Source organism: Micromesistius poutassou (genome assembly GCF_964030765.1).
Source record: "Micromesistius poutassou genome assembly, chromosome: 17".
In the NCBI taxonomy this organism is placed as follows: Eukaryota; Metazoa; Chordata; class Actinopteri; order Gadiformes; family Gadidae; genus Micromesistius; species Micromesistius poutassou.
The window spans coordinates 4,550,778-4,609,058 of record NC_140287.1 but is presented as its reverse complement, the minus strand read 5'-3'; the positions used below and the strand labels follow the sequence as shown (position 1 = coordinate 4,609,058).

At 44.3% G+C, this 58,281-nt stretch overlaps 5 protein-coding genes across 6 annotated transcripts in view; 2 read left to right on the top strand and 3 right to left on the bottom strand.

Moving 5' to 3' along the window:
• fosl2 (FOS like 2, AP-1 transcription factor subunit) overlaps positions 1 to 4,960 on the top strand; it is a 9,967-nt gene extending 5,007 nt beyond the window's left edge. For both annotated transcript variants that reach the window (XM_084482304.1, XM_084482305.1), the window contains exon 4: positions 1,560 to 4,960. In XM_084482304.1, the coding sequence (XP_084338430.1) occupies positions 1,560 to 2,282 (723 nt within the window). In that variant the 3' untranslated portion in view covers positions 2,283 to 4,960. The remainder of the gene's footprint in view (positions 1 to 1,559) is intronic.
• Positions 4,961 to 9,273: 4,313 nt separating this feature from the next.
• wdr35 (WD repeat domain 35) lies at positions 9,274 to 26,616 on the bottom strand (the record flags this gene model as incomplete). Its single annotated transcript, XM_084481686.1, is given in 29 exon segments — positions 9,274 to 9,561; positions 10,241 to 10,481; positions 10,991 to 11,147; positions 11,490 to 11,630; positions 12,192 to 12,356; positions 13,202 to 13,312; positions 14,055 to 14,187; positions 14,621 to 14,767; positions 15,208 to 15,411; positions 16,624 to 16,760; positions 17,006 to 17,086; positions 17,341 to 17,502; positions 17,504 to 17,579; positions 17,871 to 17,980; positions 18,121 to 18,174; positions 18,862 to 18,946; positions 19,811 to 19,955; positions 20,984 to 21,044; positions 21,157 to 21,192; positions 21,605 to 21,790; positions 21,964 to 22,089; positions 22,365 to 22,510; positions 23,019 to 23,184; positions 23,667 to 23,800; positions 24,366 to 24,494; positions 24,584 to 24,676; positions 24,985 to 25,056; positions 26,397 to 26,514; positions 26,593 to 26,616. Coding segments are annotated over 29 exon segments (3,591 nt in total). The 3' UTR covers positions 9,274 to 9,410.
• Positions 26,617 to 28,498: 1,882 nt separating this feature from the next.
• LOC311362035 (uncharacterized protein) lies at positions 28,499 to 37,669 on the bottom strand (the record flags this gene model as incomplete). Its single annotated transcript, XM_084481831.1, has 13 exons — positions 28,499 to 28,563; positions 28,748 to 28,849; positions 29,882 to 30,001; positions 30,585 to 30,704; positions 30,908 to 31,027; positions 31,285 to 31,404; positions 31,730 to 31,849; positions 32,175 to 32,294; positions 32,673 to 32,798; positions 33,285 to 33,404; positions 33,986 to 34,105; positions 35,766 to 36,341; positions 37,087 to 37,669. The coding sequence occupies 13 exons, from the start codon at positions 37,667 to 37,669 to the stop codon at positions 28,499 to 28,501; spliced, it is 2,412 nt and encodes an 803-aa protein (XP_084337957.1).
• Positions 37,670 to 39,279: 1,610 nt separating this feature from the next.
• Positions 39,280 to 43,242, top strand: LOC311362119 (G-protein coupled receptor family C group 6 member A-like; the record flags this gene model as incomplete). The annotated part of the gene is made up of 6 exons (XM_084481926.1): positions 39,280 to 39,455; positions 39,548 to 39,851; positions 40,238 to 41,029; positions 41,395 to 41,592; positions 41,847 to 41,961; positions 42,317 to 43,242. The coding sequence occupies 6 exons, from the start codon at positions 39,280 to 39,282 to the stop codon at positions 43,240 to 43,242; spliced, it is 2,511 nt and encodes an 836-aa protein (XP_084338052.1).
• A 349-nt stretch (positions 43,243 to 43,591) lies between these two features.
• odc1 (ornithine decarboxylase 1) lies at positions 43,592 to 50,748 on the bottom strand. The gene is made up of 11 exons (XM_084482558.1): positions 50,634 to 50,748; positions 48,860 to 49,007; positions 48,576 to 48,713; positions 48,283 to 48,456; positions 47,831 to 48,003; positions 47,286 to 47,502; positions 47,113 to 47,196; positions 46,005 to 46,164; positions 45,673 to 45,791; positions 45,347 to 45,561; positions 43,592 to 45,200 (listed from the first exon to the last, which is right to left on the bottom strand). The coding sequence occupies exons 3-11, from the start codon at positions 48,675 to 48,677 to the stop codon at positions 45,062 to 45,064; spliced, it is 1,383 nt and encodes a 460-aa protein (XP_084338684.1). The 5' UTR covers positions 48,678 to 48,713; positions 48,860 to 49,007; positions 50,634 to 50,748; the 3' UTR covers positions 43,592 to 45,061.
• Between the last annotated feature and the right edge of the window lie 7,533 nt (positions 50,749 to 58,281).

Here is a 58,281-nt window from a genome sequence, read left to right as displayed (position 1 = left end):
AGAGAGAGAGAGAGAGAGAGAGAGAGAGAGAGAGAGAGAGAGAGATCCGATGAAAAGCTGTTTTGTTTTGGTGCCGTTGTAGACAGAGGTACGGCCTGTCTTGCTTGGCAGCGAGTAACAGATTCTAAATAGACTAATTAGCTCAATTACAGTGAGGTTGAGCTAGTCAGCCCCCACCACCCAACCCACTGACCCACCCCCCCCCCTCCCCCCCTCCCCCCCAGCCGGAATGGAATGCGCTGTAGGCAGCTGTCTCTGTGAATGCGGGACTTTTTTGGTTGAAAAAGGGCCACATTTCTAGTCTCGACCACATATGTACTGACGTGCCCCACACGCATCTCTCTGTGATGTGCATCTCTCACACACACACGCGCACGCACGCACGCACACGCACGCACAAACATACACATGTTCACACACACACACACACACACAAACACACACATGTTCACACCCACACACACACACACACACACAAACACACACATGTTCACACACGCACACACAAACACACACATGTACACACACTCACACGTTCACACACACACACACACACACACACACACACACACACACAAATGCGCACATACAAGCACACATACACACATAGATGTATACACCCACACACAAACAGGCTCACACGCAAGCACACTTATACACAGCATACACACCCACGCACGCAAACAAACACAAACACACACACATTGCCACCACAACTATTGCTCCCAGGGAAAAGACTACGCCCCTTGTGCTTTGGCAGCACTATCTATTCAAATTACCAATAAGAAAGATATTTCCCCCAGCTGTGTGAAGAGGGACGATATGTACCAGGGACTTCAGTAGCCCATATCCTCCCGTCAACGCGGCGTCAGCCCCCCCCCCCCCCTTCGTCCACTTCCTCATACCTTTGGCCCTTAATCACCTCTCAGACGGTTGGTGCGTGTGTGTGATTATCTGCCTTCATCTGCCCCCTGTCTGCATCAGCGACTAGACTCTTTTAAAAGAGTCTGCCTCTGCTCGCAGGTGTGTTTCTGTGTGTGTGTGTGTGTGTGTGTGTGTGTGTGTGTGTGTGAGACGTGTGTGTGTGTGTGTGTGTGTGTGTGTGTGTGTGTGTGACAGATTCATGGTGTACGGCTTTGAAGTACGCGTACAAGACTGTATTGTGTCGTTATGAGTTTAAGACCACATCGTACTGAGACCGATAAAACCGGTTGGATATTACGCACACTGGGCGACAACACTGTCAGATAAAATGTTTTGAGCATACTTATCTGCAGATTATATTCCCGCTGACTTGCCCCGGGGTTGTCAGGGAAAACTTAAGCTAACAAACAGTGCCCTCTGTTGGTGAGACCTAGCAATGCACATGATGCCATCCATGCTTTGTGGTTTCAGTTCAGCTGTAATACCGGTTTCAGATGCATTTAGTGCGAATCTGAACACATGACCGTGACACGGATCGTCAGATCCACCGATCTAGGATTCTTTCGGGCCCCTGACGGTGAACACAGAGCGACGGTTCCCGGGCCCTCATGCGTTGCCGTTGTTGTTCCCCGCAGGAGACGGAGAAGCTGGAGGAGGAGAAGGCGGACCTGCAGAAGGAGATCGAGACCCTGCAGAAGGAGAAGGACAAGCTGGAGTTCATGCTGGTGGCCCACAACCCCGTGTGCAAGCTGCCCGCCGACGACCACCTCCACCAGGCGGCCCATCACCACCACCACAACAACAACAACAACAACCACAACCACAACAACAACCACAACAACAACCACAACCACCACCAGCAGCAGCACCAGCAGCAGCAGCAGCAGCAGCCGCACCACCACCACCACCACCTCCACAACCAGCAGCAGCAGCAGTGTGCGCCACTGCCTCTCACCATGCGCTCCACCCTGGGCCCGCGGGCGCCCGTCAACGCCGTGGTGGTGAAGCAGGAGCCCGATGAGGACGACAGCGAGGAGGAGGAGGTGGAGATGGAGATGAGCGGCAAGCCCCAGCGCTCTGTCATCAAGCCCATCTGCCTGGGCGGCGGCGGCGGCGGCGGAGTCGCCGGGGGCATCATGGGGATGTACTGCACCGACGGGGACAGCCTCAACACGCCGGTGGTGGCGGCGTCCACACCGGCCTCCACGCCCAGCGCCCCCAGCCTCATCTTCACCTACCCCAACCTGCTGGAGCCCGACAGCCCCTCGGCCTCCTCCGAGTCCTGCTCCAAGGCCCACCGCCGCAGCAGCAGCAGCGGGGACCAGTCCTCGGACTCGCCCACGCTGCTGGCCCTCTGAGAGGCCTCCGCCGGGGGGGTGGATGGGAGGGGGACGGGGGGGACGGGGGGACGGGGGGGGGGGCGGGCGGAGGGATGGAGGAGAGGAGGCACACTGCACTGAGGTTGAGATCTGAACCACAAACACTGTTGACTGCTGAAGTGTTTTGGGGGAGCGCACGCGCATTCCACCTGGCGGCCGCAAGGAAAGACATTCAAGAGCACAAATGAAAATTTACGTGTTTTTTTTTTGGTTGCTTTTTTTCAAAGAAGAGAGAGAAAGTCCAGACCAAGTGGAATGGTGTGAGCTGTTTCCTTGCCCCAGGGAGAGCAATCAGGGCTATGCTGCTTGTTCCTACTTTTTAAATTATGCTTTCGTATACCTTTTTTTTTTTAATTTTATTTCTGGTGATTTTTTTTGATCTGATTTTTTTTGGTTTAAATACGTCGGAAAAAAACACGCACCTATCTCGACGGGTGTCGTCCCTTCTCCATTTCAACTCGAGTGTCAGCTTGTTTACATAACAGATGAATTTGAAGTTAACTGATGCCTATTATCAGGCAGTCGTGAATGGAAACGATCATACAACCAAGGGCAAAAAAATTAAGAATATCAATATTTTTGTAAACCATGTTAGAAAAGCCATGTGGACAACACTTGCACTCTGCCAAGATCAATCAATTTAAATATGTAAACGAGGACAGCTTTACTCTGCGTTCTGTCTCTCTCTCTCTCTCTCTCTCTCTCTCTCTCTCTCTCTCTCTCTCTCTCTCTCGCTCGCTCGCTCCCTCTCCTTTTTTAAATATTTACTTTTGATCTCAGAACAGTGGGACGTCGGTCCTGGGAGTGGAGGAGTGTCGACGTGTGCGTGGACATTGTTGATGTAATTCCAGTCTCTATTTTGACAGTAATTGATACCCTGTGCTGGTACATACTTCTTCTGTTTAGTGGAGAACCTTGCCCTCCCTTATCTCTGCCTGTAGAAAAGCACCAACCAGCCACTGCCGTGCCTGGAACCACTCAGTGTTGCAAAAGGATACGAGCCAATTTTATATTGACACCCCGCTCCTCGGTTTCGCCATAGCGTTTGATGGCTCCATCTCGCAGTAGTTAATCAATGTTGCTTCAGTGATCTTGTGTTTTAACGTTGACCAGGTGTGCAGGAAGTGTCTGTGATTTATTTTCTATTTTCGACCATTGATGTCAGGGATGTTCCCTCATGTTTAGTGGACCCCCCCCCCCCTGCTCATCCCCACCCAACAGGACTCCAGGAGTCTTCACTGGCGGGATGGAGGGGAGTTGAATACATGTCATGTTTTTATACAGCCATGTTGCTGTTCTGCGCTGTGGAGGGGGGTGTATTCGCACAGACTCGTCTTGTCGAGATTATTATACTTTGTTGTTGTTTTTTTGCTTGGACTTTTGGAAGAAATGATAACCCTGATAATTTAAAAGAGCTCTGCTGGATTTTGTAGTTATCGATTTTTTTTTTGTTTTTGCAAATTCTCTCAATACACTCCTTTCCCCCAGTGAAGGTTTTTTTTTTATTCCTTTTTAAAATAGCCTCTCAAGGCGGAGCAGGTTTTAAAACAGCCCAAAACTGTTTGTATTACATGTGTCATGTATGCCGTGATCCGTCTGCCAGTGCTATTCACCTTAATAATAAAAGCAAAGCCACTGTGGTAGAGACTCCTGCCAGCTTACAATGATGTCACTCTAAATGCACCTTTTCTTACTAAGGGTGATCGTTTAAGATTTCTGCTTCACTGCAGAATTCAGCTCATGTAAGGATGTTTTGGTGTACCTATACCAACCTTCTCAATACTCGGTAGAGACGTTGTCACTAGTGGAAGCCTTATTGGCTCATATGCAATGTCAATCAAGGCAACTAATTAATTTTAGACCAATGGTAAGGGATCAAACACTTTGGGAAGACTGGTGCAAGACAGCATACCGGAGGGTCTACCAAGCACTTATTTAAGCAAACAAACTTAAAATGGAAAAAGATGTTGTGCGTTTCTCAAAGGGGTATGGATTTATTAATTAGAAAATCACCAAGCACTGAGACGAATAGAGAAACTATATTTAGGACTTATTTGTTTTCCTCAAACATTCCTCCTAGCGTTAAGTCAGGGGTTACCTTTACCTTTTATAAATATAAATATATATAAATATATTTTTGTCGATGTTGTTGTCAATAATGGAAGAGAGAGAGAGCAAGAGCGAGCTGAAGACCTTTGTTGTGCTGGATGCAGCAAATGGACTTTGACATTGAATTTAAAGACTGCTGCTGTAACGTGTAAAGGTTTTGTTTCGAAGGAACGTGCCATCTGTATTTATCTTGTGATGAGTCTTTAGTTATGGTATCAAGCGGATACAACGGGGGGAACACAGCTCAACTCTACATTGGAAACACGTGACATAAATTGATACCAAAAAAAGCCATTATTGTGGGTGAGTCTGCTATGTCTGTACGTGTAGGTTTCAATTCTTTGATCCCCTTAGAAAAACATAGGAAAGCCATTGACTGTAGATCTTTTACTGTACATGTAATCTACTGTCTACTGCCTGTTTTCAACTACTATTACTTATTTTCCAAATGCTTTAACTGTTTTAAAATGATTCAAAATCAATAAAAAAAAACAGCAATATGTAAAGCCAGTGTTTGTTAATTTAAAACAATAATAAAAACATTTTGAAATGCACAAATGTCTTTCATGCAGTGAAACTTATTTGAAATGTGTGTATTCAGCATGTCCATTGTAGCGTCATGTATAATTCATGATCATTATTTCCATCTCAGTGGGGTAGTGTCTCCACTGCCCCACTGAGATAGGAACGCTGTCGGATTACCCTCTGGAGACCTGGGTTCGACTCCTGCTGATGTGGGTTTCCATTTAACCAAAAGTAATGTTACCATATCTATTCCACCGTCATATATAACCTCCTACCAAATTGTTTTTCTATCTTCTAATCTAAATGAGGAAGCGGAGACAGCTATTGCCTAACGCTCTGCAGACCCTGGTTCAAGTCCTGCTGATTGCTTTATTTTCTTACGTGAATTGTAAACTCAGGGGTAATCTCCAAGTAAGGCCCAGTCGGCGTCTTGGTGGTGCAGCCACCAGTAAGGGGTGGATGGTGAACACTTTTTAGTTCTCAGGTTCGAGTCCCCGAACATAAGACTTCCAAGAACCAAAGGCGCCTTGAAACTTTTTGTACGTTTATGTTTGAAAATTACTTGACTTGAAGTAAACCCCAACCCTATTTTTTTATTTTTTTACATCAACCTGCTAAAGTTAGCATTATAACATTAGAAATGTAGAGTTAGAAATAGCAGGTGTGGCGTGAGAGTTTGAGAAGAGGGATTCATTTGGTGAGTCTCACGCTCAATGCGTGAGATTTGGCCCTGCACTTGATATTAAATCATTCGATGCGCGCCGTTCTTGACTAGTTCAGTGTAATCCGATGACCACTAGATGGGGCCAGCCTCACTTTGGTTCGATTCCATTCCCCCTAGTGCTTTTTCAAAAAAGCGTTGTACCTGTTGCTAGGGTTAGGCTACCCATTAAATGAACAATGAAACGTTCATTCACATATATAAAATTATTTGGAACTTCGCCTTATACCGTTGTTTTACTTTTCTTGATGAAAATGTGATTTTAGGCCTAATTTTCGATTTTCGTTTAAGGCTGGTGAATGCTGGGTGGATGTCCCTCTCTGTGGCAGGCCACCTCTCACCACACGCTTTATCAAGCAGGTCACCACAGGTGGGCCAGCAACAGACGCACAGGCTCTTTAACCCCATCACTAATAAGCCCTTCAACTTCAGCTCCTTATGCCCGCTACCTCTGAAACTCATTTGGAAAAACCTGAATGGAGGTCAGTCACACTTGTAGACAAACTAGCAAAAGGGTGACTGATTCACCAGACTCTTGACAAGTGTTGAAGCTTCTGAATGGCCAGTCGTTACTCTGGGGCTGAAATGGTGGAGGAGGAACTGCAAAATGACACACACACACACACACACACACACACACACACACACACACACACACACACACACACACACACACACACACACACACACACACACACACACACACACACAATGTATCAAACATATTAATTGATGAGCCTAATTCAATAACTGCAGCATTCAAGGACCAAATCAGTGCAGCTGCTGTATTGAATATTATTGTTCCTTCATACTGTAGGTGAGCTTACCTGGATGTGTCGGCCCAAGACTCCTGCTGTTGCAGTCTGCTGTGCTCTGTGGAGTTCCTCCTGACCTCACAGCTTGTAAAACATCACACATGTAAGAACACAGGAGCAGCAGGGAATCAATCCGTAAATCGTTGATGGGCGAACATGGCAATTAATGGATCGGTTCCTTGTTGCTAATTTGTTTGATTACAATCAACACTTTAATAACTCTGATGTGAGTCCGTTCAACTGCTTCACGCCTTTCCTGGCCATGTATATTTTGTCATTGTGCTGTAAGAACTAAAGTGAAACAAGTATGGTGGAAGGTCTCCTTTAACAGGGACTTACTGGCTGGTGGTGTCGTGTCCCGCGTTGCCATGGCGAGATGTGATGAAAGAGTGCTTCCTTCTGCCCCGCGGTGTGAAGCGCAGCCCCGAATCGAGCGGCAGCTTCCCCTTCAGCAGGTCCACAAAGTGCTGCACGCACCTCATCATCCCCCGCTGTTTTCCTGCACACAGACATTGAAATGTGTACAACAAGACAGCGCAGATAAAGTTGGCCTACATTAGATAATCATTTTAATAGTATAATAAGCAGTGTTGGGCAAGTTACTTTAAATTAGTAACTTAGTTACAGTTACTAGTTATTTCTTTCAAAAGTAACTCAGTTACTTTACTAGTTACTCTCAAGGTAACTAGTTACTAGGGAAAGTAACTTTGCCAGTCCTCTCTGGCTTGCTTACATGTAAGTCCCACCCTACCACAAGCGCAATGCGCCAGTGTGAATGCAAATGAATGAAATGAATGAAATATTCCCATTGTTTCCAACCCTCTACAAATGCACAAATTATTTTGATGTGGCCTAGTGTTCGACAAAACTGTAAAATTTGATGATTGTCCGTGCCCGAGGAGGCCTGATCGGATGGACGATGACTCTCTCCGCGCCCGCAGATGCCTGATCGGCTGACTCTCTCCGCGCCTAGACGCGTGATCGGCTGGATGCTGACCCTCTCCGCGCCCGTAGATGCATGATCGGGTGGACGCTGACTCTCTCCGCGCCCGTAGATGCCCGATCGGTTGGACGCTGACTCTCTCCGCTCTCGCGGACGCCTTATTGGTTGGACGCTTGATCGTTGGATCGTTTGTACACACACTTCACTCTCTCCGCCTTATTGGCTTATATTATTGTTTGGACGCTCTCCGACGCTCCGTGGTCGCGATAGACCTTAATGGACATTATTCTGAATGTGAACTTTTGTGTTAAGGGAAGAGGGGAAAAGTTGTGTAATATCGTGAATTATGAAAACCTTAATTTTGAAGTTTATCAGATAAATATATGAAACTTCTCCATGACTCTCTGCCTGCCTTTGCTGCCATTTGAACACATAACAACGTGAAGTAACGAATAACGAGCCTGTTTCAATCGCAGTAATGATAAACGCGTTACTGATTTTGACAAAGTAATTAGTTACAGTGCTCGTTACCGCAAAAAACGTAGTTAGCCTACTGTAACGCGTTACTTAATAACGCGTTAGTCCCAACACTGGTTAGGAGACCCACTTATTAATAAGTGGGTCCACTTATTAATAAGTGGGTCTAGATTATATAATATAGGCTCAATAAAGTAAATTACTGACTATTTGCTGACATTATTTATTAAATATTATTGTTTATGAATAAAGTGTTTATAGTGTATATTGCGAGGCAGAGGCTATTCAATAGGTGCCTTTGGAGTTAGGCCTACATATTTCCATGCAAATATGGAAAACATGGGATAGGCATAGGCCTACGGGATATGGGCTTACAAGTGAAAGAGACTTTGTTGTTCCAAACATTCTAATTTACATTCGTCAAATTTCTGAAAAAGCCTCCGAGTCCGCTGATATAGCCTAACCTTTACATAGGCCTACATGCATACAGGATTTCTTTCGTGGTTTCTAGTAGGTTTCTCTGTCTGCAGCATGGCTGGTGGTTGGACGTTCATTCGCCTCTCAATTGCACTCTAGTGGGCCAGCACATTCGTACAGAGTATTTCCCATCTCAATGTGTCCCATCTCAATGTATTGATTGCATTTATTGCTATCTTTTGTTTTTTATAATTTCAAGTTCAGCAGTTTTGGTTCTCAATTAAATATTGAACGATCGCCCTATGCACTCGATCTTTCCGTGTCGCATTCGCTTATGAAGCAGGCCTACACTGATAATCGTTTCCATACACTTTGTGATTTTCCTAGACCGAATAAAAGAATAATCTGTTAAAATTTGTCAATTTGTCAAAATACGATTTGATGATAAGGCTACTTATCTTCTAATTTATCTGGGACTTGCCTATCCATCAGTTTTAATGCAATAACAAACCCTCTCCGTTAGAGGGCAGAAAGCGACCACATAACTTCGACTTGATGACATGCTGGTGAAGTATTAAGTAGCAAAACATCACATGTTTTATGTATTTATTTATTTAATTTAGAAAAAATACCATCTAAGGCCAAGAAACCGGGCCAGAAAAATAGAATGACTTTTTTAAAGAATGTTTCGTGTTCAAGAACAAAAATAGCTGACTTGTAGGTCTGCTATTGAAAACCCATTTAAAACAGAAACACATCAAAAACAACAAAATACACACAAATGTACTTATTGTAAGTCGCTTTGGATAAATGCGTCTGCTAAATGCCCTAAATGTATATGTAAAATACTAATCGTGAGCATTGAAATGAAAGGCATAAACAATGTTTAATGAAAATATATATAATAACATAATATGTAATATTCACAAGCAAACTTGTTGATTGTGTAATCATTTTTAAAATTCCAAATAGTGACATCTAACAAATTCTAAACTCAAGGCATACGTTAAAAGAGGATGCCAAACTTGAAAAATGTGTCAATAAGCCAAATAAATACAAATTACAGATTACATTATTGAGCGTTTAATAAAATGACGTCTTCAGGCCAGAGAGGTGTGGCACAGCGGGCAGAAGTTATATTTGGTGATCTCCGTCTCCATGGCGCAGTGTTTGCACACGGAGCACATCCAGAACTGAAACTCTTGGATGGGCCGTCCCGTCACGATACATGTCGGCAGCTTTCCGTCCGGCCTGTCGGGGGGACAGACGTAGAGTGGGTAAGCGACGACGGACCGCTGGACGTACCGTGAGTTTGATGAAAGGGACATGTCTGACCTCTGCAGAAGAAACTGCATCGCTCTGATTATAAAGTGTTCTCATTCGTTATTTCCTTTGTAATCAAACAGTGACATCCGCTTTCATTAGATAATGAACAACAGATTATTATGCATTATTAGACTCTGCAAAATACAAAAGAAGATCCTCCCAAAAGAAGGGAAAGAGAATTGTGTTCACGTAACGTGTTTTGATCAAGCACAGAAGTGACACAAGCGCGGACAAAGATACTTCCGTAAACTGGCCCAATATTCTGGCAACAGTGTCCAGGCTATTATCCTCATCCTCTTTGTGCACAGGCTGGTCTCAAGCACCTGACCTACATTACGTTAAGCCCTTAGTTGGCCCCAACAGCCCAGCTTGATTGGTTCGGCATTATTAATAAGAAATGTTTTGTCGTTATTGTCGATACATAAGCATCATGTAGGAGCTACGATATATATAATTGATGCAGAATAAAAAGCAATATCAGGTAAAGTTACCTGCTTTTTTCCCTGTTTATTTTTTACTCCAAGTAAGTTGCTGCAGTTGTTTTTCTCCCCCAAAAACGAACCCCCCTAAACTAAAAGCTTGAGATTGCCCTCTGCCGGCTCACCCCTCGGGGGCGCTGTGGAGCTCCAGGGTGCGGCTGTCCTTGGGGCTGTGCTTGGTGAAGATCTCAAAGGCCAGGTCCTCGTACTGCTGCCTCTGCTCGGCCTCCAGGCTGTCCAGGCTCTCCAGCTTCATGAAGGCCTGGGAGCAGGTGTAGAAGGCCCTGCTGGCCGCCGAGCACACCGCCAGCAGGGAGTAGATCTCCACCGCCGGGATCGTGTCCTCGTAGTCCCGGAGGTGGAGGGCTGCGGGGGGGGGTGGGGGGGGGGCACAGTTAAAGCTTCACCATGTCATGTGGTTGAGTTTGCTGCCCCCTAGAGGTTTGAAGTAATCCACCGCGGAACACCATGTCCAAAAACGGGAGCACGGTATAACCTTTGGATAGCAAGACTAAAAAGAAACATCTAGCGAAGTGGATTAGATGAGAAGCAATAATATAAATATAACCTTGCTATGGAAGCTAGCAAATGAGCAAGGGCGCAACTGTTGCCAGCTGGTTGCTGAACTGCCATCGCTCAGTCCTATCCCTCAATCTGATTGCACAATAAACATTTTCTAACCATTTTTCTCCATTCACCTGAGCGGCTGTGCCGTTTTCACGGTGTTCACCCGAACACGCATTACTCTTTCATCTGAACCCCGATCCCTCGTCCGCGTCACAATACGGTACACAACCCGGCTCACAGCGCAGGCCTGCTGACGTTGCACGGGCCTCCGTCGGCATGGTCTCGCATCCTCACCGCGGCCCACCTACCGGTCCGCACGGCGTCTTCCATGTGCCCGTCAATCAGCTGCCTCTGGGCCAGCAGGAAGAAGTGGTAGGCCTGGGCGCCGCGCCAGGGGTTGTCCACCACGCGGTTGTCGGCGGGCGTGGCGTCTTCCTCTAAGAGCCCGTCCAGCGCCGACGTGGCCTTAAAACCCCCAGAGGGCGGCTCACTGTTAGTGCTGCGTTAGTTAACAGTGGGTGGAGACTGTGCAGTCATATGAAGGAGGGGTTCAGACAGTCAAAGGGATAGACAGTCTAACCCTAACCCTTTTCATGTGTCGTAGGGTATACATATCCACCTGCTAAATGTCCACATGTGCTTACATCCTAATTGTGCTTATCGCTAATTTCTGAAGGGTGAGGAATCTAAACCAACCTCCAACACGTGCAGAACCTAGAATGAGTCTCAAAGACGTGACGGGGAGCTTGTGGTGAAACGGGAGGAGAGCGAGCAGTGACCCAGGGGCGTTCCCTGCCATGTATGTACCTCCGACTTGCTCCCCTTGGCCTTGGTGAGCTGGGAGGTCTTGACCTGCTCGTGGTGGTCGTTGGCCAGCAGCGCTGCCAACACGTACAGCTTCTTCACCCTCAGTGGCCTGCTCCTCTTCTTGGCCTCCTCACCTGCAATCTGGGAGGTAGATTCCCCCCCGCCCCCGGGGAGAGAAGTTAAATTTCCTGCCACGTCTTCAGCTTCTCCCCACAGACTGTGCTGAGCTGCAGGGAGCTAGCTCTAGGATTGCTTTGTGCCAAGTGAGTAAATACGGAAAGGCGGATTGAAACTACTTGAGGATTTGACTGATTCGTCACTCTCTGGATAGTGGGAATGCAGACAGACAACAGGATAAGGCAGATGATTCATGCAAACAAACGGGAAACCTGGAGGAGGTGAACGAAAGGACAGGTCGAAGGGAGAGACAGATCACTAGAGCTGCAGGGAACTGAGGTTCTCCACAGAGGGCCAAGTTTACCGTTTCTCAGAGTACAAAGTGTACTCAAAGTGAAAAAAATGGCCAATTTGGAAATTGCATACTTTACACATTAAATTTAAATATGAATCGAAATATAAATGATCTTATTCAGTGTCATAAATAAACAGAACATGAACAAGGAAACGGTCTCAATGGCGTTTACTTCACCGAATATAATAAATGCATTTTGTATGAGCGCTGCCCTGAAGAAGGCGTCCTACCGTGAACATGAGCTTGGCGGCGTCCAGGAAGTGGTGGGCCTTGCGGTAGAGCTCCACCGCCTCCAGGGTCTTGTTCTTCTCCAGCAGATGAGACGCGTACTTGGCCAGCAGGGACTTGATCTCCTTCATGTTGTAGGACTTGGCCAGCTCCACCGCTTTGTTCCACTGCGGGAGCGCACAACACGATGCGTTGACATGTGCGACAGACACACAACGTTCACGCTCACCACACAGATTGTAAAGTGTGCAGCGTTGTGAGTTAGTAAGGGGGGGAGGGGGGGGATATCAAACGAATAATAATAATATATATAATAAATAATAATATATTAGAAACTGTTCTTCAGGCTGAATGAGTGTTCAGAATACCGTCATTTAAAATCTCTAAACAAATGACACGCAATATTTGAACAACTACAAACCTGTTTTAATCCAGTATTGCTGAAACATGTTTGTGTTTGTTTATTGCATCCTGTGTGGTGTATTTCAAAGGACGAGAGAAACGTCAGAATGTCCTCCCGATTACAATGATACTGACAGTTAGAGAGAGCATCCTGCTCATTTTGTGGTCAACAGAAGAGAACATTATCACAGCAAGACCCCATACCGATTTAGCTTCCTCTGTTTGCCTAATAACGGCCTAGCTGTGCTCTGAGCAACAGCCAGCTGTGGCCACAGCCTCACAATGGAGGTAGCAATCGGCAATTGGTATAACGATGTAGGTCCTCTGAGGTTAACCGATAACATATCCTCTCAATGCAAAGCATAGGCTCTATTATTTATGATTTACTATTCATCATGAAAATGTTATGCATTATATGAAATGAAAGCAAAATAAGAACGATTTTTAAAAAATTAAATAAAGAATATGAGGTCATTGAAAGATCAATGATTCAAGGAGAATTCGCCTACTTTAATGTAAAACATCTTGCACGGTACATACAATAATCACAACCCATACATGTATACAGGGGAGCCGACGGCCGTGGGACAGCGGCGTGGTCACGGCTCACCTGGTTGAGATGCACGCACACGTCCACCGCAGCCTTGGGCTGGCTGCACCGCAGGTAGGCCTTCACCGCCTGGTTACACAAGCCCACGGTGACAAACATCTGGCCAATGTCCTGCCACACACACACACACACACACACACACACACACACACACACACACACACACACACACACACACACACACACACACACACACACACACACACACACACACACACACACACACACACACACACACACACACACACACGTTTAAACACATGTTTAACACTGTGAAGTAAAGGAAAGCACTTCTATGTAATGGCAGAACTGCTGGGGGAAGAGACGGCACAGAGTCTGAAAGCAGGACAGCAAGGGGTGTGGATACACCATGTTTCCTGGTTGGTTACGGAGATATTCTACTGAAGAAGAACGAATTTGTGTGTGCTTTGAGTCAGAAGTGTATTTCTACAGTGGCTACAGTTTTTACTCTTTTTGCCGAGTTTACTTTCCACTTTTAATAGCTAATTACAAGCTTAAAGATCCCGCTTCCAGCAACATGAATGGTCGAAACAAATATGAAGCGAAATAAAAATAAACAGTTTACCCAGAGTTTAGCATGTCTGCCATCAAACTTTAGATTAGTAAAACACATTTTAGATGATGAGTAATCCGAAATCGAATTTGTGAGATTACATATTAAGACAGATAGATACATAGAGGGATTTTTAAACAAAAAAGAGTTGGTGGATAGATCAAATGACACAATTCTGGACATACAGTATGTCACATCAAATTGTCTGTAACTCAACACAAGAATAGCAGATCCTCCATGCGTTGTACATAGTCCAACTAAAACAGTTCTGCAGCTCACTGGTAGCAGTTTGTGGTTCTCGGGCAGGGAGACGCAGAGTTTCTCCAGGCCGTCATAATCCTCCAACATGTAGTAACACTCGGCCAACCGCTCCTGGTTCCGTCCCCGTAGGTAGTACTGCAATGCGTTCTGCCTGGAAGGAGCAGCAACCAAAAGTGCGTCTCACTCTTAGTCATGCCCAGCTGAACGTGAATATTTGTATGATGAAAGTCCAGAGACTCCTAGACCCTTTGGCAATGCCCCAGCCCCTTATAAGATCACCATCATCAGACAGTAAGTGGTAAACGTGTCGTGTTTGTCACTATGTTCAGCTGAAAGTCTTTTTTTTTTTCCCTCTAAAGAAAACAACAAATTCAACCAGCTCAACCTAGTTCTTATACCTAGCTTTTATCCAAAGAGACTTACAAAAAGCACATTCGTCAGAAGAAAGAGAAAGAACAATATATCACTGTCGGTACAGTAAAGATATTCATAGAAACAGGTGCCAAGCACTAACGATTGCTGGGTTAACCCGTTATAAGATATAAGTACTATTGATTGTTAAGTGCCAGCACCCCCCTCCATACCACTTCTGCCGGTCAGCAAAGTAGTCTCCGATGGCGTTGTGGGCCTGCTCCAGCAGCGCGTCGTCAGAGTCCCCCGAGCCCGTGGTGAGCAGCTGGAGCACGCGGAACCAGTCACCCAGCTTGATCCGAAGGCTGATGGCCAGGTCCCTGCACACACACAAACACAGGCACGCACAGGCACGCACGTGCACACACAAGTTGTGGTTTTAATTAAAGTCAATTTAACCGCATTTACCAGTTGACAAAAGTAACCAATTTACAAGGTGATGACTTGTCAGCAATGGCTTTGGAATCAGAATAAAATGTACTTTGTTGTCGACCATGGTTCCTCACATGGATCGACCAAAAAGGTCATCCAATCCTTTGGGGGGTTTTTTCTACTAGCATTTAAAGAAAGTACACACATTCCCGTACATACTTCCGTTCACACCCTCCGTCTTCCAAGTTGAACCCCCTCGGTCGTCTCCATAGATGTGACGGTGAGGTTGAACCCTCACCATCAGCACCCCTCCCCTTACGGTGCAGACGTGCACCGCAGGTGACGCACGTACAGACGTCCCCTGGTGTGTTTTGGTACGTTCAGTCACCTGCGGTCCATGTCCAGGTACATCCGCTCTGCCTCCTCGAAGCAGCTGAAGTAGGCCGCCACCTCGGCCTTCTTCATGGCCTCGCTCTGGAGCTTGGCCAGCCTCTTGACCAGCTCGATGCCCTGGTAGTCCTTGCAGTGGACGAAGGCCTGCTCGGCCGTCTTCATGTCCAGCTGCTGGAGGGCCGCCTCCGCCAGAAGTCGCCTGGGGGGGGGGCACAGCACCAAGAGGATCAGTCAATATGAATCTCTTCATGACAATATGTAAAAATAAAAAATTAAATGATATGAAGCATATTTCATATCCCATCGTAGTCGAAAATCTGGATGACTGTTCATGCCCTTAAGCGATCACGATAGCACGATTGAATTATCTGTACTTCTGTTTCTGTGGCAGGTGTCCTAGAGTGGGGTTGTCGTTCAGTCAACGGCATGCAGCTGACCTGATGCTGCCCAGGTATCAATATGATGATAATGATGATTCTTTTTTGATGATTCTTTTAATGACAACACAGCCAGGCTGGTGGAATTTGTTTTCAGCACAGCTCCTTGGTATATGAGAGCTGTCTCACTGCAGGCTCCTCTTCCAGGACACTGATGTCAAATCATTGGTATTTGCATCCTACACTGCCCTCGAGGTCAATTCATTCTGTGTATTTGTGTATTTGATGAGCAGTAACCCAGCCCGTAAGAGGCCTGCCAGCGTTCAGTGTGAGTCTTTATTTTCAGATGATTTTGTAAAGATCTGGTAAAGACCTATTAGAGATTTGTGAGATTTGTAACCGCACAGAAACCCTTTCTCACAGAGCAGTTCAACTAGAGTATAGAGCATTAGCATCATCCATTCATGTGTTCAGCAGCTGTTGGACGACGCTTCAGAGAATTCTTCTGAGCTTTGGGCACGGATGGCCGGGGGTGGCGGTGGCTCTAAGTATTTGGAGGGCGGGTGTGAGAGCTGAAGAGGCACCCAGAGGGCTCCCTCCACCGGCGACATCACTCGGGCCGCTGCCCCTCTCCGTCTCGCCACTGACGCCACCGGCGCCGCACGGCGGAACGCGTGTCCCAGAGTACCGGTAGCCGTGGCGGCGATTATTTTAGTATTCCTCATTTTTTTTAGGGAACGAATACTTAATTGGAGACACAACCGTATTTGGTAGACAAAGAAAAGAGTTCCTGCTTTTTCCACCCCTTAGGCCCCGCGCGCGCGCGCGCGCACACACACACACACACACACACACACACACACACACACACACACACACACACACACACACACACACACACACACACACACACACACACACACACACACACACACACACACACACACACACACACACACACACAGAGCTTCTATGATGAATGGTACGTCCGTAACACATCCCCCTGTATTGCTAGCCCGGCGGCGATGTTGTACCAGAGTCTGGGGTGCGGGTTGTCCTCGATGAACAGCGAGGCGTCTTTGATCCCCACTTTCTCTATGAGGGCGCGGCTGTCCCTCAAGGAGCGGATCTCAAAGTTGATGAGGTAGTCCTTGTTGGGCATCTCTGGTTCCTGCAAGGGGATCACATTTACACACGGCCATAATAGCGGACTTCCTTAACCAACTACTGAGGCTTAGTTCCATGGCTAACTTCCCTAGCTAGGTTCCCTAACTTGCTTCCCTAACGACTAGTTTCAGCGATACTCTTTAGAGTTTCTGCCCTGCTGTTGATTGACACATTACTTAATACTCAATTCATCCACATCGTGTTGAACACAGAACTTATTTCCGCACGATTCCGATAATAGACTTTTACCTTCATGATCTCGTCGAGCAGGACGGATTTGATCTCCAGATCCTCAAAGTTGCAGATGTATCCAGATGTTTGAATGGGTTCCTGGTTTTAGAGAGAGAATAGATCAAATGTTGGAATCACATTTTACTACAGACATTGTACAACGAATAACGAAATCCGTTATAGTTATTAGGATCATTGCTATGAATATAATTCCAATTATCATAAATAAAAAACGAAATTGGGCTAGCGGAAGCTTCAGTCTGCAGAATATTTCCCACAATGCAAAGAGACTGCATACGAGTACGAGCAGTAGGAGAATGTCTTCCACCACGGTGGGACCAGCGCCCCCTCACCTCGGGGTCCAGGTTCCGGAAGACGTACATCCGGGTCTTCTCCATCATGGAGAACAGGTCCGGGTTGTCGTTGGCCCACTTCATGTCCCAGACGTCCTTGCGCTCGAACTTGGAGGGATCTCCGGCCGCGGCGCTGGCCCCGCCCCCCCGCCCCCCCCCCGGGGCTGTCTGTGGGGGGGCGGTGCGCCTCCACGTCCAGCAGGGTCAGCACGCCGGCGACGTCGATGACCGCCAGGCGACTGAGGTCAACAGAGGTCAACAGAGGTCAACAGAGGTCAACTCATTTCGGTTCACGTCAAAAGGGAGTCTGTTTGCACCTTTTAGCTTGACGGAGCCTCGGTTGGAAACAGAATGTATTTAACGTTGTCCGCTTGGGTAAGCAAACACAGTTACCACTACGAGTAGAATGGCTCGACAGCTCAGTATAAAAAGAGAAGATGTATAAATAGAGAACGGCATTTAACGGACATTATCAAAATACTTCTTGTGGTAGTTCAGGGTAAATCACCATTGTCGAGCTGTTTGCATACCTGGAATTGCAGTTCAAGGACAGATGGTAGGCCCTGTTGTTCAGAGTGTACTTCTGGACCAGGACTATGTTAGGGAGGGTGTATCTGTGCACGGTGCCAGACTCACGGCCCTTTGAAATCGGACAATCACAGTAAATCACACAGGACTACATCGCAATCTACACAAGAGTGGCATCGTAAACACTTGGTCATGTGGTGGAATAACTATATATTCCATTAGATATTCAGAAGAGCGCATGAGCGTACGTACCAGCAGGAGTGTCTTATCGGTCGCAGTAATGCAGCAGATGGGATCTCGCGTCGCCTGCATTGGAATTAAAAAGCAGTATTTCAACTACAGTATAGTATATCCTCTACAGTATTTGTTTTATCTATTTTATTCCCCTTTGTTCCTCAATGTTTTAGTCCATTGTGCTGTGTGTTTGTCCTCCATGCTTTAGTCCATGTGTCGTTTCTCCCCTTCCATCTAAAGGACCACAATGGAAACAAGCCTTTGGGCTTTATTGTGTTTTTTTATCCTTTTGAACACTTTTGTTAATTGTTGTTCAATAAAGTTTTCATTTTCATATAACCAATGGTGGAAAGGAATGCTAAAAAATACTCCAGATTCTCCAAAAATACTGAAATCGTTTTTTAGGAGAATCTGTAGTTGAAAGAACAAACATTTTCACTACCACAAAAAAGAATGGTCTTATAATGCTAATGGATTATCCTTACAGACCTACATACTGTTTCTTTATGAGATATAGTTTTTTATCAACTTTAGTTGATATAACATGTTCACAGGTCTTTTGTGCGCTCTGTCGTAGGCTGTTTGTGGCTCCACTAACACACTGTAAACCGCTGCCACGTAGAAGCGACACAATGTGTTCTCATTAAGGGCGCCACAGGGGGACGACCAGAGGGAGGGGGAGTCTCGCTCGCGTGGAACAACTTGCCGTCCTGTGTTAGGTTCAAAAAAAAAAAAAATCAAAAGACAGAGCGAGCTCACTGTGAAGGCTGAGGTGTAGTCCAGCCCTCCTCCTCCTCCGCTCTCCCCCCCGGCACTGGACGGGGCGTTGTCGATATGGTACAGTCTGGACAGAGAGGCGAGACGGGACAAACCAATGAGACAGAGAGAGGGGAAATCATCATCGACAACAGTGGAAGGCTGTGTTTGTGTGTGTGTGGCTGGATGAGTGGGGAAATGGAGGGTGGAGGCGGTGGGAGGGAGGGGGGGGGGGGGGTGGTGTTTGGCATAGGTGGCAGGAGCCCCCTGGCAGAACCCTGGGCCCGGGCCCCTGGGGGGGGGGGGTGTGATCCATTCAGCCCCATGAATGGCTCCTCTTCTCCCCGCCCTACCGTCAGTGTGTAAACATCAGCGGTGGCGGTGGGAGGCAGGGTCAACGGGACGGCAGCAGGCAGCCGAGCAGTCGGGGAACGCACCCGAGTGTCCGGGACCACTGCAGCGATCTTGCCTGCCTGTCACTTTCCACACCGCGCAGGGGGTGTGTGTGTGTGTGTGTGTGTGTGTGTGTGTGTGTGTGTGTGTGTGTGTGTGTGTGTGTGTGTGTGTGTGTGTGTGTGTGTGTGTGTGTGTGTGTGTGTGTGTGTGTGTGTGTACGATGATACTGTTTCTCTACCATTTTACAAAACGTACCTACGAGGATTTGTGAATTTCTACTGTCATGCTCCCTGTGTGGTAGTATTTTGCACTTTTAAATTAATATAAATTTTAAAATAAAAAAATATAAAATTAAATGAATACTTTTTTACATCAATTTTCACCACTTGGTACTTCCTGTTTTAGTCTTTTGGTCACTGTCTTTTCTATTATTTTCACTCGATTTTCCATGTATTTGCCGTGGCAAAGAGAGTCTTGATTGAGTCGATTGAGCTTCTATGTATAAATACCGTCGGGAGTGCATTGAGTTTGCGGTGCGTTCCTGTCTGAGCCTCACCGTTCTCTGCCCTCCTTCCTGGTCCTGGTCACCTGGTTGATCTCCAGGGCGGTCAGCTTCTTGGCCACGCGGTACTGCCACGTGTAGAAGGCCTCCTTGGACGCTGCGATGACATGTGTCTTGGTCATGGTGACGTAGAGCGGATCTGAGCCAGGAGAGCGGAGGGAGAGAGAGGTTCAGGACAGGGTCAAAGGGAAGGACAGAGCAGCCTAGAGTACGGATTGATCCATCGCTTTGATACTGAAGGCTGATAGAACTGCTGCTCACGCATGTTGCGTTTGCTGAACTAGGTCATGTGGGCTTTATACTTTTTCCTTTTGGAGGTTGAGTTGTGTGTTTGGGTTGTCTCTGAAATTGAGCTTATATTTGTCTTGTCTTATGTTCTTTTATTATTTCAACTCGCTGCTTCAATTCAGATTTGTACTGTGAATCAACTCAAACTTAATTCACGTACCATTATGATCCTTGAATACTTCAGCAACTAACCAGTCCAAAGTTTTTTTCATGTGTCCCATTTCCTAGGGCATGACTAATAGATAGAACATAAATGACAAAGTCCTTTATTGGTTGTTTTATCTATTTTATTAACTATTGTTAATTGTTGTCCTGTGTATGTATTTTATTGCTATTTCTATTATTAGCGTATGTTGTGTCACTGTTGTACTTGGTTTTTACTGTTGTCTTATGCTGCTGGCTGCACTACAAATTGCCCTCCGGGGACAATAAAGATCTCTTGACTTGACTTGACTCTTGAAAGTCATCCGGTTTGAACTGATTCTTTACCTCTTTGTGTATATAGACAGCCTGTGACATTGGTGTGGCCATGAAGGCCTTGTTAAGCCACAGAGAGGAGCGATCTTACCGGTAAGACCCTCCTCCTGTTTATTTAGCATGATGCCATGATGTATGGCGGCTGTACAGCCCACCCTGCCATTTACATCAAATTTCCAGATCTGGCCGTCGCCAGCGGTAACAGAGCAAACATTTCACCAGGGTCATGGAAAAGGAATGCAGAATGTCTGTGCGAGATTTAAACATGGTCGCTGAAGGATGGAAAGGATAGAGTCATGGAAGCACAAACTTGAGGATTGAGGCACGTTTGCTACTGAAACTTTATGGAGGGCAGAAACATGTACGGACATTCTGGCAAATACCAACTACCGACCAACTCACCGATATCAATGTACTTGGAATCCAAAGGTGTCCCGATGGAGTTGCACAGGACTAGCACGTACTGTAACAGAGGCATGCATGGACACGTTAGCCCCACACACGCTGCCGCTGTGAATCCTCCTTAATGTTAGCCGGGTTGGGCTGAGTGTCATTAGTAGTGGTTTGTACATTACCCTGGCCCGACCACCCGACTCTATCTCAGTGTCCTCCTTGGAAGCGATAAGTCAGAAAAGAAACAGCCAGCAAGACATGCAAGAGAGTTAATGTGATCCAGAAGGTTGTTATCTCCACCGTAATGTGTCTCATAGAGGCCTACTACATGCATAAAGTATGGGTGATATTGACTAAATCACAACAGCACAATATATTTGTTATCAATATACAATTTACAACATAAATGGGTTTACGGCCTGAGAACAGTTGTTGAAGAGATTATTAGTAATAGATCAAGTGAGGGAGGGACATGCATTTGAGTCACTAACAATTAAACATGCAAAGAATAAACTTCAATCATCGTGTGTGTGTGTGTGTGTGAGCATGTGTGTGTGCAAGTGTGCGTGTGTGTGTGCATGTGTGCATGTGTGCGTGGGAATGATTGCGTGCGTGTGCGTGTGTGTATACCTGGGGGTGGTTCTCGTCCGCCTTGGTGGCCAGGATGCAGAAGTCTCCCGAGGTGGTGATGGACAGCAGGCTCTTGACGTACTTGATGAACTTCTCGTTGTTCTTGGTGTCCCAGAAGACCACGCAGTACTCCTGCCTCTCCGGCTTGGTGTAGGCGTACACCACAGTGCTGGAGCAGTACCCCCACTGAGAGGGAGGGAGTGAGTGAGTGAGTGAGTGAGTGAGTGAGAGATAGAGATAGAGAGAATATAGAATAAAGACATAATGCTCACGGTATTGTAAGATGCTTAGGATAAAAGCATTCCCCTCGTGGCATGTACTATAGTATAGGCCTTTATCTACATGATGTTGATGTGTACCTTATAATCTGGCCTAATGTTGGCGAAGTAGATGTAGGAGTCCACAGCCAGGCCGATACGCAGCCCCCCGCCCTCCCACGCCACCGCCGTCATCTGCTTGCCCGGCACCTTTAGAGTTCTTAAGTGCTGTTCCATCACAACAACAAACAGAAGGTCAATATTTAATACACCTTTGAAAGTCAGAAAATCTTAGTGTTGATCGCACGTACGGTTTCAATGAAGGAGGGCAGAAAAGATGGAAGGAAAAGATGGAAGGCAGGAAGGACGGAAGGATACAATGAAGGATGGAGGGATGGAAGGATAAAAGGAAAGACGGAAGGAAGGAGAGAAAGGCGAGCCTGCTTGATAAAAACCACGAATAAGCAGGAAAAACAAAACAATACAACAGGCGTCTAGCATACCTCTCCAAAGGGTGTGTAGAACTGGACCGCGTTGATCTCCTTATCAGACCCGGAGGCCCGGAGCGAGCCCCCCACAGCCAGCACGCTGCCGCTTTGGTTCCACTGGATGCTCACCACGTTCATCAGCGTGTCTATGTACACCGGGTCTGGGGGAGCAACGCAGCGACCGCCCCTTAAGGACTCATTCTGACTAGCCTCGTCAGACCATCCTGACCTCACCCATTCTGTTTCTCTCTGCAGATCGGTCAGGCCCAGAGGCCGTTGAAGGCCAAATGAGAAAGACAATGGTGGCGCCAGAGGAAGGCATAGGAATCAATCAGAACGCTATTTTGCTATCAGAAATAGACTGAATAACCATTTTAAAGATTAACAGAAATCTGCAAGGAAGGCTTTTCTCAGAGGAGATGTTTTTTGTCTTTACTTCCTTACGGAATTGACAAGAGCCAAGAGAGCCAGAGCATCACCTAGTTATTAAATCGGATCGGCTTATCTAAACAACGCAATTCTGCGCCCATATTGAAAATCAATCACCGCCCAGCAGAGGCCAGACTCCAATATATTGTGAAAAGCAAACTCGGCTATCTGGATGGTCTCACAGGGGCTTAAACTACATCAGCGGGGGGGATTTCCCTCCTTCACATTTCCTTTGCTTACTTTCGTCATTCTCGTAGCGCATGATCTGGCAGCGGCCGTTGTCGAAGCAGATGGCCAGGCAGGGGCAGTCGGGCTCCACGTAGCCTTCGGCGCCGGCGTACCAGTGGATGCCCGCGATGCTGATGGCTCCGTTCACATTGTTCAGAAAGCCCACCGTCATCTTTACCTGCGGTACGAAGGAGGGGGAAGAGATGTCTGTCTAATCTACGGCAACAGAGGAAACTGGACCGGATATGGTATGGAGAGTTCAGCAGAGTGACGGGGTTAACCCTAGCCCTAACTCAGTGGGTGCATTTGGAATCATTTAAACTTAAGATGATCATTTCACGTGATATTGACACTCTATTCATTTGAATTGAAGTTAAAGTTTCAGTTTGAATGTAATATAAAGAGAGGCAAAACATCAACTTGTATCACCGCATTATTGCGTGAAACCAATGAAATTGAAACCAATGATGGACAAACAATGACATGGACTTCATCGCAACGGTTCAACTCAGTAGCACAGGGGGTAGCAAAGGCCCTGCCCACAAACCAGCTTGTCTTTTTAGCAACAAACTCGACAAACTCGACAACAAACTACAGCACATCCAGCATGACGACCATGATTCTGTTGCTGTTTCCTGGTTAACGGGAGAGGGGACTCACTATGAAGTTGCCCTGGTTGTCGTAGATGTGCACCTCTCCGTTGGCCATTCCGTACAGCAGGATTTTGCTGTCAGGTGACCAGGCCACATGGGCCAGCTGAATGCCTTTCAGCTCCTTACCCCAAATCCGGTTACCTAATAAATACATGAAATCACTCATTTGATTCATTAGAAAGTCTACATTACAAAACTACAGAAAATGCTCTGTTGTGCACATTGTCACAACACGAACTCTGCCCTTTGTCCACTGTGTGAACTTCTAACAAAGCCTTAGCTCTTTGTGTTTGCTAAGCCCACCAAGGGGCTTAAAGATTCGTGATTTCAGGTTAGATCCAGTCTAAATAAATCAAAATTATAAACACTCCTTACTCCTCCCACTCCCTACTCCCTACAAACACTGCCAACCATCGAAATGCGAGGCATGCTAATATAACGTCATGATATTTCTCTACACTGTTAGAGAGTGTGAGCAAATTGACCTAGATCAGTGTAGCATTAAAGTTATCGACATCATGACAAAATGTGTTTCAAAGCACACGTAAAAAAGAAAAATGCATTATGTACCGTTAACATCAGGGATCAAATGATACTAAAGCCGGGCTCCACTGACTCACTTTTATCTAAGCATTATATCGTGTCTGGTAGCGTTTCCCCATTCCTTTCTTGTAAGGCAGTGGGGGACGAGCTCCAGTTTTCCTACCGTCCACTGATCCCACGATGACGGCCCCGTCTTCGTACACGATGCAGATCTTCTGGCCGTCGGCGTTCCAGCTCATGCTTCTCACCACCGACTTGTTCCTGTTGTTGATCATCTCCTCATACCACGAGCCTTGGCGGCAGAACAACAATCACTCAATGGATCGGACATTAGTCTTTAGATGTGTCGTTTTTTTATATGATGATTTTATTAAATCTTACCTTTGTACAGCATCCACACGATGATGAGCCCGTTCTGGTCACTGGTTGTCAGCTTCTGGTACTGTTCGTTCCACGTGACCACTTGCACTGCACCTGTGTGTGTGTGTGTGTGTGTGTGTGTGTGTGTGTGTGTGTGTGTGTGTGTGTGTGTGTGTGTGTGTGTGTGTGTGTGTGTGTGTGTGTGTGTGTGTGTGTGTGTCCGCACGTGCATGTGTGCGTACAGGTGTAAAAAACGTGAAATCGGTCAATGCCGTTTCAGTTTTCAATTCATTCAACTTCAACTTTTGGAATGACTGAATGAATGTGTGTGGAGTGAAACACATACACATGCATCCATAGACCTATGGATAAATATACTAAGAAGCAGAACTGATCCATTATTTGATGAGCGCATGACTTACCACTGTGTCCCTCCAGAGTCTGGTTCATTGACAGATTACTGGGTGCGGCTAGGCCTTTGAGTTTTGCATCATCTGTTGAGAATGCACCACAGATTTAGATGCTGAAACACATGATATGACAAACCATGTTGTGAAATGGACAACCGCATGGTACACTAGATTAGACGCACTAGATGGCCTCACACGAGAAGCCTTATCTCAGCAATATACAGTACATACTGCCACTAGCACGTACACGCACACATTTCAATTTAGTATTTCACAAGGGAGGATACAGGCCGAGATGTCATATTATTACGGAGGATGTCAGTGCAAAGTTCATGAGGAATCTCTTAAAGTAATCCAAAGTTTTGAGAAAAAAAAAGGTGGAAAAGGGGAGAAAGTTATCATTGAATGTAATCCGTTACTTTTCTGGAGAGGCATCGTTACTTATTTTTATCAAAAAAATGTATGAATAAATCACAAAATGTAATCTGTTACTTTTTCAGAAATGTATCCTTTAAGTGTAAGTGACCCCCAATTCAGCTTGAATTCGAAAAAATGATTTAAAAGAAAATGTTTTGGGTGAGAATACTGAAGGGTGCGTGTTTTACCCATGTTTACAACCCATGTTTACAACCCATGGCAACTTTGTGATATGTTTTAAGTATATGAACATTATAATGAGCAATGTTGCATATGAAATGCACCACACACTGGTGGTATTACACGTTATATTGTAAGTGTCCAAGAAGTATAACCTTCTTTCTGACGCCAAAATCTAAATAAATCAATTTCCAGACAGAGCTCCACACATCCACTCACATTGGGGCATTATGCTAAGTATCCAAGGAGCTAACCCTTTCTTGGAGGCCACTATCAACAACCTCTGCTCAGATGGAGCTCCCCACATCCACACACACCTAGCCACCGTTGTCCCTTGGTCGTGACGTCGAAGTGTATACTAAAACGCACTATCAAACTGGTTAGCAAAACCATAGGAACTTACTCCTGTTTTCTCTAAATGAATGTCTCATTGCAGTATCAGTGATACAATGGAATATATTCCTATGTTAAAGATCATATAAGACATTTCACGTAAAGATTAAAAATATATATTTTTTGGGTTCACACCCTTTAAGTGTGTGTTTTTTTTAATGCGATTATTACTGCCTTTCTACACCGAGGGGCTTATCATGGTGCTGAAGGACAACAAACCAATCTCTGCAGGAAAATAAATCCCTTTATAATGATGTAGGCCTACTACTTTCACAATTGGGTAGACTGACAGATTTATTGGTCTGGGCTCTGGCTTTGGATTTAAAGGCTTTTATGTGCATTCGAAATCAAATCGAGATCAGTAGCTTACTCCTGCGTGCTAGAATCTCCCAAATCGTTGGACCATTGGACCTTCAACAAGTAGCACATCCTACCTGTTTGAGTCTCCAGTTTGAGGACCCTGAGGAGGCCATCGTCCCCTCCACAGGCGATGAAGCCTTGGTCTTTGTTCCAGGAGACACACTTCAGATGTATATTGTTAGGGATCGCGATCTGTGCAGAGGGAGGAGACAGAGCATTACTTGGTGTCTTGGCTTAACGCAAAAGGTGCCTGAGGCGCAGGACACTCACCTTCTTGCTGAGATAGATGAACATGGCGAGTGGTCGGGATGCTGCAGACCCCTCGATCTGACGTAGGCAGGTCACTTAGGGCTGTCGACACTGTTACTCGACGAACTATTTCGATTTATAATAATTATGAGACGAACATTGTCTAAACTTAACTAGGGCTACAAACCCTGGTTGAAAGACCCCGTTAGATGCGCCCAGCAGACTAGGCGTGCGGAGCTAACGCTGGTGCTAATGCACGGAGAGCAGCACTGCAGCGCGTTCACACAGCCGTCTGCAGCCCTTCATATCGCAGCAGGCGCTTTATTGGACGATTTATGTCGATCACATTTAGTAAGATACAAAAGTTAGGCGTTAGCTAATAGCTCTGTGAACTCTCATCAGCTCAGCATTTGGGAGTTCAGATCGGTCTCCCTTGGTAACCGTAAACCGGAAACGGTGCTGTCAGGGCTGTCCTGGGTGTTGTAGTTCTGGTTGGTTTTGCAAATGCCTACAAGTCCCTCAGGGGTTGCATTGCTTTCTTTGACTATACATATTTGTATATATCTAACGAGTCGTTTGTCAAACTAAAATATATTTTAGTTTGTCAAACTAAAAAAATATTTTCCTCTTCCACCTGTTTTTAAAGAATAACCAAATATTTGAACTGGCCACACACACACGCCCAAAACCACAACATTCTTAAATTCCAAAATTGTAATTATCGTGAGAAAATCTGCTTCCAAATATGCTTGAACCAAAGCCACTATCGACACTACACTGCCAATACATTCTATGAAAATAGACAAATTCTAAGAAAACAACAAGCAACAGAACACAAATCAAGACTCAAACTCATGGATATCACACACAATGCCACGAATCCACAATGTGTAAATAAGAAACGTATATTTATTTGACAGTGAGAAAATGGTTTAATATACTGTCAAAATACAGGTAACACAACTCAATGTTAACATATTTTGAAGACAAAGCCCTGAACCAAGCGTCGGATGGCCACTGATCCGTGTACTTCATGAATGCTAATTGGGCAGTGTTTTGGGGTCACTCATAAGCCGATCCTACTCGTTCATCATTAAACATGTATTTCTGTCTCTCTGTGGCCTTCTCATTATTTACACGTGAACTTTATTTCTATTCAACCAGAAGCTTCCTTGGAGGTTAATCACATTAGCTCAACAATCATGATTTCCTGCAATTTAGCCTTGTCCTTCCCTAAAAAGAGCATCACGTAACAAAATTCATTATCATGTAATGATATATTTTGTTTCTCAGGGATAATCTGCAGTGTTCTGCAGTGGCACGTCCAAGCCAGCCCTGGGTAATCACAGTTCAATCCGCTCTTAGGCTGGATCTCATTAAAATACACATTTTTAGGTAGAATAACAACATGTTATGTGTGTGTTTGTCCAGTGTTTTTATTCAATAAATCTACAGTATATATATATATATATATATATATATATATATATATATATATATATATATAGAGGTCCAATATCTCCTAGTCGAGTAGTACTTTCTACATGGTCATTAAACATTTTCTTTACAAGCAAACAAAGTTGCCCTTTGATCCACTCTCATCATCCCAACATAATCTTCATGTTACAAACCCTCCTGCGTTACACATTGCACACATGGATTATCAACTGCTTATTTCCAATCATCATATCTCCAGACTCATCAAAGCTCAATATATCCGTTCATTACAGACAACAGTGCCTGCATGCATGCTGTTATGTATGCATAAATAATAGGTTATAATGAAGATAAAAAAGTACCATACAATGATGCATTGACAAATATTAATTCTAATCTTCTTTTGAAACTAATAGATTAAATAGAATCTGCGCATTACAGTTTGGCAAGTGACCTTGCCAAACATTATTCTGGGTGCCTCTCTCCCTCTTCAGGAGAAATTCTGTTTCTGTTCCATCTGAGTCAGCTTGGACGAAATCTGATCGAGTGCACCGACTGTCAAGGAAATGAACAGCAACATTGTGTCAGTCTGCGGTTTCATATAATGATGTTTACCATTGATATGCACGGGAAAATATTGCTTTGAGACGTCAAATCCAAGTATATTTCCATCAATAACCTTCCAGTCGACCAGCCATTCAGTCTGTCTTTATCAAGAAACGTAAGTCGAAAAGGATATGTTTTGTGTTCAGGTCCTGGAAGGTTGACTGGACTTTTTTCTGGAATGCCACTTGAGCTTCACACATGCAAGCGTCTTCAGTTATTTCACCTCGCATTTCCTCTGAAAGGAGAATCGCAACATGTTTATGATTTATAAATAAATAAATAAATAAATAAATAAATATATATATATATATATAAACACATGCATATACTTTGCAGACATCTTTTTCTTTCAGTGTAGAAGTATGATATCAAATAAACAATGATTCGATTTTAGAAATGGATGTACGAGTTACCGTGTTATAAACATAAACACTAAATCAAATTAATCTATGCAGCATTGATCATTTGTTACAATATTGATCTTGTTTGTTTTGTGTTAGTGTGATTGGGATGTATTAAGATCATTCGAATAATTCTAGTTCAACTAGTTCTTCAAACAAAGCCAGTGACAGATATATAGGCAAGAAAACAAATGCATACATTAAAAAGCATACAATACATTTGAACTTACACTGTGTAACCGCAAATAATTGATAATGCAATACTACTACACGTACATAGCACAATGACCTGGATATGATGTTACAATAAGAAAACAGACAAGACAGCAGATCCAAAACTATCACCAGCTTCCACTAGACCTTGAAATGATGGCTCAGGCCATCACTTCCCATCATTTTGTTACCCTATCTTATACCAGCACAACACATACGGTATATCATGTGCTTCTGTTTTGAAAACAGGAACAGTAGTAGTGATCTACGTAAAATTCTGAAAAATTCTTCCAGCAGCATTGATCTCCACACCTGGCCAATGCAAAATGAGTGACACATGAATTGAGACACAGAATACACTAGAACCAGATTCATGGCCAACTCAAACCCATCATCAAATGATGATGCATTAAGATTTGGTGTCATTCTCCAGAATCCTTGATTTCAATAGTTTGGAGGACTTGACTGGAAAGTAACACTCATTTCTTTCAAATTGTCTTTGCTGAAACTGCACATACATACACGTTAAGAAAGCATCTTAATTAGACTTAGGCATAGCTTAAGTCACACAATGGAATACTGTGTAGGTAATCAAATGAATCCTAGCAGCAATTCATAATGATGTAAAGAAAAAGATAAATCAAGGTTCTCACGTGAACAAGTTGCCTGGTCTGCGTTCAGGACGTATCCAGTGTGACACTGACAGACGTAAGAGTTACCGTTATTCATGCAGACGTGCTGACAGTTGTTTCCCAGAGCACAAATATCACCACCTGGAAATAAAATTGATTGTTTCATTAGCTGGTTGTTAGTTGTCTATTTTTACCAAAGAAAGCGGGTTCAGATATTCAAATACATTCATGTGAAAGCCAATAGTTTGGACACATGTCCTTATTGCTCAGCATCTAGCTTCCATGTTCCATGCTCAACACAAATCCCATTTGACACTGGCAGAAGTGAGAATTGCCCCTGTTGACGCAAATGTGCTGGTACTTGAGCACATGCATCTCCAACTAAAAGTATATTTTGTTGTATTTGTCTCCTTTCATTGTCTTTGTCTGATTCAAGAACTTGTGTAACTATATTCCATTTAATATATATTCCCGAGCTTGTTTCACCTAGTGCAGGCTGTGTACCACTTCAATTTCCCACATATTTAACTAACACCCTATCCTAATCTACAAGTGCTGAACTCCTCCATCCACCACACACTTCAAGCAATCTATTCTGTTATTCTTTGAGCAGTTATTCACTCAGTGACACTTCAAATCAAGCCGTGTCAATGAACCAGTGCTCATGATATTACAACACTTAAATTGTTTGCTGCAATCCAAAGATTAACCGTGAGCTGCTCACGTGAGCAAGTTCTCTGGTCTGCGTTCAACATGAATCCCATTCGGCACTGGCAAGTGTACGAGTTGACGTTGTTGACGCAGATGTGCTGGCAGTTGTGTCCTTGGAGACAGACATCCCCACCTGAAAAACAAGGATATTAGGTTGTGTTTTGCAGTTGTGTGTCTTGATGATATCCCTTAAAGAACCCTGCATAACTAGTGGGGTTTATTGGCCATGTGAACAACATTTCAAATCGTACATCTTTTGCTGGACTGTGAAGATATGTAGTCAAATAATATGAGTACACTCCACCAAATATTATTGGAAACATTTCAGGTTCTCACGTGAGCAAGTTCTCTGGTCTGCGTTCAACACGAATCCCGTTCGACACTGACACACGTACGAGTCACCTTTGTTAACACAGACGTGCTGGCAGGTGTTACCCTGAGCACATACATCTCCGCCTGGACACGAAAAAGGTTCCAAGGTGTCATTGGGTTTTAGTTATTTTGTTGATGTTTGTTGTAGTTAAGATTATTATTTTTTTAAGAATTGTGTGGCTGTTAAAAGTCGGTAATCATGCAAAATGTTAATTTGCAGGCCAACATCATTTGACTGTAGGTATAGAGTTAAGTGGCCCCTCCCCCTGATGCCTGAAGGTAACATCAGGAGGCTCAGAGAAACCGACATAGATATCTTTATGAACATTAAATTTTCTCACGTGAGCAGGTGCTCTTGTCGGCGTTCAACGTGAATCCCGTGTGACACTGGCAGACGTACGAGGCACCGTTGTTGGCACAAATGTGCTGGCAGTTGTTTCCTTGTGCACAAGCATCAGCACCTGGAAATAAAAGGTGTCATTGTTTGAGGGTGCTTTCACACCAAAAGCAAAGAGAATGTACTACTACCATTTCTTTGGCGAGGTTGTTCGCATGAACCGCAAACTTTTCTAAAGATCAATTCAGCATCGAGCAAAACTCGCAGGAAAGTTCAAATATTTCAACTCGAGCAAGTGACAACTTTACATCATTCGCGCGAGTAGAATCATCCAAAATTGATTTGCATCTTTGCATTGACTTTGAATGTATTTGCGGTGCACCTTCGCTTTTGGTGTGAACTCAGAAAAAATGTGTAAAAATAGTTTCAAGCAATAGCAATATTCTCACGTGAACAGGTGCTCTTGTCGGCGTTCAGCGTGAATCCCGTGCGACACTGGCAGACGTACGAGGCACCGTTGTTGGCACAAATGTGCTGGCAGTTGTGTCCTTGTGCACAAGCATCAGCACCTGGAAATAAAAGGTGTCATTGTTTGAGGGTGCTTTCACACCAAAAGCAAAGAGAATGTACTACTACCATTTCTTTGGCGAGGTTGTTCGCATGAACCGCAAACTTTTCTAAAGATCAATTCAGCATCGAGCAAAACTCGCAGGAAAGTTCAAATATTTCAACTCGAGCGAGTGACAACTTTGCATCATTCGCGCGAGTAGAATCATCCAAAATTGATATGGGTCTTTGCATTGACTTTGAATGTATTTGCGCCGCACCTTCGCTTTTGGTGTGAACTCAGAAAAAATGTGTAAAAATAGTTTCAAGCAATAGCAATATTCTCACGTGAGCAGGTGCTCTTGTCGGCGTTCAGTGTGAATCCTGTGCGACACTGGCAGACGTACGAGGCACCGTTGTTGGCACAAATGTGCTGGCAGTTGTGTCCTTGTGCACAAGCATCAGCACCTGGAAATAAAAGGTGTCATTGTTTGTTGTTGTTTTTATGACACATTTAAAAACATTAGAATTCCGGGAACTTTTGCAGGGTGCTTTCACACCGAAAGTGAAGCGAATACTCTTCTTGTGCTACTTGGGCGAGGTTGCTTGCCCGAACCGCAAACTTATCTCAAGTGATCAATTCAGCATCAAGCGAAACTCACAGGAAAGATATTGAAATATTCCAACTCGAGCAAGTGACACATTTGCATTGTTTGCGTGAGTAGAATCATACAAAATCGATTTGCATCGACTTTGAATGTATTTGCGCCGCACCTTCGCTTTTGGTGTGAACTCATGGTCAGAAAAATGTGCAAAAATAGTTTGAAGCAATAGCAATATTCTCACGTGAGCAAGTTCTCTGGTCTGCGTTCAACATGAATCCGGTTCGACACTGGCAAGTGTACGAGTTGCCGTTGTTGACGCAGATGTGCTGGCAGTTGTGTCCTTGGAGACAGACATCCGCTAAAATCCCTGAAAAACAAGGTTGTAATGTGATTGTTTTTAGTAGTTGTCTTTTGATTGACACTGCTTAAAGAACCCCTGAAAACGCAACGTTGAATTATTTTGCAGCCCATTTGGCGGCCAAGTCCCTTCTGATTCGTATGCATTGGCTGAATGAAGCAATAGCTAGTTTGAATTGATAGTAATTTACTCACGCGAGCAGGTGCTCTTGTCGGCATTCAGCGTGAATCCCGTGCGACACTGGCAGACGTACGAGGCACCGTTGTTGGCACAAATGTGCTGGCAGTTGTGTCCTTGTGCACAAGCATCAGCACCTGGAAATAAAAGGTTTGTTGTTATTTATGACACAAAATAAGCGTTGAATTGCATTAAGGTTTGGCATCCGACCAACTTCTTATTTGTACATCTTTGTACCCAATCCAGAGTATTAAAATGTCAGGGGGTCTCAGAAAAAATGTGTTAAAAAATGGTTTGAAGCAATAGCAATATTCTCACGTGAGCAAGTTCTCTGGTCTGCGTTCAACACAAATCCCGTTCGACACTGGCAAGTGTATGAGTTGCCGTTGTTGACGCAAATGTGCTGGCAGTTGTTTCCCTGAGCACATACATCACTACCTGGAAATAAAGATGGTTTTCTTCATTTTCTTTGCAAGAACATTGCACCATGGCCATTTGTATTGGCTATGTGGCCTTTAAAGGGCAGTGGCAAGGCTGTCCTGCATTTATACATCATTGGGGTGACGGTGACGCTATGATGCTATGGCTTCACTCGGAGTTAAAAGTAAAAAGTGCTTTTTATGTCTAACTGCCGTTGTCGGCTGCCAACAGCCAAAGGACCCCTTGGCTTTTTTTCCATAAGGTTTCTTAAAAGTCCCCACATAATGATTGGACATGTAAGGGTTAGGGTACGTGAAACACACGTATGGCCTATGTATAATACTTTTCAGATATTTGTATCGTTAGTTGCTATGTATGTTAATAATACAATTGTGTGGAAAATGTTGGTGATTTAAAAGAAACACAAAACACAAAACACAAAAACAAGACACAAAAACACAAAGAATTAGTCACAAGAGTTGATGGAGAGTTTGACCAGAAGGAAAAATGACACATCAACTCTTGGTCCATGGTGGGAAACCATAGAGGGCCTGAGCCCCACAGAGGTAGCAGGACAAAAAGACACCGAAATGTCTTACGTGAGCATGTCTTCTTGTCCATATTCAAGACATAGCCCACACGGCACGTACAGAAGAACGAGTTGCCACTGTTGACACATGTGTGCTGGCAGTTGTGTCCCATAGAACATGCATCCAGACCTGAAAAGAGACACTTCCCATTTCTCATTGGCTACCATGACACTGACAGTGCTAGTAATTCTGTTAGTGTGTATTAGTTTTGGGTTATAAGCATATACTGAATTCTATGGTAATAAAGCGATGTGCAGATTATTACGAAGCAGATAGACAAGATCAAAGATCATTTTAATAATAATAATAATAATAATAATAATAATAATAACACACTTAATTACCATTTATAATTTAACCAAAACAACTTTGTTTGCTAATAAAAATCCCACAAGTTCAAAACTGTAACTCTTAAGTTCAAACAAAGAAGTGGTGAATGTGGCTGCCAAAAGGTACACAATTAAACTAAATTCCACATTTTGTGATGTGCGTTGAGCAGAGGTATGGAGGAGAGAGCACTAGCACCCTGCTGCAAGCCGCAAAGCAGGCTTGCAAGTGAATGTCCAGCAAAATCGAGAAAAAGCGAATGACAGTAAATAAGTGGTTTTACAATGCTTAATCGCTCGTCTATATTAAAGTTGCAATGTGTACGATTTAACCCCTCCCAGTTAGTAGGCGGGAGACTTTCAGAATTTGAACCACTCAATAACAGTATTTTCGTTTGTCTGTTATTGGCTGTGCAACTGTGTGCCGCAAACTAGCGTAGTTCGGCTGGCCGGGTGGCGTCAGAGGTAGGGGTTTTAGGCGTGTTTATAGTAAGAATCTTCTTAACAAATAAGCTTATTTAGTTATATATATATATATATATATATATATATATATATATATATATATATATATATAGAGAGAGAGAGAATATATAATTTATAGGATATGATTTTATCAATAACATTATTTTAATAACTATCAATCAGCATTCACACTATGAGATAGTTCAAATGTTACACATTGCAATCCATTCCAAACACACCAGAGGTATGTATCGCTGTATAATGATCTCATGATCACTCATTTCATTTGAGCATTAAGAAGAAATATCGCGTTGATAATAGCCTCTATGGTCCAAAAATGTAATTACCCCTGTGATCAAAGACCACTGTTCAGCCGCGTACTTATCTAGGCTTACTGTGTTTTGTAAGATGCTTTGTTAGCCGTTTCCTCATTTGAGCACTCTAAGCATCTTTTGTTACCCCATCAGGTTACTTAGCAGTGCGCACAGGGCCAGGCCAAAGTGCCGTGCAGGAGTGCCAAGAGTTGAGCGAAGCCTGTAACAAGTGTAGGCAGCATCATGCTGGGCTCCAAACCATTCCAAAGTGGTTAAGGTTAAGCAGAGTTCACCCTGTAGGCTGATCAATTGGAAGACCAGATTTGTGTTGTCTTCTTTTGGTGAGTTAGTAGACCATCCACACACTAAATGGACACTTTGTTAGTGGATGATGCAGCGAATGGCAGCATACCGGGTGATGCTGTAACTTTATTTTGGCCATTTGCCTTCTACACCAAAGAAGAACACGGGTGACTTTGGAATGGAACCGGCCCTCTTTGATGCTAGCCCACACAATCACAGGCGCTTTCAAAAAGGTGGAGTCTGACATACCGGTGGTTTCCTCCTTTCTCTCATTTTCGTTATCAACTCCATTACCGCCGCGATTGGCAACTACGCCTACTCCGGCGTCAAACACCCCCCCGTATGCGGGCGGCATCTCCGCACTCCCCCCATCATCCTTACCGCACAAGGTTTCCCTAAACTTAGACGCGAGCTTCTCAATGACACCATAGGTCTCCACGTAGAAGACGTGGTCGTCCAGCGGGGGGCTGGCCATGAGCCTCAGGGACTCCATGTCTGCTCTGTCTACGCCCACCGCGTAGATCTCGATGCCGGACGCCCGCGCCGCGGCGGCCACGTCCTGCACCTTGTCCTGGGGCCGGCCGTCCGTGACTATGATGGCCACCTTGGCGATGTTCATGGAGGCGGGCCGAGCACCCGACTCGGTGGTGAAGGCCCGCTCCATGGCAGTCTTGATGGCCAGGCCTGTCATGGTGCCCGAGGAGAGGGGCTCGATGCGGGCCAACGCCTGCTTCACGGAGGTCTTGTCGAAGTACGTCTTGAGCATGAAGTCGAGCTGCACCGTGCTGGCGTAGTTGACCACACCCACCCGCGTGGAGTCCGGGCCGATCTCCAGGCTGTCCACCATGTCCTGGAGGAAGTCCTTGGCCTTCTCGAACTCAACGGGCCGCACACTGCGAGAGCTGTCTATGATGAACACGAGGTCGATGGGCCGGTTTCTGCAGTTTGACCTGGCCACTGTGTAAATGAGGCATACATTGAAAAAGGTATTTCAGTTGACACAGGATGAATAGTACGATAAACATAAAAGAGAGATGAATTGAGTTTCTCAAAAGAGATAACGAGATGGGATTATGAGATAGAGTTTCATTTGATGATAAGTAAATAGAATAATTTACCTAAAATAATCCTACGTGACAATTGGAGAGAAAGTTTCAATGAGCGTCACTTTCACAGATAAAAGGGTGGGGAGGCAAACGCGGATCTTGGCATGCTCGACTGAGAGGTGCGATTTAGCCTTCACAAACACACACACACACACACACACACACACACACACACACACACACACACACACACACACACACACACACACACACACACACACACACACACACACACACACACACACACACACACAATGATAGTATCCACGCTTTTTTGATTGTTAAAAAATGTATATAGATCTATTTTTTAAGTGATGTATTTAATATCACCTTAGTATAGTGTAATACAATATGACTATAGTAGATTGTAGAATTAACTTGTTAGCAGGATAATTATCTATAAACGATTCTAAAAACTAGTTATAGTTAAGAGGTGAAATAAGTTTTTAACTTTATAAGTTTATAAGTTTTTAACTTTTTTAATTTTATATGTGTTGTGCTATCAAAATGTAACTACCATTTTGGCACTTGTTGGTAGCCTGTAGCCCAATGTGCACACACTAAATGTATTCCAACTAATAGGGAAGTGTACTAACCTTCTTGCTCTGGACGATTCTGCGATAGATGGTTGCTGACTTCCTTTCGCCGAGCTTGATTCACTGACTCTTGATTGATTGACGCTTGGTTGAATGGCGCTGTTCTGATTGCAACAGGAACGACTGGCGATAGGTTAATGCTTGGTGCTTGGTTGATTAGAGATTGGTTGATGGGCGCTTGTTTGACTGGCGCTTGGTTGACTGGCGCTCGGTTGATTGGCGCTTGGTTGATTGGCGATGGATTTGGCGCTTGGCTAAATGGTGCTTGGTTGATTGGCGCTTGGTTAAATGGCGCTTGGTTAAATGGCCGAGGACTCTGCTGAAAGCCTTTGACCGTATATTCTCTTGGAAGGATGGTTTGGAACGATTGTCCATTTGGAAAGGCTTCTTTGAATCTAGGATCAATCGTTTTAACATTTTGAAAGCTCTGATAGACTCTTGGCGGTATGTGTGGTCGTCCGGGATTCAAAAACCTGTCCGCGGGTCGATGACTCTGATAGGCTCCATAACGTTGGTAAGTCCCCTGCGTTCTGGTCGCCAGCATGCCAATCCAACAAACGAGTCCACCGATTAATATATTCATTTTGCCCGCCCAATTAGTTCTCTTCCAGGGTCGTTGCGCCTCTCGGACTCCCTGACAGCGTTGAATGTTTTATATGCTCTGCTCTGCGTGGGTGTCAAGCCCTTGCCCAATCGAAAGGAGCAATTGCGCCCACGGTTCAGCAGCCATGGGTACTAATTAACCCACATGTCAAGATTCGGACTCGCAACCGGTTGATCGGTCAAGCTGTTAAACTATATAGTCTAGTGATAGGCCTACGTTTGCTTATTTTAGAGGTAATGGACCTACTAATAAAGCATCTGGCAAAGCAGGACGAATGGAAAATAGTGCATAGAAAGTTGTCATGATACGCTTAGGCCTACATGAATAACGGGAGAAAAGGGTGGCCTAGACAGAAACTAAAAGAGCAATGCATTACAATGTATTAACCTACTCATCTCATTTGTTAGAATAACAGCAAGTGCATTGCTGTTATTCTGCACATGGAATTGATCTAACAGCTGATTAGTGTCACATGCTAAGTATCCTGCTGCCGTTTCTGAATATGCCCTGCAGATGGAAAGTGGCCTGGAGAGGTGTTCCAAATATTATGGACGTAGTTTTGGACTACATTTGACTGACATGCTTTAAGTGTAGGCCTACTGCAATCCATGCCACATGCCTTGAACCCATATGTACCGCTGACGAGTAGTGTAGTGAGTATATAGCAATCAATACATTATGTCCCCAGTAATGCAATGATGCAACCTAACCTAAGTGTGTTATGTTGGATTGTTGTGTCTTGTAAGGCCTAAACGTGTAGCCTAACACAAATATATTTTTATCATGCGCTATTGATTTGTAGGCATATGTGAACGTTTAGGCCTACTTGCTCACACAAAATGCCACTGTAGCTTATATGAATGCAATAAGTCACTTTTGGTTTGGTTTGTTGAAACCAATGCCATCAATAGGGGTACCGTTGATAAGCATCGTGTGGGCCAACAAAGGGACCATCGATGTATCCTACATTGTGATTTGCATGCCATTTGACTGTCTTGCTGATGATCAGTTGTTTTGTATATTGATTCTGGTACCTTGACAGCCCTGACACCTAGTGGTTAATATATAAATGTACAAAACTGATTATTTTTGCAGTTTATTTTTATCAGCTGTAGCAGGCAGGATTTGGGTTGGCCTTCAATGTCATTCGCACACACAGCATGTCTTAAAGTAGAACTTGCATGGTTAACTATAAGGCATTGTTCCCAACTTACTTTCACAGGTTTCGCAGCCATGCAAAACATGCTGCTATTAGTTTTGCACGCAAAAGTCCAGGCACACACAGTGGCATAGAATATCCATTATTCAAAAGACATTTGCTTTAATGTCAATATTCATTTGTTTTGCTCCTAGACTGCATATTTACTTAGAATAAGTGCTTTGCATATCGACAGATGAAGGGCCAGGCCTAATGTATTTGACTAATAAAAGCGACCTGGGACAGGCAAGGGAAATAGTTTCTCTGACTTCCCCAATTTACAGATTATGATACAGATAATGTCTCTTTTAGGGAACTGAAAAACTGCAGCAGCAGACCGAGGAGACTCATTAGAGCTTTCCCCAGTGCCGTACACTCCAGGGTGGGCAGCATGTGGTGCTTTCTGTTGTGTTTCAGTTTGCCGGGTCTTCTTTGCACCCTCCAAGCAGAGACTCACCGGCCCCTGCATGAGTACGCCGATGGGGACGTCATCATCGGTGGGCTTTTCCCGATTCACTCAGGACCCAAACAGACCTTCCCGTCACAGAGGCACGTCACGTGCAACAAGTGAGTACAGCCAAATTAAAATAAATTAATTAATAATGTTATTTAAAAAAATATTTACAATACCCGTCTTTCCTTGTTGTTTTTTTGTGCAGGTATAATTTTCAACTATTCCTATGTGCCCAAATGATGATGTTTGCAATCAAGAGGGTAAACCAGCGCGGATCTCTGCCTAATGTGACACTCGGCTACGACGTGTACGATACCTGCGGGGATGTGTCCCTGGCCATGCGGATGGCCCTCGACATGTCCACCGACCAACGGGACCCCCAGGGCTTGTTACCTCGAGAGAAGACCGCTTCAGCGCCCGACCCTCGTGTCAAAGCAGTGATCGGCGAGTCTTCTTCCGAAGTGTCCATCGCTGTGGCACGAATATTAACCCTGTCATCGATCGCCCAGGTAGGGGATGATGTCAATGCATTGGGTTCTCTTGCTTTATTTAGACAACACGATATTACCGTCGCGCTTACCGTCAGTTCTGACTGAGTTTCTGCTTACACACACACACACACACACACACACACACACACACACACACACACACACACACACACACACACACACACACACACACACACACACACACACACTCCAATTCCTAATGAGAAAAGGTTCTCTGTGAGAATGTGAAAACCACTATCAGTCAGAATAAATAAGTAGGCCTAGGGGTAGGAAAGAATATTGATACGGCGATATATTGTATCGTGAGGTACGCTGTGATTCCCACCCCTAATATAGATGGCTAAAAAGTATTTGTGTGTGCTTTCTGTGTTTGCCGAACCCAGATTAGTTACGCATCAACCAGTGAACTGCTCAGCAAGAAGGCCAAGTTCCCCACTTTTCTGCGGACAGTGAACAGTGACGTGGTGCAGACCAAAGCCATAGCAGAGCTTGTGAAGACGTTCAACTGGGAGTCGGTGGGAATTGTGGCCAGCGACGACGAGTATGGCAGATATGGCAGGGAAGGCCTGGTGGATAATTTCAATAAGGATAATGTGTGCCTTGACTTTAAGTTTATCCTGCCCACCAACTTGGACCGTAGCAATGACCAAAAGCAAATCATTGATTCACTAATGGAGACTATTGTAAACTCGACCGCCGAAGCTATCATTCTGTTCACCAAGGAGTCAAACGTTAAGCTTGTACTGGAAGCCGCCATTCAGAAGACCCTCAACAGAAATTGGATCGCTAGCGATACGTGGTCCAACTCCTCTGACATCAAAGAGCTGCCAGGCATCAAGGCAATCGGGTCCTTCTTTGGAATTGCCTTTAAAAGTCACGTTGTTGCAGGCTTTGCCGAATACATATCTTCAATGGTTGAAGAAAACTCCTCAAATCCCTTATGGGAGTATCATAAATTTAACCACCCGCCCTGTTCAAATGCCCCTCAGGAGAAGCCGAATTGTTCACTAACGGGGAACCAATGTATGGAAACGAGATGTCTGGTGCATTACATTTTCTGGGATTTGTCCCTCAATATCTACTTGGCAGTCGAAGTAATTGCCAATGCTCTGAGTAGTCTAATGAAGTGTGACAGAGAACAATGTCAACGAAATACCAGCTTTACGGCACACGAGGTAGGCTACATTGAGGGCCTTACACTAATCAAATTGAAATTGAAAATACACCTCTGTGTGTGTGTGTGTGTGTGTGTGTGTGTGTGTGTGTGTGTGTGTGTGTGTGTGTGTGTGTGTGTGTGTGTGTGTGTGTGTGTGTGTGTGTGTGTGTGTGTGTGTGTGTGTGTGTGTGTGTGTGTGTGTGTTCCCTGGAAGGATTGAGTTGTGGATGGGTCATAATGGAATAAATAGTTGTAGTAGAAAAGTTACATTCAGGTTTTTAAAGAAATGCAATAATGTTTCATACACTATTTGATTCCACCCTCCATATAAGAACAGATTTGAATATCCTCTTAAAACTTGTCTGATCGTATCTGTTTCTACAGCTATGGAATGAAATCAAGAATGTCAACCTCACCACTGTGGATGGCACACACATAGTGTTTGATTGTAATGGAAATCCCATGCTTGGATATGACATTGTAGCATGGAACTCGTCCAGTTCGGGAACTATTGGAGAGTACCTGCCTGGAGGAAAAATCATTCTCCCCCCAGATCTTGTTGCAAAGATGGCTAATGTAACGGTGAGGTGTGTGTGTGTGTGTGTGTGTGTGTGTGTGTGTGTGTGTGTGTGTGTGTGTGTGTGTGTGTGTGTGTGTGTGTGTGTGTGTGTGTGTGTGTGTGTGTGTGTGTGTGTGTGTGTGTGTGTGTGTGTGAGAGAGAAATTATAGAAACATAGATATGTACATTAAAACATTAGTTTACATTTTTAATGAACAGTGAATCGCTTAAACTGAGTGATTGACCAATTTGAGTTGATTCTGTCCTTCCCCCAAAGATTACTGCGTTCAACTGCTGTAAGACCTGTCCAGTGGGACGGGAGCTGACCAATGTAAGGAAATGCTGCAACAACTGTTCTCTGTGTAGTGATGGATATTTTTCTTCTGAAATTGGTAAGCAATCAGTATGTGTATCATGTAACAAAGTATAGTAAGGGAATTCTTGTAATTTGTTATTATTGTAAATGGCCAACCAAAACCATGATTTTCTAATCACATTTAAATTGAAAAGGCTTCCTTTGTCATGTGTTAATATGTTGTCTAATGTTGATGTCACCCAAAAGTATATTGGCAAGGATCATTTACATTGATTGCATGTTTTCTCCAAGCCATGCAACTTTTGGTAGATAGATAGCCCTGCTCAATTATTTAATGTGTTCAACAGTCAGTGAACATACATGCTCCTACTCTATATCAAAAACAAATAGGTGCAAAAAAACTAACCCTTTATAATTTGTCATTATTGCAGGTACGCAGAAATGTAAAAAGTGTAAAGAAGGTCAGTATTCATCCCCGGAACGTGACCGGTGTTGTGATAAAGAATCTGAATACCTTGAATGGAATAACCCCTTTATAATTACCCTGTCGGTCTTCAACAGCCTCGGGATTGTTGCCACCATTACAGTGGTTGTTATATTCGTGGTTAATCGAGGCACTCCCATTGTGAAAGCCGTTGGCGGCTACCTGTCTTTCTTGGAGCTTTTCTCCTTACTCACCTGCTTCTGCCTGAACTTTACCTTGATAGGGAAACCCTCTAAATTATCCTGCTTCATAGGTATGCCGCTATTTGGGATGGCTTTCACTCTCTGTCTTTCCTGCGTTCTGGCCAACCTCCTCCAGATCTTAGTGTGTTTCAACTTTGCCCAGAATACGGGGGGCTGGCTCAGAAAGATCAACCAGCCACCGGCTGTAGTCGCTATTCTATTTGGGGTCCAGCTGGTCTTGTGCTCAATATGGCTAGCCTATTTTCCACCTTCCCTAAAAAGAGAATCAGATGAACAAGCCATCAGACTAAAGTGTGATCTTACATCCAAAGCTATTTTTTGTGCCATCTTAAGCTATGTGGCTTTATTGGCCATAGTCAGTTTCCTTTTTGCATTCAATGGGAAAAAACTGCCAGATCTGTACAAAAACGCCAGCTTTGTCACCATCGGCATGTTGCTGGTTTTGGTGGTGTGGATCATCTTCATACCAGTGTACCTGTACGGAGACTCGGTCTACACCGAGGGCATCAAGGCGGCGGCTGTCCTTGTGTCCAGCTACAGCATGCTTTGTTGCCACTTGGTCCCCAAGTGTTACATCATGTTGTGCAGGAAGGAGCTGAACGACGAGAAAGCCATCACTGATTACATCAGGAACCACCTCGACCAGAAAGGCATTAATATTTTAAAGTGATAATCCTGATGTCTCCTCCGATTCATATCGTCACCTAAACTCTTTATTTTTCCAAGATCAGGAAGGAATTGGTCTGTCCACTGGACATGATGGAGTTGTAATGTTAATCTGTCATAGCTGTGTTTATTGTAAATGGAAAATGTAATTGCCTCTGCACTTGGTTTGTATTTAAGGATTCAGAGGTGTGTGTGTGTGTGTGTGTGTGTGTGTGTGTGTGTGTGTGTGTGTGTGTGTGTGTAGATTTAACAGCAATGGTGTCATTTCAAAGTTTGTCATATACATTGACACAGGATGGTTAGCATACTTTTGAAATTATTTTTTTTGTTTTTATTGTGGGCTACTACAGAACAGTTGTAGGATACAATATAATTAAAGCAGTTACTTTGAATGTTACCACGGTTAACCAAAATAAAACCATTTTTAATCACTTGCTTTATTTCAGTCAGTGAAGGAAAACTAAGGAACCGATTATTTAATGGAAATCTGAAAGGAGAGACTGGAACACCAGGGCCTGCCTGTACTCAAGCCTGGCTACCCCCCTGCCCACAGATTCCTCTTATTTGTTTTCCCACAAATACAATTCCAGAGATTGTCAGCAAAACAAATGAGTCCAACAGCCAATTCACTATTTTCCATACCTGTGAATAAAGCATGCTACCCTTTTTGCTTTCAGAGTCTACATAATAAGGTAATGACCTTTATCAGTTGTTTAAAGGTGTTATGACATGCCACCAGGTGTGGTGTGATTAGCTGTTACAAGCCATTTTGGAAATCAGCCCCTTAAGACATCACAAGTGTGTGTCAACCTAGATGTGTGACGGCTAGATCAGCAACGTTTGCTAGTCCACTGGGTAGGCTAATACTGATCTATCCAGCACACATCTAGGTGGACATGCCCACTTTCTGCCCCTTATGTCATACAGAATTCCAAAATGGCTTGTAATGGCTAATCACACACCTAGTGGCATGTCATGGCACCTTTAAGTACAGAGAAAAAAATATTTCAGGTGTAGCTCATGAAGTAAATCAAATTTAACGGCAAGAAGCGAATTGTCCCTCCACATCTAACCCCATGATTAGTTTAAATTTGTCATCTGGATCGACTTCTCAGTTTATACATGATCAGGAAATAAAGCATCACACTTGCCATTTTTTTCATTTATTAGAAAGGAATACAAAATTCTCAAATATCCATAGGAAAGCGATATAAATGCAATCCCATCTCCATTGATCCATTTAAAAATGTATTGTTAATCATTTGGCTATAACATGATCACTACTGTTGACAAAAAAAATCATTAAACATAACAAAGAAAGTTTGCCATTTGAGTCCCTATATTTTATATTTAATCAGTTCTGTACAGAAGTGAAGACCTCTTGGAAAACGATCGTGTAGCAGCAGTTCTTGATATGAATGAAGACCCCCTCTTTATGGAATGGAGGGTTCTCAGACCAACAGGATCCAAAGTTTGACGTATAAAATCCCCCAAACAAACAGACATGACCTCCAATTACGATGACACAAGTAGTTGATCTGTAACGGCATGGGCGGCACAGTGATATTTTGTGAGCCCCAGAGCTGGGACTACAAAGACCTCTTCCCTTACATTCCGGTTAGCAGAAGCCGTTGCTGGAATGCTACGTTACTCAAGAACTTCAGTCCACACAGGGGAGTATGGGCTGCTCCCCGACTACAGAACCGAGTGCACCAACAGGTCCACTTTAGCACTCACCCCCCTCCCACCCTGGCATGTTACTGGCCTTTCAATAAACGTACACTTAGGTGCGCTTAGGTATTGGGACTGCTGGTGTCGGCTGGTTAGGCCAGAAGGTTCTGGTGGAGCTTAGCGGGCAGCTCCACGGCGCTCTCGGTGCCACAGCTGGCTGCGATGCAGGCCGGGCCGGCCTCCTCCACAGGGGCGGGCATGCCCTGGGTGTTGATCTGCTGCATGCACTTCCTGTGGGGGGGGGGGGGGGGGCAAATTTAAAAGACCAAACTTTAGAATATGCCTGGGTTTAAGATTTCAGCTTTTGTAAAAGAGGTGGATAAACCAACAGGAAATGCAGCCACTTCTAAATAGGGTTAGAGGGTAGCTCAACTCACCAGGCAGGGCGGGACATGACATAGTGGATGTCTGGAGTTGCGAAGCCGTTGAAGTTAGAGGAGGCGGCCACTGTGTAGGCGCCCATGTTCTCAAACAGCAGCCAGTCTCCCATCTGCAGGTCAGGCAGGCTGCAGGACTCGGCGATGCGGTCCAGGCCGTCGCAGGTCGGCCCCCAGATGCTGCACGTGTACATGGCCTCATCTGGCTTTGGCTTCTGCTCAAACAAACGGGGACGTAAGCACTAGTTTGGCACAATCGTTGGAAATAAAAAGAACAAAATTGAAGAATTATAAATACAAATATATAAAGGTGCCGTTCATCTTACCGTGTGCAAAATCGGGAGGCATTCAGCGTGGTCATAGAGGATACAGTTGAAGGAACCGTACACTCCGTCATTGACATAGTACATCATTGTCTTTTCGTTGGTCTCATCGTCCTCTTCTTCTACACCGGAGTAAAGGAAGAATAGCGGGTTATGAGCATGTATTGCATATAAAAGGAATTCCCAGACCATGACATATTTTGAAAGGGTCAAAAGGAAAGGGGTCACCACAACCAAATCTAAATCAACTATAGTATAGTGTAATAAATATTGACATATTCCTCAGAAGAGCCGCCATTTTAGAAAGCCCCCTTTGCTACTGATGCCACCGTTACCGTCGGAGGGAGACTCCTTCACGATGACCTTCTTGGCTATGATGTTGACTGCCAGCGTGTAGGCAGATGCAACGTAGTAGCGCCCGGGCTCTGCAATGATCCGGACGGCGCCATCAGCAGGGAAATACTTATCCAGGGCTGGGTTGATTATTGCTGTGATCTTTAGTAGGAAGGGAGAAGAATGTCATTTTCTATGCCAAGCAGAAAATGTCAAGCCTAGCTAATAGTGTTGTCAAAAATACAATTTTTTTGATAAATATCTATACTGAATTTTTGAAAGGGTTGAAAAATCAATCTCTGCAGTATCGATACTGAAATTCCAGCAGCGCTTTCTCGCTTATGCAAGAAGGTTTGTGTTTCATAACTGTGCAGATGCACAATAATGACACGTCATGAAATCTGACCTACACAAACTATATTATATGAAAGCTGAGCCTCTACTGATTCCAACAGTATATCAATCTGTGACTAGAACTCAACGAACTAGAGGCAAAAACCAATCAAGAACCAACTTCCCATTTTCTTTTTACAACCAAAAATGATGTCTGAGTTTCCTCAGAGATTTTGATTGAATAAACCCACCACAAACGGATAATCCAGTTTCTGGGCCCAATTTTGCCACTAAACGTGAGGTTTACAATCAATGACTAAGAATGTTTCTGAGGAAATAGATAAATTGCCATCAATCAGAACACAGGTTCTTCAGCGCAATCTGGTGGCCATATGGTGTATTTGCAAGTGTTTGGCTTGGTGTCATTCAATTATATTTGCCCTGAACTTGGAAGCGGCATATACTGGGTTCTAGCTTTATTCACTCTTAACCAAGTAGTATCCACATTGAACATTTCACTTGAACAACAATCTTTCTTTTGGCACCAAGCTGACATATTATAGCCCTTGCAGTTGTGGAGATACACTCCATATTTTATGGAGTGTATCCATAAAAAAAAAAGTTTTCCCAGCAGTATCAAAAAATTATATTTTTCAAGGTATTGTATCAAAGGTAGAAAATCCAGTATCGACAACACTACTTGCTACATGGATAAGTGAATAATAAAAAAGAGCAGAAGAACAAAAACAAGACAGACTGGGCAAAAGTGAAAATTACCTCTTCAAATTTGAGTTTGACATCCTCCGAGCCGGGGAACCCTCCCCCAATGTCCAGCAGGCTCATCTTGTAGCCAAACTCCTCCTGGGTACAGCAGAAGGGAAAGTGGGTGATGCAGATGCATTGAACCTACCCGGAGAACCCATCTTCAGATAGAAAGGGGCTAAACTCACGGCCATGTCAAACACGCAGCGGGCGTCGGAGATGGCCTGGGTGTACGTCCCGGGGTCCCTGCACATGCTGCCGACGTGGAAGCTGACTCCTATGACGTCCAGGCTGAGCTCCTTGGCCCGCTGCAGCAGACCCCGGCAGGCCTTGAGGGTGGCCCCAAACTTTACACTCAGAGGACACACAGAGTTGGAGTCGTCTGTGGCGATACGCAGCACCAGCCTGGAGTGGGGACAACTTTAAAAATCACTTTGTGCAATACAATACTTGCGCAAAAGTCTCAACAGGGGAGTCCACTCGCAACAGAGTACGAGTTCCACAGGGAACCCTTCCACCCTTTGGCAAAGGAATTAACACCTCTCACTATGGAAATTAGAGCGCCACAAACACTGCTTAATCTATGCTGTATTGTGTCAATATTGTGTTTATTCTCTTCCATTAACTTTGATTTATTTATTTTGCAAATAATGTCCTCTGGGATCATAAAGTAGCCTGCATCAGTATGACAAAGTATCATAAATTGCACTGTTGTAATGACCCCGTGACTTACTTTGCGTTTTCATGGCAGCGGGCCACCTTCAGGAGTTCCACTTCGCTATCAAAGGTCATCTTCTGGACGCCGTGGGCAGAGGCATACTTGATCTGGGAAGCCTGCTTGCAAGGGTTGGCATAGATGATTCTGCTCGGCGCCACACCCAATGACTCGATTTGTTGAATCTCCGCCTAAAGTGCAGGACAGAATTAACATTATTCCCACATTTATATTATTCACTGGTAAAAAAATAAAATAAAAATAAAAATGATTTATTGAACCATGATGTGGTTCCTACCAGATATTCTAGATTTGTTAATCTTAATAATCTCTAGATTTAGTCAAAACTGGGGCCTTTTCTGGGTCTGACCCATCGGTTACAGGGTCCCGAACTCAAACCATTAATACACGAGATGTGGCATTGCAGTTTGCCGAATGAGTATAAATATGAACATGAAATAAAAACGCACCTTGCTGGCACAGTCAAAGCCACACCCCAGGGACGCCAGGGTCCGCACCACTGACATGCTGTTGTTGCATTTGACGGCATAGTACGGAGTGACCCGTGGGAGAGCCCTTGCCCAGCGCAGGTGCTTCTTCACCAAGTCACCCAGGTCACACACGTAGAAGGCATCACGGTCGTCCTACAGAAGGTTCAGAAGTGTTAAATATATACACACACACTACCTTTCGGTGAGGTAACCACACGTGCATACATATTGCTGCTCACAGCCAAGTGTGCAATTCAGAAATAGCCCCTTACACCGGTGGAGGACTCGATGATCGTCTGGTCAACGATGTCTCGGGCGGTAAAGCCTTCCTCCAATAAGGACAGGTTGAACTCAGCCGGACAGAGGGTTTTCATCGTCACAGGGGGAAAGAAAGGAGTCACAAAAACACCCTGGAAGAGGAAGAGAGGGCATGCATAGTCAGAACCACAGAATCATAAGAATCAGATTAATGCAACGTATTAATAAGCAGGCATACTGCAGCTTTCGTCGTACTTTGACCGTCATTAAAAAAACAACAGAGGCAAGAACAACTTACTTGGATACGAAGGAGATTTAATCTGTTGAGGCTTTAATCAGGTTAAGGGTAGCCAGGGAGGCTCGCCGGTAAAGTTGAATCCTTTCAGGTAAGACTCGAGGCCGCGGCCTGCAGAGTAGCCAGTGTGTACTTTCCTGAAGTGGTTTATCTAAAAAGATTACAGACAACTAGTATTTAGACAATTTCTCTCAATAGTGACAACAAAAAATAACTCGGGGCTATGAATCTTGGTGTATCCGATATCCGACGAATCCGACGACTCACTCACGTGGTGGACCGTTAACATGCTTTTTTTTTTTTTTTTTTTTTTTTTTTTTACAATTATCAATATTGTCCGATGTTAAAATGCAGTGCCGATTAGTGAATAATGTTGTTATAACCCAATGCTACAACCATTGGTAAAACAGTCATTGCCGAAATGTAATTGAAACCGGGCCGGCGTTCTGCGTTACGCAGACTACACGTGGAAATCTGCGTAACGGCACCCAGACGCTCTACCCCTTAAACCAATAGAATTACAGCATGCCTCCACATTTTATGAATGACGCCTTGAGGGCGCCAACCACGCAACAGGGCTTGTACATCAGAATGCATCATGGGATATTTTAACCCCGCCATTTCTAGAGTGCTGGAGAGTTGTAGTATTGTAAAACCCTAAATAAGCCGTCCTAGGCTTATCTAAAAGTTGTTTTTCCACGTCGTGTGGGACAGAAACTGGCAGTTTCAAACGCAACAATTTCCCCAGAATGAGATACAATGTCACAACTAATTACTAAAACAATGACCAAAACACAAGTGCTACCATTCTCTGGTACTACCGTAGCGCTCCTCTACTTGCAAAATGGAGGCGGGCATTGAGATGTGACGTCACGATGCACACGCCCTACACTGACGTAACGGTTGCCGGTGTGTTCTGCCAAATACCTATCAAACCAAATCGTGCTACCTAGTGGTTATGCGTATGCCGACAAAATGGACCCGTGGTGTAAAATACACCTACTGTACCCCTGAAATCTCCAATAAAAACGTTATATTACAGTATCAAAATACTTCCCCTGTTCTTACAGTGTGATTCTGTAGTGAGAGCATCGCTTGATAAAGGCAATTGATCTGCAGATCAAGTGCGCTACCAAACCCATGAGGTAGCATTTTTTGATAGGGTAGCATGACTCCATAGACTGACAAGGGAGCATACATTTGCAGAATACATGTAACGTCTGAATAGGAGATTTCAGGGGCACAGCATGGCGTATTTTACACCACTACTACTACTACACCGCGGGTCAATATTGCCGGCTTGCGCATGCGCATAGCCATTACTTTCGAACGGAGAAACTTCCTCCTTATCCATGTGGCTGATGAACAATTCATAAAGCACGTCAATCTACCGTGGAGAAACCCCGACGGATCGATGAACGATATTAAACCGTGTGTCTAGAGTCTTTAAACCCGTCACACCTAGTCTCCGGTAGACATGTGAACCAAGGGGTTCGGATATACAAGGAAGCGATCACCGGCCAAAGCCACGTCGTATCAGTCAAGAAGCCATTAACCCGGCCCCGAGCGTCTCACCATTCACACGGGGAAAAGCCCGAGTGATCTATAAAGCTATACTTTACATTCACACTGAAAGTCATACCGATTTCACACAAGCGACATTTAACACATCTTAAAAGTGAGGACATATAACGTTACATTTAGCCGGTGAAAATTAACATTGATTGTAAGTTAGTTGTAATAAATTGTAATTAGTTAATTCAGTCGACCTTCTTACCTTAAAAAGCATTTACAAAGAGTGTGTCCATTAGACCAGAATTCTGGAATAAAATGATAAAGTGCAGCAGTACGACGCGGGGCTCCTCTCTACAGACTGAGCTGAACGGTAATGGACGACCCCTCTCCGCCGCGCTACTTATAGACGTCGCGTCGCTAAGGCAACACGGAGACTAGCTCAAACCGGCCGCCCACCGACGTCTGAACCGGTTTGGTCTTGTCATCCAATACACAGGGTGGTGGTCATCCGATTCCCCGGTTCACAGAGGGATAGGACAACGACAGGAATTGTTGTCGCACGCTCTACAGCGACTTTGCCTTTCCAGGAATCAGCGAAAAAAGATTTTTTTTTAACTTTAACTGACTTAAATATATTAAAATGATAAGAAGTGTTTTCTCTATTCAAAGCGGAGAAAATCTATTCTCAATCGATCCACACTGAGCAGCTGACTACTGCTACTTCGGATTCCAGTGCTGAAATCACAATAGAGACTTCTGTTTTTGTTGTATAATTCTTGAATCTGGTGAAAGTTAAGAGGCGTTATTACGCCTCCTAACTTTCCCCAGATTCAAGAATTGTCTTGTACATGTTATTACGCCTCCTAACTTTCACCAGATTCAAGAATTCTCTTGAATTGTCTTGTCTTTACACATGTTTTTCCTAGGGCTCCCCAAAATTTAGAACCGGCCCTGGATGTAAGCTCTACACTTAAGGAGGGTTTATTGTCTACCAAACCATTTTTTTCGTTGTTAAGCGTTACCACTGCAAAATATAACCTTTAGTGGCCTGTGAAAGGTAATCTGTGCAACTAGATGAACAATATTGTGCTTATTCCCACCTACCCCTTCTGTATGAGTATAATTGTAATTATATTAGCCTGTGTGGGGGTTGTATATGTTTCTAAAGATTGTGATGAACCAATTTAAAAATAACTGAACTAGACTGAACTATCCCTGGGTTTAAGTCTTTATAGTAAATGCAGGGTCAAGCTATACTCGCAAAGTTTGAGGAGGAGACTACCACAGCGTAGGAGCCTGTTGGGAAAATCAGTCTGTCTAGTTACTTGACCAGAGAAAATGAGACAGAGAGGTAATAAAGTCTGTCAGCACGAGGGCCTCGGATTTATTAAGTAAAGTGGTAAAAGTGATACAGGTTCATAAAGCGTGAGAGATCGAATATTTCTAAGTCCCTATCAGCGCTGAGGTCGTCTGGAGCTTCGCCTCCGTGGAAGTTCTGCTTCAGAAGAGTGTGAGATGATCTGTGTGGTATAGTCTTATGCTGTGTTTTTCCTCCTAACGAGGTGTGTGTGCTTAGGTTGGTGTGTGTATGTGTCTCTGAATGCTTAGCTTGACCTTGAGCCTCTGGGCACTGATCTCGTTTATGAGTGTCTTCTGTGTTTCTAACCAGGTGCGAGGGGTTCTCGAGGGGTATCTTGACCCAGAGTTATGGATGCTATATTATCAGCAGACTGACTCCTGGTTTTGCGAATGTGTGGTGCATTGTCTGAGTTTCTAGCATCTCTCCATGTTGGGACATCCGGCCTCCAGCTCAGGCCTTGACCTGAAGGATGGCTGGTTATGCATGTGTTAGTTAGAACAAGGGTTAACTATGTGATGTACGTGTCTTGTGGTGTGTTCGTAATATACATATCATGTGCTGTGCTCATTAGGTTGTTTTGCCCATCAAGCCCATGTTCTGAAACAGCAGCCAGCCTCCCACCTGCAGGACAGGCTGGCTGCTCCGGGGGCAATAAGCATGTTCATATTGGACACAGTTGGAGGAACTGTACACCGTCATTAACATTATTGATTATTGAGTATGTCATTGTGTTTTAGTTGGACTTTGAATGCAACTAACGGGAAAGCTCAGTCATAGCCACTGAGGTACTACAACAGGGCTGGCAAATACAGGGGCTGGAGGTAGAAGTTGGTTGGAGGGGCTTTGTGGCCACATTCACCATCAGGCTGCTGACGGGGTCCTGAGGACAGGCCCTCTAACACACCTTAAGGTGGCCGTTAACAGGGGTAAGCAGAAGGGGCGCACCTAGGACGCCAGTGTGCGCCCTTGAGCTCTCTGGAGGTGTCAGTGATAACGTCCATCCCCACTTAAGAAATTTCAGTTTATTGTAAAATATATTTGATGACAAAGCTATCTGTAATATCTACTCTGTGAAATAACTATGAACTAAACCATTAGCATATAAGAGATAACATTCACTCTTGCAATCGCAAAGCAACAATGACTCTATGACTTACTTTGTGTTTTCATGGCAGTAGACCATCTAATGAGTTCCACTTCACTATAAAGTGTAATCTGGACACTGTGGAAAGAGGTATATTTGATCTGGGACATCTGCTTGAAATGGTTAGCATACACTATTATACTTAGCTGGACACCCAAAGACTCAAATACAAATTCAATATCTGTCTAAATTGGACGACAAAATGAACAGTATGAAGTTACTTTTAGAATTTTTACTTTTTAGAACTTTTAAAATGTGATGAATTAAAGGAAATCATAGGACACAGGGTCACAAAAAAAAAACCTGGAAATGCAAATGTATGCATATAATTAAAAATTCAGGTGGAAAATGTAAGAAAATGGCTGTGATCAAAAACGTTTACAGCTTACCAAAGCCACAAGGTACTCCAACACTGGACTCTATCAAACCTTAACACTCTTTAACTTAAGGCTTTAACCAGTTTGAAGTGAACAAGCTATCAATGATTTGTCTACTGAGGCTGCATTCTAATATGACAAAAGTATACATTCCAGAAAGAATCAAATAATAATGATGTGACCATGGTCCAGTGACACATCTGGAATTTAAATCCAGTGCATAGCTTTAGTTTAAAGTAGCAGACACTGGATTGAAAGCGTCACAAGGACCAAATATCTGTGGGCTTAACTGAACTTATTTTCCATGACCTCAGCCATAGTCTCTCATTAAAAACAAGAAAAGCAATGGCCAGAGAATCAAGCAAAGCCGTAAGAGGACAAAAGGCACAATTGATCTTTCCAATTGTATGTTTTTTACGCTTTTTTATGAAATTGCTTCTATACCAAACATTAATAAGATTAGTAGAAAATCAACAAGGTCGCAGTACATACCCACGGACAGTCGTCACCATAATGGTGCCTATTTGTGTACTGTACTTGTATATACAAAACGGTACAGTACCAATATCAAGTGTTGTACTATCCACTGCTGGTTGTGTCTGATTCTAATGATGTACCATTCAAAGTTCGGGAGTATTGCACACCAAAGGATGAGCCCAGGTTCCGTAACAGTCAACTGGAACTATCCCAGTGTAAGGACCACATAAGGACCCCCAAGACCATCTCTCTCTCTCTCTCTCTCTCTCTCTCTCTCTCTCTACTTCTATCCTCTTGTTATGTGTTGTAATGGAATTTCTGTTATGCCCCCCCCCCCCCCCAAGTTTGCAAAGGCCCCACAAGAAACAAGAAACATGATTGTCATTGTCTGCCCACTGCATGTGTGTGTGTGTGTGTGTGTGTGTGTGTGTGTGTGTGTGTGTGTGTGTGTGTGTGAGTGTGTGTGTGTGTGTGTGTGTGTGTGTGTGTGTGTGTGTGTGTGTGTGTGTGTGTGTGTGTGTGTGTGTGTGTGCGTGCGTGCGTGCGTGTGTGTGTGTGTGTGTCTCTGAATGCTGTGTGACCTTAAAATGACCAATTAATAGAAAAGCCTCCTTCTAACTGTTTTCATTCATTATTAATTAATGGGATTAAAACAAAAGTAATCTGTTGGAAGCCATTTCCATTCAGTGGTAGTTGCAATGAAAGCCAAGTTCTGCAACCTGTGCCAAATTCAACGATATCTCAATTTCTGGGGAGGGTGTACTGTTGAATGTTTTCATGAGGCTGAATTGAAGTGAATACTTTAAACAGTGCAATGATAAGCAACAGTTTCAACATCTGGCTAGCGAACCCACTGGTGGTTTTCAGCATTGGGCCTAGCGGATGTTGGAACCATTGTCCGACAGGCTTCTGGGAGAATATTGGTGAAAATAATTAGATCTAGAATAGAATAATCATGAGTTGTGATTTTTAATGTTTGCTATTACATTTTCAGACCTAAGGTCCATAAGCTGTTGCTAAGCCCATTTCTCTCAAAGAGCCAAGACTTTGCTGGGTTTGTAGTTGAAGTTGTTGGCCGTCATCGGGAGCACATGTATATAATTACATGTATGTCCAACCCTAATACGGTGACTATGGTGATAAGGTTGTTGTTTTATAAGCTACGCAAAAGTCAAACCCCATTAAGAGCTGACCTGAATATCAGTTGGTGGGCCCAGATGCTACTGATGGGACCGGAAATCTTAAAGTTTCTCTTCTGGGCGGCAAGCCAACATGAGCAGATGGTGCACGTTTGCTTCCTGTGTGTGTGTGTGTGTGGGCGTATGTGTGTGTGGTGGGGTGTGTGTGTGTGTGTGTGTGTGTGTGTGTGGGATAATTTGCTAGGGGGGCTTTGCATTAAGCCTTCCTGATTCTTTCCCCGCCTTTTCTCCTGTAAGGTCAGACCATGTGACCCAGAAAGCCTTTGATAGGGGAAGCTCTTTACGCGCCTTTGAGTAGGCTGATCATTTCATCAGCTTCAAACTCAGCTTTACAGTTGGAACTACATCCACAAGCATACTGATGCTTCCTTTTTCTGCTGATAATGTATTTTCTACAAACCCCAAATAGTAATATTATTGTTATTATTATGTTATTTTTCTAGGTAGTGAATAAGTAGGCTATTTCCTCTAAACAAAAACAAAAAACAAAACTATAATTGGAGATAAGTGAGTTATCTGCTGTATTTGTGTATAAATAAAACCTTTAGTTCAGAATGACAAGTACCCTACAAGGTAGTCCAGTTATATATTCCTGAATATCGTTCCGTAAGTAAGACTCTGTGCTCTTCCCACGCAGGTCCTCCTCTGCGAACTGAGCCAGGGTTTCCCCGAATCCCAGAGACCCACTGCCAGCGGGCCGCCCCCCCCCCCCCCCCCCCCCCCCCCGCCACCTCATCACTTCTCCCCCTTCTATCGAGGTTGACTTGCTCAGACTAAGCTCGCCCAACGACGCGGACAGCAAAATGTGGTCTTTATCATTTTTTTTTTCTTTTTGGCCTGGGACTGCTTTTGTGCCCGTCTGCGGTTCCCTCTGTGCTCGCCCCAGAACGGCTTACATCAGCACATTGCACTGCTTTGATCCCACGTGGCTGGAAAAAAAAAAGAGAAGGGAGAAAAAAAGTGACTGTTTTTTTTTTTCTCTCCCTCTGAAGCTTCTTTCTATGCCTGCATGCACTGACACATCATCACAGCCCTGTGGCGTCGAGCAGGACCCTCGGAGAGATGTGTCAGACAGACAGTGACCCCCGGTGCACGTTTGACGAGGTAACACCAACAAAAATACTTTCTAAGTACTGATTCTCATGACGACAAAAGTAGGCTCATTTCATATCATATAGTCATGCTCACAATTTCCGGACATCTCTAACTTGAGAATGTTTGATTGGATAAGTTAGGGCTGTATTGGCCCTTTTGTGGACCAATAAAAGGTCCACAAACATATGCAGCATATGACCTGTTGGCAAACGGTTGATTCATATTTTCAATTGTATGGAACTTCTTCAGGAAGTTGGAGAAGGGAAATGGAAAAAGCGGATGTTTTCAGCACATCTGATGCTTCCTGCGTATTTAGATGAATGTCAGTCATTTTTGTCAAGAGCAACGGTTCCCAATCTGGTGGTAAGGATCCCACTTAGGAATGTTCAGATAACTATCTGTGTCACACAACGCAGTCTCACTCCGAGTTTGTCAAAAATCAACGCTTGTTCAGGGGCTTATGGCGTTAACTGCTGACGCAAAGGGTGTCCTTGTCCGTCTTCATTCGACGCAGTGTTTTTTTTAACTCATTACAATGTAATCCCTCCACAGTGAACAGTGATAAGTGCATAACCTTAACCCTAACCCTAACCACTACTACCCTAACCCTAACCACTACTACCCTAACCTTAACCACTACTACCCTAACCCTAACCCTAACCACTACTACCCTAACCCTAACCACTACTACCCTAACCCTAACCTTAACCACTACTACCCTAACCCTAATCACTACCACCCTAACCCTAAATGCGGGAGCGCTTTCCCTGGGCGTCAGATGTCGCCGTGGAGGGATTACAAAGCCCCTGGGTCGAATGAAGACGCACAAGGACACCCTTTGCGTCAGCAGTTAACGCCGAGAGCCCCGGGCGTCTATTTTTTACAAACTCGGAGTGAGAATGTGTTGTGTCACAGGATGACCTCTGACCCAGCACTCCAGGTTATGTATTCCGCCCCGGAGGCTGGAGGGGATTACTCTCTGTCTGTCTGACCCACTGCACCTCTCACCCTGCTCCCCAGCCTGTCTGTCTGACCCACTGCACCTCTCACCCTGCTCCCCAGCCTGTCTGTCTGACCCACTGCACCTCTCACCCTGCTCCCCAGCCTGTCTGTCTGACCCACTGCACTCCTACAGCATGTGACGGAAGGGTTGAGACGGACCACTGCGCACATGAATTTGCCGATTTAAATCGGCTGTAAGTGAGTAGTGAAGGTTGTAAAGAGAGAGAAGAGTATTTTGAAAGTATACAACCCAAGAAAATGTCAGATTCCTCTTTGCTTCTTCCTTCCCTCAGTTTCTCCGCCATTGAAAAGTGTTACATTCATGCACAGGTATGATTGACAGGCAAGGTGGAATAGCCGAACCAATCAGGGAAGCGAAGCCCTGATTGGGCGCGAAGGAGCCTGGCGTGGTCTAAGATCAAAATGGACTCATACAGATGCATTTCACTCACTAATAGCTGATGCATGGCTATGCCATTTCTAACAAATAAGAAGTTGCATAGCCATGCATCAGATAATGTCATACTATAATATCCTGCACAATATATATATATATATATATATATATATTTTTTTTTTTATTTTTTTTTTATTATTTTTTTTATTATTTTTTTAAGTTGAATAATGTCTAGAAATGTATTTTGGGGAAAGACTGTGACAAAGTACACACAATAAAAAAGGTTGTACCTACCATGTGCCAACACAGACTGAAAAGGACAGCAAATAGAAAATGATTCAAAGCATGTCATGGTAAACTGACATTGGTTAACTCTGAACTTTCATGAACGCACATCGAGTGATAAAAGGGAAATCTTTCTCTCTCAAGTGTAGAGAGAGAAAGTACTCTGAAGTACTGAGCCTTCCCGACCTTGAAACCCCCGCCCCCCCCCCCCCCCCCCCCCCCCCCCCGGTATATATAATGAGTAAACCACAGAAGCGAGCCGATGTGGATGAAAACAGGAACATCTGCGTCACATGCCTCTGCGCCCGAGGTCTTTGACAAGCCCAGCCCCCCACCCATGGATCTCCACACAATGATCCATGGAAAGGGAGACATTTCCTGTGTGCTGTAATCGTTTGTACCTAACTCTTTGGCTCGGGGGTAATGTGTGGCAGGCCTCCATAATATATCACTGTGGTCCTATACCCTAGATGTTCGTTGCCTCATAGTCTGTCCTTCCCAGTATTCCTTGACTTGACACAGCGAGTGAATAATAACTCGCTGACAACTGTAATGTGATATGCTTTATGAGTCA

Bases quoted from the DNA above. Each gene is read 5' to 3' on its own strand.
- odc1 (XM_084482558.1), bottom strand. From the start codon at position 48,677: ATGAAAACCCTCTGTCCGGCTGAGTTCAACCTGTCCTTATTGGAGGAA. The intron at 47,503-47,830 runs GTAAGTCACGGG...TCCCCACTCCAG, and splicing joins CGCTGCCATGAAAACGCAAA to GCTGGTGCTGCGTATCGCCA. The intron at 47,197-47,285 runs GTGAGTTTAGCC...TGCTGTACCCAG, and splicing joins GCTGCGTGTTTGACATGGCC to GAGGAGTTTGGCTACAAGAT.